The 72,089-nt window shown below is 33.6% G+C and overlaps 3 protein-coding genes across 3 annotated transcripts in view; 2 read left to right on the top strand and 1 right to left on the bottom strand.

Annotated features, from left to right (window-relative positions):
• The first annotated feature begins 13,955 nt into the window (after positions 1-13,955).
• Positions 13,956-18,965, top strand: LOC143620873 (uncharacterized). Its single transcript, XM_077092457.1, has 2 exons — positions 13,956-14,071; positions 16,073-18,965. Exons 1-2 carry the CDS (start codon positions 13,994-13,996, stop codon positions 18,932-18,934), a joined length of 2,940 nt encoding a protein of 979 aa, XP_076948572.1. The 5' UTR covers positions 13,956-13,993; the 3' UTR covers positions 18,935-18,965.
• Positions 18,966-25,633: 6,668 nt separating this feature from the next.
• Positions 25,634-53,282, bottom strand: LOC143620808 (enoyl-CoA hydratase 2, peroxisomal-like). The gene is made up of 12 exons (XM_077092411.1): positions 53,134-53,282; positions 34,249-34,252; positions 34,166-34,188; positions 33,963-34,068; positions 31,203-31,273; positions 31,006-31,078; positions 29,684-29,723; positions 29,277-29,349; positions 27,253-27,400; positions 27,059-27,129; positions 26,586-26,759; positions 25,634-25,741 (listed from the first exon to the last, which is right to left on the bottom strand). The coding sequence occupies exons 1-12, from the start codon at positions 53,280-53,282 to the stop codon at positions 25,651-25,653; spliced, it is 1,023 nt and encodes a 340-aa protein (XP_076948526.1). The 3' UTR covers positions 25,634-25,650.
• Positions 53,283-66,306: 13,024 nt separating this feature from the next.
• LOC143620844 (uncharacterized) overlaps positions 66,307-72,089 on the top strand; it is a 14,964-nt gene continuing 9,181 nt past the window's right edge. Inside the window, exons 1-4 of the mRNA XM_077092440.1 lie at positions 66,307-66,450; positions 68,494-68,840; positions 70,018-70,138; positions 71,069-71,186. Coding sequence (XP_076948555.1) covers positions 66,307-66,450; positions 68,494-68,840; positions 70,018-70,138; positions 71,069-71,186 — 730 coding nt within the window. The remainder of the gene's footprint in view (positions 66,451-68,493; positions 68,841-70,017; positions 70,139-71,068; positions 71,187-72,089) is intronic.

Below are 72,089 nucleotides of genomic sequence, written 5' to 3'. Positions count from 1 at the left end.
TCTTTAGAATTTTTTTTTGATAAATAAATGTCAAAGTAGCATATGTATATTAAAATAAAACAACTAAAAGTTGCAAAAGAAACAAGAAAACCGAAATTAGTTGCAAAAGAAACAAGAAAAACGAAATTAGTTTTGAACAGATTTCTGTCACCGATTGCATAAATGTTTAAAAATATTAATAACTTCTCAAAAATTATAAAAATCTCCAGGAAACTAAATTAATATGTAAGGAACAACTTTTTTTTAGAAATTTTGCCTAGATTCGGACATGAGATAGGCTGATCTTCACAGAGGTACAAATCTGCCCACTAAATTTAAAATAACGATTGTGAAACCATACGAGAGAATAAAAATACAAATAAATAGTAATCAGAGTAGTAACTCAATAAATTTAGTGATATGCTTTGGTCTTGCATATTTCCATCTTGTTATGACCAATTTATTTGTAAACCTTTGTTGAACAATTTTGCTGTCAAATCTGAAACATTGTATATAAAAATGTTTTTGATGCTTTGGAATTGATTTTGATAAAGAAAATGATGTACCACTTGTGGTATGATAAATGTAATAAATATGATTGGTCATGTATCATCAAAATCTTTATAGTTCATGAATCAAAATAAATTAAACAGAACAAAAACTTCAAGAATATAAGAACTTGTTAAAGTATGACCAATAAAGATCATCTTGCAACCTCATGTTCTTTGTCTCCTCCACCACGTATACTATGGTGTATGGATTAGGGGTGATCATAGATATGATTATATGATGGTTTTAGAGCCATTACAACAAAAATAAAAATAAGAGTGAACAAAGAACAAACACACAAAGCATGATCAAGAACAAAGAAAATATGAAAAACATAAATTAAAAACTTACTTGAAGGAATGTTTTAGGGAGAGTAGAAGAGATGAATGAGCACAGGAAATAAGTTGAAAATGAGGGGGTATTTATAGTTGTGATTAGAAGGGGGTTAAATAGAAAAGTCATGGAGAGAAAGCTATGTTCGGAATATGCTAGAAAGATTTTTTTTCTTTTAATAAAAGATGTCAAGTAAAATACTTAGGATAAAAATTAATTTAAGATGACCATAATTATTTATGTTACATGTTAAAATATCAATCTAGGCATACCCGGCTTAACATGTCAAATTAACGATTACACATGTAAACAATGAAATGAACATACAATCAACAATTTGCATATACGAAAATAATGCTAGTAACTTGAAATGAATAATTTATGATTCAATAATAATAATAGCATAGATGATGAATGAGAAATTTAATAAATTTTATCATGCGATTACGCAAAGAACACGTTTTCGCAGAAAGTTTAGAAATTGCTAGTTTTAACCCCTAGACGTTGATTAAATTATAAAATACGCGCAATAGCATTTGAAATCGAGGTTGTAACTTAACAAATACAAATTAATGATAAATATCGTAATAAAAAATAATCTTTCATGAAAATCAAAAATTTTAAAACGGGTCAGGTATACAATACAAATACAAGAAATGGAAAAACTGAAATGTTGCAGGTCATGTAAAAACCTAATTTTACCTACAGACAGGGTAAGGGTAATTCAGGTACCGAATACAGAAGAATTGTAACATCCTAAAATTTTAACGATGAATAAAGGAAGTTATGTTTAGTGATTTCGCGTAATTAATTAATATCGGGTAAGGAGCGGGTCTTGGACTTGGATTAATTGAGATGGGTTAAATGAGAATGGGATTTCAGGGATATAAATACCCCCAAAATCCCAAAATATCTTCATTTTTACCATACTCTCTAACACTTCCAAAACACACACACCACACACCTCAACCGCCGGCGGACGGAAGAGAGAGGCGAGATCCGAGAGTGTGGGAGAGAGACTAGTTGTGATTAAGCAAATAAACAAGACCCAAACAAACTCAAAAAGGTATGGTTCTTGATCTTTGAAGTTTAAAGATCCGAGCTTTTAGTTTATAAACGACCGAAAATGGTCGGGAAGCGTAGTGGGTGATGTTGAACCGTAACAAGGGTGTTAAAATCGCTCGAAATGTTGGACAGAAACCGAAACTGCGGCTATCTGGGCAACTTCGCCTTCATCTGGGCAACTTCGCCTTCAAAGCGATGAACTTCGCCTGCAAGCCAAGTTCGCCTGATGAACTTCGCCTGCAAGCCAAGTTCGCCTGATGAACTTCGCCTGCAAGCTAAGTTCGCCTGATGGCAACTTCGCCTAAAGCTAAGTTCGCCTGATGACAACTTCGCCTAAAGCTAAGTTCGCCTAAGGTTTAACTTCGCCTAAAGCTAAGTTCGCCTAAGATTTAACTTCGCCTAAAGCCAAGTTCGATTAGAAAATAAATTAAAAACCTAATGAAAAATGTGTTAAGACAGTTAATGGAAATAAAATTTTTCCAAGCTGACCTGGCAGCTCGACCTCTGCCCCTTAGACCCTGCTAGGGGCTATCGCCCCTAGACCCCGCTGCCAGGGGCGCTGCCCCCGGACCCCCGTTCGTTGTGGGTCATATAAAGATAGAAATACATTATGAGAAGTGATAGTTAATTGATACGTATACTTGTTATACAGTCAGCCGTGTACAACTGAAGAAAGGGATTACGATTAACGGTGAACGTAACCGTGTTCAGGTGAGTTTCTAGCCCCATTTATGTGTTATGTTTTCGGGGCTGTGTGCATACTCGATATGTTTGTTAATACGCTTATCCTAAGAGATAAGTGTATGCCTTATGTGAATGATATGATATGTAGGAATGATTGCTTAATGGTACGTGAACGATCTTCGGATATTACACGTATTGTCAAGTTGTAACGCTATGTGTAAGGTAAGTATGATATGTATGCTTATGTGTATGAACGTGATAAAGTTAATAAAAGAAGGAAATGACGGTTGCATGGTTGTATGGTTACGAAAAGGGTACCGAGCCCTAATAATACTTGAGGTATGATGTATGGTTGTATGGTAACGAAGAGAGAATCGAACCCTACTAATATTCGAGAACTAGGGAACCGAACCCTACTAATATTCGAGGAAAGAGGGAAACCGAGCCCTAATAATACTCGTGGAAAGAGGGAAACCGAGCCCTAATAATACTCGAGGAAAGAGGGTACCGAGCCCTAATAATACTCGAGGAAGGAGGGTACCGAGCCCTAATAATACTCGAGGAAGGAGGGTACCGAGCCCTAATAATACTCGAGGAATGTAGGGCGTAATGCTCTTTATAACGTAAGATATAAAGGTAAGTTAATACAAAAGAAAGAATGAAAGTACGAAAGAATGAAAGTATGATAGTATGAAAGAATGAATATAAGTTTATGTGTATTGTATAGTGTATGATTAACTAGAACTCACTCAGCGTAGCTGACTTTTAGTATGCACGCAGGTGAGTAGGATGAGGCAGCTCGCTTGAGGAGGCATGTGGCATTGAACAAGAGTCTGGCGTCTGAAGACTTATGATGTTTTAATTTAATGCTTTAATGTTGAAAGACAAAGGATGTTTTGAGACAAGTTATGAATTATGTAATGTTTTATGAAATTTTTATATTCCGCGTAAATGTTTTAATTAACTCTGATATTTAGAATTGCGTTTATGAGTAAATCCAACACGAAAGTAGGGCTACCGGCAACGGGGCCTTACAAGTTGGTATCAGAGCAAAGTTCGAGAGATTTAAGCATCCTACATGCTTAGACTCGAACATAGAGCCAGTCCAAGAATGCCATGTGTTGCTCAAGCAAGATCAGTAAAGGTAAATTGTATGATTAAATGATATATGTTAATGAGAAAGAAAAGATATGTGAACGACAGGGATAGGAATAATTGATTGTTTGATTTGACTAACTGCTTAAGTAGAACCAGCACAAATAGACTCATAAAGGGAAGTGTATAGGACACGGAAAGCAACGTGATCAGCTAGTCACAGCTGGCCACTGTTATTACCTGTTAGCCTTGCTATCCTTGTACTGAATAGTTCCTTGAGTGATGATGTTTGTGTTTTCCCCTTAGAATACAATGGCTGGAGCTGGAGACATTGTTGGAGCTGGAGGTCGCACTGGACGACGCGGCAGGCCTCGTCGTGTCCAGCAACCTTCGGTTGAGACAGCTTCCAACACCGAAGCTGAAGGAAGCGCAGCTAGAAGAAACCCAGAAAACAATGAAGGAGTTCAACTGGATCCCGCCATTCAAGCAGCTATTGTTCAAGCTGTGGCCACTGCTGTGAAGAATATTACCCCGGGAAGGTCTGCTGGAAGCCGTGAAAGAACTGTTGAAGGGGCCGGTGGTAATGGTAGAAAGGATGACGAGAGGGAAAGGGGTGACTCAAGTGAGGTAAGGTCTGTGAAAGATGATGATAGGAAGAGGGGCCGAGGCGGTTGCAACTATAAGTCCTTCAAAGGTTGTGACCCGCCTAAGCTGACTGGTTTAGGAGACGCAATCGCTACTCTTCAGTGGATAACCGCCATGGATAAGGTTATCCGCATTAGCGAATGCCGTCCCGATCAAGCGGTAGGTTATGCTACTCAATCATTCGAGGATGAGGCTATGTATTGGTGGGAGAGTGTGGAGCAGAGGAAGACCCGTGAAGAGATCAAGGAGATGAAATGGGACGATCTGAAGGAGTTAGTGATGATGAAGTTCTGTGCTGACGCCGAGGTTGAAAGGGCGGAGATGAAGTTCCTAAACTTGAAAGCTGGGAAAATGACACATCGTGAGTACACCACCGAGTTCAATAGAATGTCTAGGTTGGTGCCCGATATGGTCAACACTGAGGCTAAAAGGATCAAGTGTTACGTGAGGGGATTACCACAGAGAGTCCGCATGTTAGTCAGGACAAGTAAACCTGCTACTTTCGATTCTGCTGTCGAACTCACAGAAATGGTCTATGCAGACTTGACTGCGGATGATGTGGTGGTGGGAGACGAGAAGAAAGAAAAGAAATGGGTCGCTCCTGCTAAACGACCCGGTACCCAGATGTGGAACCCTAAGAACAAGCAGCCGAGAGTTTGGGAGAACAGGTCGTGCAAGACCTGTGGCAAGGCACACAGTGGTGAGTGTAGGTGGGGAAAGGGTTCGGATACATGTCATAAGTGTGGAAAGATTCATGCCGGAGAATGTAGATTTGGGTCGAATGTTTGCTACAAGTGTGGGAAGGCAGGTCATTATGCTCATGAGTGCAGTTCTACGCCTGCATGCTACAAGTGTGGTAAGACAGGTCACTTTGCTAGGGAGTGTACCGAGAGTGAAGCTGGAGGTAGTGGAAGGAAAAATGCCGATCAAGCTAGGCCAAGAACTAGAGCCTACATGCTGACCCAAGAACAAGCCAAGCAGATTCCGGATGTTGTCACAGGTACGTTTCTAGTGAACGGTGTTTCCGCTACTGTATTATTTGATTCGGGCGCAAACAAAAGTTTCGTAGCCACACCATTTAGTAAACTAGCTAAAATGAAATGTTGCCGAGTGTCTGAGACCCTTATAGTAGAAACCGCTAGTGACACTTCGGTTAAAATAATGAAAATGGTTAAGGACTGTAGGATAGAATTGGAGAGACATGAGTTCCCTGTTACCTTGTACGTTATGACCTTGGGAGGGTTCGATGTGGTTTTGGGAATGGATTGGTTGTCTGAGTTTGAGGCTCAGATAGTGTGTAAGAGTAGGATGGTAAGGTTAAAATCAATGGATGGTAGTGCGGTGACAGTTTATGATGATAAGGAAAGTTCTGGGCTTAATGTCATTTCAATGATAAAAGCCGAGGGTTTGTTAAGGCGAGGGTGTTGTGCCTACCTGGCGTATGTCGTCAACGCTACGGCCGAGGCGAAAGAAATGAAAGATGTTCCTATCGTACGCGACTACCCAGAAGTATTCCCTGAGGATCTTCCGGGGTTGCCACCGGAGCGAGAGATAGAATTTCAGATAGATTTAATACCAGGAGCCCAACCTGTCGCGAAAGCGCCTTACCGTCTAGCACCGTCTGAGGTGAGAGAATTGATGTCCCAACTGCAAGAACTCCTAGACAAGGGTTTTATCAGACCGAGTGTTTCTCCGTGGGGCGCACCGGTTTTGTTTGTGAAAAAGAAGGATGGAAGTATGAGGATGTGCATAGACTATCGTGAGTTGAATAAGCTTACGGTGAAGAATAGATATCCGTTGCCACGGATTGATGATCTGTTTGACCAACTGCAAGGTTCAAGTTGGCTCTCACGAATAGATCTCAGATCAGGCTACCATCAGCTGAAGGTGAAAGAGGTAGACATCCCTAAAACAGCTTTTCGAACGCGGTATGGACACTACGAGTTCCTCGTAATGTCATTCAGTCTAACAAATGCTCCTGCAGCATTTATGGACATGATGAATAGGGTGTGTCGGCCGATGTTGGATAAGTCGGTTATCGTCTTCATTGACGATATACTGATTTATTCAAAGAGTGAGTCTGACCATGCCGAGCATCTGAGAGAGGTATTGGAAGTTCTGAAGAAAGAGAAGTTGTACGCCAAGTTTTCGAAGTGCGCGTTCTGGTTAAGAGAAGTGCAATTTTTAGGTCATGTGGTTAATCCGGAGGGGATTACCGTGGACCCAGCTAAGATTGAAGCGATAACGAATTGGAAGACTCCGCAGAATCCGACTGATATACGAAGCTTCTTAGGTTAGCTGGCTACTATAGGAGATTCATCGAAGGTTTCTCCAAGATAGCCGCACCGCTGACCGGTATGACCCGAAAGTCGATAGTATTCAGTTGGGGGAAGTTTCAGGAGGAAGCCTTTGAAGAATTGAAGAAGAGACTCACGCAAGCTCCAATCCTTACTTTACCCGATGGCGACGAGGATTTCGTTGTTTGTGCTGATGCCTCGCATCAAGGGTTAGGTTGCGTGTTGATGCAACGAGGGAAGGTGATAACCTACGCGTCTAGACAGTTGAAGGTCCATGAGAGTACTTATCCGACGCATGATTTGGAGTTAGCAGCTGTAGTGCATGCTCTTAAGATATGGATGCAGTATCTGTACGGCACTAAGTGTACTATCTATACCGATCATAAGAGTTTAAAGTACTTCTTCGAGCAGAAAGAACTGAACATGAGGCAGAGAAGATGGTTAGAATTGATAAAGGATTACGACTGTGAGATTAAGTATTACCCCGGTAAAGCTAACGTGGTCGCTGATGCGTTAAGTCGTAAGAATGAGGAAGTCCTTGCAACAGTGAAGTCATACAAGTTGATCATGAACCCGAGTCTTTTTGAAGAAATCATCAAGGTGCAGTCAGAAGTGTTAGTAGATGAAGGGTTAGTAAAGAAAGAAAGGATTTATGGCCAGCAAGATGAGTTGATGGAAAACACTCATGGAGTTAAGACTAGGTTCGACCGTATGTGGATCCCACGCCATGGTGATCTTAGAAGTCAAATCTTAGATGAAGCTCATAAGTCAAGGTACTCAATCCATCCAGGAGCTACAAAGATGTACCAAGACTTGAAAAGAGATTACTGGTGGCCAGGAATGAAGAACGATGTAGTGGATTATGTTAGTAAGTGCTTAACTTGCTTACAAGTCAAAGCCGAGCACCAAAAGCCTTATGGGAAGATGCAACCGCTAGAGATACCTGAGTGGAAATGGGAACACATCACCATGGATTTCATAACTAAGCTACCTCGTACAGCTAAGCAACATGATACCATCTGGGTGATTGTGGACCGTTTGACCAAGAGTGCTCACTTTCTGCCCATACGAGAGGCCATCTCGTCAGAAATGTTAGCAAGCTTGTTCATTAAAGAAGTTGTAACCAAGCATGGAATACCGTTGTCGATCGTGTCTGATAGAGATACACGGTTTACTTCGAGGTTTTGGAAGAAATTCCATTAAGCTATGGGGACGAGGTTGAACATCGGTACGGCGTATCATCCTCAAACTGATGGACAGTCTGAAAGGACGATCCAAACCCTTGAGGATATGCTACGTGCTTGTGTTTTAGATTTTGGTGGAAGTTGGGATGATCATCTGCATCTGGTAGAGTTCTCCTATAACAATAGTTACCATTCAAGTATTGGTATGCCACCGTTTGAGATGCTTTATGGTAGACGATGTAGAACCCCGGTGTGTTGGGGTGAGATTGGTCAGAAAGAAATGGGAAGCCTAGAAGTGGTTCAGGAAACGTCTTCAAAGTTCGATCTGATCAAAGCAAGATTGAAAGCCACGCAAGACAGACAAAAGTCTTATGCAGATAAGCGGCGACGACCAATTGAGTTTAACGTGGGTGACTATGTGATGCTCAAGGTCTCGCCTTGGAAGGGGATTATCCATTTTAGGAGAAGAGGAAAGTTGAGTCCGAGGTACATTGGACCGTTCAAGATTGTAGGTCGTGTGGGTGAAGTAGCTTATAAACTGGATTTACCCGATGAGTTAGAAGGAATTCATTCAACCTTCCATGTTTCTCATCTGAGGAAGTGTCTAGCTGATGACACGTCTCACGTGCCATTAATGGACATTGAGGTTGATGAACAATTGAACTACATCGAGCAACCGATAGAGATCGTTGATCGCAAGGAGAAGCAGCTTCGTCACAAGATTATACCCTTGGTAAAAGTGATATGGAAACACCGCAAGGGATCAGATGCTACTTGGGAAGCCGAGGATGAGATGCGCAAGTTTTACCCTAGTTTGTTTATGTAATAGTTAGGTTTCGGGGATGAAACCTCTTTAAGGAGGGGAGACTTGTAACATCCTAAAATTTTAACGATGAATAAAGGAAGTTATGTTTAGTGATTTCGCGTAATTAATTAATATCGGGTAAGGAGCGTGTCTTGGACTTGGATTAATTGAGATGGGTTAAATGAGAATGGGATTTCAGGGATATAAATACCCCCAAAATCCCAAAATATCTTCATTTTTACCATACTCTCTAACACTTCCAAAACACACACACCACACACCTCAACCGCCGGCGGACGGAAGAGAGAGGCGAGATCCGAGAGTGTGAGAGAGAGAGACTAGTTGTGATTAAGCAAATAAACAAGACCCAAAAAAGCTCAAAAAGGTATGGTTCTTGATCTTTGAAGTTTAAAGATTCGAGCTTTTAGTGTATAAACGACCGAAAATGGTCGGGAAGCGTAGTGGGTGATGTTGAACCGTAATAAGGGTGTTAAAATCGCTCGAAATGTTGGACAGAAACCGAAACTACGGCTATCTGGGCAACTTCGCCTTCATCTGGGCAACTTCGCCTTCAAAGCGATGAACTTCGCCTGCAAGCCAAGTTCGCCTGATGAACTTCGCTTGCAAGCTAAGTTCGCCTGATGGCAACTTCGCCTAAAGCTAAGTTCGCCTGATGGCAACTTCGCCTAAAGCTAAGTTCGCCTGATGACAACTTTGCCTAAAGCTAAGTTCGCCTGATGACAACTTTGCCTAAAGCTAAGTTCGCCTAAGGTTTAACTTCGCCTAAAGCTAAGTTCGCCTAAGGTTTAACTTCGCCTAAAGCCAAGTTCGATTAGAAAATAAATTAAAAACCTAATGAAAAATGTGTTAAGACAGTTAATGGAAATAAAATTTTTCCAAGCTAACCTGGCAGCTCGACCTCTGCCCCTTGGACCCTGCTAGGGGCTGCCGCCCCTAGACCCCGCTGCCAGGGGCGCTGCCCCCGGACCCCCATTCGTTGTGGGTCATATAAAGATAGAAATATATTATGAGAAGTGATAGTTAATTGATACGTATACTTGTTATACAGTCAGCCGTGCATAACTGAAGAAAGGGATTACGATTAACGGTGAACGTAACCGTGTTCAGGTGAGTTTCTAGCCCCATTTATGTGTTATGTTTTCGGGGCTGTGTGCATACTCGATATGTTTGTTAATACGCTTATCCTAAGAGATAAGTGTATGCCTTATGTGAATGATATGATATGTAGGAATGATTGCTTGATGGTACGTGAACGATCTTCGGATATTGCACGTACTGTCAGGTTGTAACGCTATGTGTAAGGTAAGTATGATATGTATGCTTATGTGTATGAACGTGATAAAGTTAATAAAAGAAGGAAATGACGGCTGCATGGTTGTATGGTTACGAAAAGGGTACCGAGCCCTAATAATACTTGAGGTATGATGTATGGTTGTATGGTAACGAAGAGGGAATCGCCCCTGTACGTCTTATAAATGGCTGGAAGTGGAAATGTCTGATAATGGTTCATATAATAGAACATACAAGTCAAAACCTTTTATTCCCATTTTTATGCCCTTCATGTGTTGCGAAGGACATTGCTCCATTTTCGTGTGTCTCTAAGGAAGAAAACCTAATTTTCGATTCGTCTGTCGATAAACCCAATATTCATATATTATGGGTCCCGTAACTCATTTTCTAGCCCAAGCGTGCAACGTTCATGGATAATCACAACTATTGATTAGCGTGGTGATCCCATATGTGATGCGATGCTTGTATATTCTTCCTGATTTTATTAACCTGTAAAACATACTTAAAAGTCAATATAATGTTGGTGAGTTCACATGTTTTAAATGCATGATTAAATCCATTGTTTTGAAAATATTGAGTTTAAACGTTTAAAATGTATAAAACAAGAAATTATTTCTAAAATATATGCTTTCATGATTAAAGCATTTATCAAAAGCTTATGTTTTCATGACAAAAATGTTCTTTAAAAGTTGTTCATGTTTACGTAAATAAAATGCATTTTTAAAGTTATTTACGTCTTCGTGATTAAAACGTACATTAAATCTTATTTATGGAGTTGAAAACTTTGTTAGCTACGGGTGCATTTTCTCGATGAAAACGTTGTCCAAAAAGTTTACATTTACAAACATAGGCCCTTTTAGACATATAATAGTGAGTGTATGCAATGCAATATGATGTATACGATAACCTAAACAAGATCGATAATCCTCTGTAGACTAGCTAAAAATACGAATTAATATATGATAATGAGCCTATAATCAAACCCAAATCCATATGTATGACCGATAACTGTGTCATCACGATGTGAATTATAGGATATATGTTCCCATTAACACATCGGTTAGAGCGACTAATATTATGTCAAACTGTGATGATTCTCACCAACTACTTGTATTTGATTGTTATTTTATATGCATGCTATAGGTTCCGTGATTAGAGTTTGATTGCCAAAAGAAGACGCTAGTTTAAGATTAAAGAAATAAACGAAGTTGTTACAAATAATTTCTTTTGTTTGGACATGATTGATTATTTTCTTGAAACTTGTGTACTTATGTATCTTTAAACAAATTAATGATATTATGGTCACTTAATAGTGCCACGTGTGTTTGATCAATCTGTAGGTCACATACAGGCGTTTCCGCTTAAGCCGGGGTGTTACACGATGACAGTTTCCTAAATAGCCCAAAATTAGTTCGTGATCAAATCATCGATTACAAATCGTTTCTTATCCAAATTCTAAACTTCGAGCTCTAACTCATCCAATTTCTGAACCCTAATAAGATCATAGTATGAAATCTCAAAAAGTTAAAACCAAAAGCAAAATATAACATCTTTGAACATCAAGAATCTTCAAATTGATAAAAAAAAAACAAAAAAAAAATTGATGATTCAATCGATTATAAAATTACAGAATAATACACTTAGTTGAGCTCTGATTAGGGTTCAGAATATTGCGTTTAAACGTTCAGAACAAAACTCATGTACATATAGACACTCATAACAGCATACAAATTGTATATTTAAACACTCAGACAAAACTTTAAACACTCAGCATAAAATTTTAGCACTCAGAACAAAAATCTAAAACACTAAAAATAAATTTCTGATCAAAACAAATTACACATTTTAAACATTCAGAACAAAAATCGAAGACACTCAAACAAAATTTTGAGCAAAACGAACAAACTTTAAATGTTCAGGACATAAATCTAAGACACTCGGAACAAATTTCTGAACAAAACAAATTACACACTTTAAACGTTTAGAACAAAAATCTAAGACACTCAGAACACATTTCTAACCAAAGCGAACATACTTTAAACGTTCAGAACAAAAATCTAAGACACTTAGAACAAATTTCTGACCAAAAGGAATTACAAACTTTAAACTTTCAGAACGAAAATCTAAGACACTCAAAACAAAACTTTAAAAACTTAAAACGTTCATAAGCTCGTATCTGAAAACTAAACTTTCTGTATCATGAAATTGAACGCTGAAATCACTTCATAAAATCTCATAATCATCTAATAACCATCAATCGATCATCGACTTGATCATCGATTTCATTATATGAGCAAATCGGGAACGTATTTAGAATTTTATCAGTTGAATCAGGAACGAATCGAATCGAATTCCGAAAAGAAATGAATCAAAGTATGAAACTAATTGAAACTAATTCTAAAACAAATCGAATCCCAAAAAAATTGAATCGAATTCCAAACGAATCGAATCGAATTCCAAACGAATCAAATTTCAAAATGAATCGAATCGAATTCTCATAAGTTCGAATTAAATATGATTTTCACGCCTTTCTGTTTTAATCAATTTCTTTCCTCCCTTTATGCCCGTTTTAGCGATAAAACGAGTCCCGGGTCTTAACAGCATTACCCCTTCGTTCTATACATGGTCCGAACACTACCCGTTCGTCCCGAATCGTTCCACACAACTTGTTTATAATTAAGTTCACGGTTTTCCTACACTCTAGGGTTCGATTTACCCTCCTACTAAGTTTTATGGCAAAATGACCTCAAACACTTAACCTTTTAATCCAAAAACATTCCCGTTAGTTCGGTTTGCGTTGGATCTGGTTCAACATGTGAATAGTGCTATGTTTCTTGTCGTTTAGGTGAAGATGTAACACAAACTCATTTTGGTCTGGATTTAGATTTGGGTTGGAATGTAAAAGGAGTGTTTGTGTGTGTTTTGAGTGTGTGGAGGCAAGATGGAAATGAGGGTTTAGGGTTTTAGGGAGGTTTAAGGGTGTTTAAATACCCCCAAGCATATGGACCTTAAGGTCCATCACCATCTCTTAATCCATCTTTTATGTTCCAAGCTCACACTCAACTTATTGTTATTCAACATAATTAAATAATAACACACAATTTATTAAATAACTGACTTTTATAATTTATTCATAAAAGTAGGATGTTACAAGGTTTCATTTTGGTTTTAATTCAGTTTCAGTTTTTATAAATTTGTTCGTTTTCGTTCAATTTTTTTTATTTTTGTTTTTGGTGGGTATAAATTTATTCGGTTTTTCGTTTTGGTTTATACAATTTTTGTTTTAGGTTCGGTTTCAAATGTACCGATTTTAGTTTTTTTAGTTTCATTTTGATTTTTGTTTTAGTTTTATTGGTATTTGGTTTTGGTTTCGGTTTCGTTTTAGTTTTTTCTCAATTTAGTTTTGTTTCAGTTTGTATTTAGTTTGTTTGGTGTTTGATTTTAGTGCATATTGAAAAATGAAACAGTATGGAGGGTTCACAAATTAAGTGAAAGGTTCACATGAGTTTCAATTTTCAAGTTGGTTGAAGTCATTGAAGCTTTATATTTTTCTTATCTTCGTAACCAGTAATAATGAATTCGCATGTGGTAGAAAAGATTTCAAAAGCTAAGAACGTTTTATGTGTTACCCTTCATTTTTCTTCTTAGTCTTCAAGTGTGTTATTTTAATTTTCATTTATGAAAATGAAACATTTAGAAATGTTTCGATTTTCTTTGGCTCGGGTTAAAATGGGTCATTTACAATTTGGCTGTTTCCGACCAATTGCCACCTTAATTCATTTCTTTATTCTTTAATCTTTAAATATTACCTTATTTCTATCCTATTTGCACCGCCTAGGCCCCTACGATTGAAAATCTTCTATATAAACACCCATTGTTTCTCTCTTGAACACACAATCTTTCATATTATATTCAAAGCATCTCTCATTTGATTATTTAAAGACAACCCAAATTCTCCACATAGTTGATTCTGTGTGTTTCGTTCTTGCTTTCATTGCCATCTTTTGTTACTCAATACACGTTTAGTTTTTGTTGTTTATGCGATCATGGCTGATGAGTACTGCGAAAGTGTCACAGTTGTGAAGGTTGAGACCAAAGTAGTGCTTGTGCCCGACTGCAGTGATGTAAGTTTCCATCTTTTCTCGTTTTAAGAAAAAGAAGTGCATGTATAACATATATTGGCGGACACAAAAAAAATATTTACGGGTCTGAAAAGGGTATGTGTCAAAATTTCATAGAGGTATATATATGTATGTATGTATTTATGTATACCATATAAAAATTGTAGGGGATCACCGACCTCTGCACTTATAGTGTAGGTTCGCCACTAATAACATATATAGTATATGTCTATGTAGAGAATCATATATGCTAAGCACTAAATATAGTGAGAATACACATAATTAAACACGCTATTCTCTTTTTAATCTTGGTATATCTTTTTAAAATGTATTAGAAATATAATATTTTAATTGTGTAATTTATTTATTTCCACATTATAAACTTTAATTTCAAGTATTCGGGTCATAAATATAGTGTGTTATATATCGTTATAGAACATTGTGTATATAGAAACAGTTAAAAGCTAACAAAAGAAAAAATAACATAACAATTGGTTTGATAGTTTTTTTTATGTGCATAACATACATAATTGTACTTGGTAATCAAGTACAAAATTTTAAAAATATGAATCAATAATAAAATTAACATATATATATATATAAACAAATTATTCATGTTTTTATAATGAATACATTTATGTATATATATGTATATGTATATTAGTGTATGTATATGAATATGTATCAATTTGTGCAAGCTAGCAATCTACCTATATACTATTATAGCAAAATCATTCTTTCACACATCATTCGACTAGTGTAGTCAACTAGGATGTCAACTAATACTATTATCTGATATAATTACCAACAAAGTTTTAAATATAACTGTAAATGTTGTATTAAATGGGGTTTTAAATATATATGAATTATAAATTTTTATTTGTCATTATTTATAAATTATAAATCCATAAGATATGTTATTATATATATTATTAAATTTAACTTTTTTGTTGTTTTTTAATCATCCATACACGGGCTATATCCTAGTTATATATGTAACCGAAACCAATGAAAGTTTGAGTGAATAATGTCAAGAAATAATATTAAATCCAAAGGAAAGTACACTAATTCCACATGTTTATAAAATTTTTTATATATTTTTTTTAACTTGAACCAATATCTTCTCTTCGCAAACTCATATGTTTTAAAAGTATTGTCTTTGTCAATGGATGGCCACCCCATTGATATCAATTTATAGATATTATGTTTTATTATTTATTTTTCAATACTAGTATATCCATGCTCATGAAAAATATTTTATTTTTTCTTTTTCTAATTTAGGTTTACCGTGTAATTTATTTGTTTTTTTTTCTAATAATTTATAATATTTGATATTTGAAATAAATCTTAAGATATAATTTTGTGGGTTTATGCTAAACAACTTAGGGTTCCAAAAGAATTGGTACAAAAATCTAGTGATTTGAAAACTAGTGTAACCGAAATACTTATAAACCTGGTTCTTAATTAATATTTTTTTAAAATTATTCAGAATATATTTTCGTTTTTTTTTTTTTTTGATAGATTGTAATAATTATAATTTAATTTCAAATATAAATATATACAGATTTATTTTCTTTTCTGCTGGCATCCACTATATTTGTTTTCACTCTTTGTTGGCTCGTACGTGCTTTTGTGTATTTTATAGTTGTGTTTTTCACTGCTCTTCGGTACTTCTCATATTTCACCATTATTCACATCTTCTTAATATCTAAACTTACAACTGGAAAATTAATTTAAATCAAATTCAGTTCCATAGAATCTTTACTCAAACGGAATAACACACACTATATGTGTGTATTTGTTTTAACAATTTATATATTTGATAAATTACGCTTATTAGTTGTGTTGTTCCTTGTAACTAAATAGGCACCCCCCCCCCCCCCCCGGTTTTAAATGATAACGATCTGGTCAAGATTCGTAAAAAAAGTTATGTTAAATTATTTTCTACTTTTATCACGTGGAATTTTAACATAGAACAAACTTTACTTTTTGTGACAATTGCAGTCTTGCAATGAAGAGCATGTTCATGAAGAGAAGAAGACACATGAGTTGAAAGAAAAGATCGAGAAGAAAATAGAAGGGGAGAAAGAGAAAATTGTAGAAAAGGTTCACGAAGGTAAAGAAAAGATAGAAGATTTCAAGGAAGATGTGGAGTGTAAGGTAGAAGAGGAAAAAGAAAAAGTTAAGGAAAAAGTTGAAGAAATCAAGGAAAAGTTCGAAGAGAAAGTAGACGAGGTCAAGTACAAGAAAGAAGAACTTAAGGAAAAGGTAGAATGTGAAGTGGAAGAGGCCAAGGAGGAGATCAAGGAGAAAGAATACGAGGCGAAGTACAAAAACGAAGAACATAAGGAAAAGCTTAAGGAAGAAGTAGAGGAGATCAAATACAAGATTGAAGAAGTTAAGGAGAAGGTTGAGTGTGAAGTAGAAGAGGAAAAGGAGGAATTCAAGGAAAAAGTAGAAGAGCTTAAAGAGAAAATTGATGACAAAGTGGAGGAGATCAAATACAAGAAGGATGAACTAAAAGAGAAGATTGAGTGTGAAGAAGAAGAAATAAAAGACAAAATCAAGGAAAAGGAATACGAAGCCGAGTACAAAAGAGAAGAGCACAAGGAAAAACTCAAGGAAGAAGTAGAGGAGGTAAAGTACAAAACAGAAGAATTGAAGGAGAATGTTGAGCGTAAAGTAGAAGAGGTGAAAGAAAAATTGGAGGAGAAAATTGAAGAAATCAAAGAAAAAATTGAGGAAAAAGTTGAGGAGATCAAGTACAAAAAAGAGGAATTACACGAAAAAATCGACTGTGAAGTAGTAGAAGCCAAAGAAGAGATTAAGGAAAAAGAATACGAGGCCAAGTATAAAAATGAGGAGCACAAAGAAAAACTCAAAGAAGAAGTAGAGGAGATCAAATATAAAATAGAAGAATTCAAAGAGAAGGTCGAGTGTGAAGTAGAAGAAGATAAAGAGAAAATTAAGGAGAAGATCGAAGAAATCAAAGAAAAAATTGAAGAAAAAGTAGATGAAGCCAAATATAAAAAGGAAGAACTCAAGGAAAAGGTAGAATGTGAAGTGGAAGAGGCTAAAAAAGAAATCAAGGGAAAAGAATATGAGGCCGAGTACAAGAAAGAAGAGCATAAGGAAAAGCTCAAGGAAGAAGTAGAGGAGATTAAATACAAAGTAGAAGAAATTAAGGAGAAGGTCGAATATGAAGTAGAAGAGGTTAAAGAGAAAATTGAGGAAAAAATTGAAGAAATCAAGGAAAAGATTGAAGAGAAAGTAGAAGAGGTCCACTATAAAAAAGAAGAACTCAAGGAAAAGCTAGAGTATGAGGTGGAAGAGGCCAAAGAGGAAATCAAGGAAAAAGAATACGAGGCTAAGTGCAAAAATGAAGAACATAAAGAAAAGCTCAAGGAAGAGGTAGAGGATATCAAATACAAAATAGAAGAAGTTAAGGAGAAGGTTGAGTGTGAAAAAGAAGAGGTTAAAGAGAAAATTAAAGAAAAAGTTGAAGAAATCAAGGAAAAAATTGAAGAGAAAGTAGAAGATGCCAACTATAAAAAGGAAGAGGTCGAGAAAAAGGTAGAGTGTGAAGTGGAAGAGGCTAAAGAGGAAATTAAGGAAAAAGAATATGAGGCCAAGTACAAAAATGAAGAACATAAGGAAAAGCTCAAGGAAGAGGTAGAGGAGATCAAATACAAAATAGAAGAAGTTAAGGAGAAGGTCGAGCTTGAAGTAGAAGAGGGTAAAGAGAAAATTAAGAAAAAAGTCGAAGAAATCAAGGATAAAATTGAAGAAAAAGTAGATGAAGCCAAGTATAAAAAGGAAGAACTCAAGGAAAAGGTAGAATGTGAAGTGGAAGAGGCTAAAGAGGAAATCAAGGAAAAAGAATATGAAGCCAAGTACAAGAATGAAGAACATAAGGAAAAGCTCAAGGAAGAGGTAGAGGAGATCAAATACAAAATAAAAGAAGTTAAGGAGAAGGTCGAGCATGAAGTAGAAGAGGGTAAAGAGAAAATTAAGGAAAAAGTCGAAGAAATCAAGGATAAAATTGAAGAAAAAGTAGATGAAACCAAGTATAAAAAGGAAGAACTCAAAGAAAAGGTAGAATGTGAAGTGGAAGAGGCTAAAGAGGAAATCAAAGAAAAAGAGTATGAAGCCAAGTACAAAAATGAAGAACATAAGGAAAAGCTCAAGGAAGAGGTAGAGGAGATCAAATACAAAATTGAAGAACTTAAGAAGAAGGTCGAGTATGAAGTAGAGGAAGGTAAAGAGAAAGTTAAAGAAAGCATCGAAGAAGTCAACGAAAAAATCGAAGAAGTAAAGAGAAAAATAGAGTGTGAAGAAGAAGAGTTGAAAGAGAAAATCAAGGAAAAAGAATATGAGACCAAGTACAAAAAGGGGAAACTCATTGAGGAACTTAAGGCTGAGCTAGAGGAGGCAAAATATAGAATAGAAGAACTCAAAGAAAAGATTGAGTGCAAAGTAGAAGAGGACAAAGAGAATATTAAGGAGAAGGTAGAAGAATTCAAGGAAAAGGTTGATGATAAGATAGAAGAAGTTAAGGAAAAAATTGAGGAGCATAAGGAGAAAAAGGAAGAGGAGAAATTGAAGAAAGAACTTGAGAATATGAAGAAGCATGAGGAAGATGCATGTGTCTCGACAAAGCAATACGAGGAAGTTGTTGTTCTCCTTCCAGAGCGTTGCGAACCAGATGAGAAAAAGGCACCACATCCCGTAGTGACGCACAAGGAGCATGCCACTGTTGAAGTTGAACACAAAGAGAAGAAGGGTATCTTCGAAAAGATTAAGGAGAAGCTTCATGTGCATCATCATTCCAAGAGTGATGAAAAGAAAGAAAAGGTGCATTACTAAAGTGAAAACAATTCTGTTTGTTTGTTTGGCTTGCAGTTACTTTGCGGTGTTTATTGTGTTTGTCATTTGATTTTGATTCATGTACATCCTTATGTTCTTAGGTAGCGGGTTTTTCGTATTTTTGATGCATGTGTGTTTTTGCTTTCTGATTCATGTCTAAAGTTCATAAAATTTGTATTCTTGTAATAGCTTGGTTTGAAAGTATTTTGATTTTGTATACTTGAAACTTGATTGAATAAATATGCTTTTGTTCATGTTTAACTTTCATAACTTTTGCATGCATGATTTAAGATTTCACATAGACTTTCAAAACTGCGGTGTTTATCATAATTTTATTCTAAAGTAAAAGTTTTTTTTAATTGTGACGTTTTAGTTGGAGTTAGTAAAACGTCAAAACCATGGTACGTATGTTTTCAAAGGGAAAAACAGATAAGCGTAACAGCTTTTTATTCTTACCAATTTTCAATTCTCATAGTACCTAGTGATGAGTTTCTAGTAGGGTTGTGTACGGTTTGGTTCAATTGGGTTAATAGCCTCAATCAAATTAATCAATTGGTTCTTGGTTAATCGGTTTGGTTAACTCGGTTAATTTTTTGATTTGGTTAATTAATTTCAGTTAATAACCAAAATCAAATTTGAGCCTAAATTCTAACTTATAAATACATCAAATTGATGCATAAATATATGAAATGGAGATATAAATACATGAAATTGTGGTATAAAAAACGAAATACATGAACTAGAGGTATTAAAGCTAGAACTGTATGAAAATATGAATGGTTCGGTTTAATTAATTTTAGTTAACTGGGGTATAAAAAATCACCGATAACCGCTTTTTGGCTAATTCAATTATCGGTTAATATATGTTCGGTTTCGTCTCGGCTATTAACGGTTAGGTTTTTGCTTACCCTTAGTCTCTAGGAGTAAAAGGTCTATGTAAAACAGTTGAAGAAGATTTGAAAACTATTAGAATTTCGGACAAATAAAAAACTTATATTAATTTGAAGAAAAGAAAAAATTTCTACAGCCACTGTGGATGATTGTAGCATATGTTTAGGCAACTGTAAAGTCTCTTTCCTGATTCAAAAATATATATTATTGCCCACTAACCCTTTTGATTATTACAAAGTTTAAATAATAGAACTAATTGTAATAAAGATGGATCTGATGATGAAACCTCCTCCAACTTGCCCTTTGATCTATCATCATTATGTTTTCATTTTAAAATTTGTCTCAAGTCTTTCAACTCGATTTGTCTTCTCTTTGTAGCATGTTCCTAATTTTGTCATTCACACCATATGAAAAATAATGTAACATTTATTTGTTAAAAATCTAGGTTAGAATCCCGTGTATTACACGGGTTCAATTAGGACTGAGCACGGTTCGGTTCGGTTCGGTTCGGTTATTAGGCGAAACCCAAACTGAAACCAAGTAATCAGTTATTTGAATATGCAAACCGTTCGGTTCTCGATTTTTCGGTTTTCGGTTATTTTCGGTTTCGGTTCGGTTTTTTTTCAATTATGTGTCGACATTGCAAAAAAAAATTAAAAAATGAAAATGCATATTTTAAGTTTGTATAAGAACATGTTAGAGTATCACAGACCACATATATATTGAAGTCAAAAATTAAAATAGGCATGTGTTACATGGAACTTTACGAATACAAAGTTGCTAAGGGAGTTTAAAAATTAAAAAGAAACATTAAACGTTTAGTCCCGATCTTCATTCATCATCTTATTTATTTATCTTAAAAATTTAGTTCATTCCTCATCATCTTGATAATCTTTATCATCATCAATCGGTTCGGTTTTTTTGGGTTTTTTTTTTAAATGGATAACCGAATCGAAACCGAAATTTCGGTTTTTCAAAAAAAACAAAAAATTAATCGTCGGCTAATGCTTCGGTTCAGTTTTTTCGGTGCGATTTTTTCGGTTAATTCGGTTTTCTGCTCACCCCTATGTTCAATCAATATTATGTTATATACTTAGTAGCGAAGTCACATCAGTTTTGAACAAGTATGTAACCCATACCTCCTAACTTGTATCAATGTATATTATGAACTCTCATTTGGCCTTCAAGTAAATCCTAAACTCCCAAATAGCTTGATAGCATTAATATTACCTGCAACTACTTGATTCTAACAACAGTTTACGTTGTAGACGTGAACGATTAAGCATTCTCACCTTTTGTTAAGAGTGTATACTGGTTGTTTTTGTAGAATAATGAAAACCCTAGTGAGTTGTAACATATTATTAATCTTAAATATATATAAACGAAACCTTTAAAAGCTCTCTGGATGCTTCTTATATTCTCTCAAACTATCAGATTGCTTTATTTGTAAATGGAAGTTTCTCATGCATTTGACCTGAATTCACGGGTATCGGTCTTATCAAACCCAGATAGCTTTTATACGGGTTATAACATCTCATTAAATTAAAAATTAGTCTCACCAAATATTTGATATGAAAATCCTATAAAATAGGGCTATACTAAAAATTAATATCCGTTTTTTTTTTTAATATTTATAATTAAGAAACAGTTTATAGTAAAAAAAAATAAGAGGGTCATGAGTCTCATCAAACCCAGATATAGCTTTAAACGGAGTTGTAACATCTCATTTATTTGTGAAACCCTTTCATCATTAAACCCTAAGTATATTATTAAATTCCTTACAATAAATAAAATTAAATTTTAAAAAAAATATATAGATATTAGAAACGAATAATGTAAAACAACTCCCGTAATATGGTGGATAAAATCTAGTCAACTATATATAAGAGTATAATGAGATAAATACAATGAAACATAATCAAATACAATCTCATAATTATGGTATCGCTATAATAATAAAACTCAAATAATATATTATATAATATTCTCTAATAGATTTCACTTTACTAGTTAAGTAACCAGTTTTAACAATATAATATGATCTTCGTTGCACAACCGGCCTTGAAGTATTTATGTTTTTCTGAAGAAAAAAGAAAAGTGTTGGGAGGAAAAACCCCAAGTAATCAATTTCAGAATAATGTTTTGCCAATCGTCTATGCCATCTTTGTTCTTTTTGTATGAACACATTTGATGTGCCTTATTTTATGTGTCATTTTACTTGCAAATACAAAGGTTTTAAGCAATACATTGTTAAATATGACATTTCATTACTTTATGTTAGATTTTGCAACTTAATCCATTCACTTTATAAGAATGGATAATGAATAAGGCAACACTTACGAGAAAGATTTTAAAGATTTCTATCATTTTTAGCGGCTAATTTGGATCACTGACGGACCACTGACCCAACCTAGAACCCTATAGTTGTGTTAGCGTCGCACTAAAATTAAACAGGTTGGTTGTTTAAAATTAAAACATGTTTCTAAAGTCTAAACTACGTAAGTGACTTCAACTTGGGGAGATCGACCTTAATCACTTTTGTGCTTGGATCCTTTGGAGTTTACTATTTATCTCTTTCCATGTTACCGGTTATCGTTAGAAAAAAAAATAGAATCTCTGCGGGCGAGGTTTTTTTCGGAAGGGGATGAGGAAAAACAGAGATGACATTGGGTTAAGTGGAATTATGTTTTGGCCGATAAATTTAAAGGGGGTTTGGGCATAGATAGTTTGAAGAACTTTAATCTTGCCTTGTTATATAAATGGAGATGGAGATTTGTTAACAATCCAAATTCCTTGTGGGTGAGGGTTTTAAAGGCGATTTATGGCTGAGCAAGATGGTATGTCTTGTAACATAAATGGAAATGATATTTAGTCTCGCGTTATTAAAGCGGTGAATAGGTTAAATGATAATCCGTTTTTTGCCTCTTTCGATCATTCGAAAAAAGGTGGGAAACGGAAATAAAACATTGTTTTGGAAAGACATTTGGAGCGGAGAATCCTCTTTATCTTCGAGATTACCGTGAATCTTCAACCTAGAGGTTAACAAAATGTTTTTTAAGTGAGAGGTTGGTTAATTCTTCATGGGTTTGGAATTGAGAAGAGATCCGAGAGGTGGGGTGGAGTCGGTGCAACTAAATGACTTGGTCAGGGTTTTGTATGTAGTTATTGTATCTAACTCAAATGACCATTAGGTGTGGGAATTAGACCATGATGATAATTTTTTGGTTAAAAGTGTTACAATGTTTCTTGATTGGAGAGAGTTACCGGCATCCTGCTGTACAAGATGGAATGAATTTGTTCCCCAAATGGTTAACATTTTAAGTTGGCAGTTCTTAATGGATCGATTACCAACTAAATGTAACCTTTCGATCAAAGGTGTGAATATGCCTTCCATTCTTTGTCATGTTTGTTCGAATTCGGTGGAGGTTTAGGATCATGTATTTGGTGGGTGTCTCATTGCGCCCAGGTTATGGAAAGCGATAGGTCGTTGGTTGGAATTAGATTTTTCTACCAGTTTTGGGCCGAAAAATATTATATATTGGTTGGATTCGTCTAGATGGGTGCAGAAGAAAAAGGATGTGGTTGAGGTGATTATTTTCACTACTTGGTGGTTTTTTTGGAATACTCGGAACGAGAAGATTATTGGGCACTGTCGAAGCACGAAATGAATCTGACCTGATCCATGACGATGTTTCCACGGATTTTCGAGATGAACGAACCACGTCTTGATCTTCTTCTTCAACTGCTTGAGACTTGCAATGGTTTTTTGGGGGTGTGGAGGTGACTGCTAAGATATCCTGAGGATTTCTTGTTTACAGACACAAAAAGGTGGTGGTGGCTCTTATTGAGCATGACCCTCTATAAGGAGGTGGAGACCTCCTTATATAGAGTCTCATGGCCACCATCATGGTACCCTAATGGGCCTAGCCCAGTTAGGGTTACCTCCACAAAACCCCCTCAGCTCAATAACATTGTATTAGTCCATATAATAAAATAAGCCAAACATAATAAATTTAGGGTCGTAAAACCGGGTTTAGTACTATACCCCTACAAGCCCCCCCAAGTCCAGTGTTGCTCCTGGACGCGCAAGCGTCTAGGTGGAGCGCTGGACTTTATGAGGTGTGTTAGGCTATGAGGCGGTTTTTTCCCTGTTCTTTGGCCTTGTCTTTATTGTCTTTGAGTTTTGGGAGGTTTTCTTCATGATGGTGACGAGCTGTAAAAATAATGAAGCTTGCGCGTGAGGCGGCTTACGAGCTATAAAAATAGAGCCTGCGCGAGTTGCGGCTTACGAGCTATAATAATAATGAAGCTTGCGCGTGAGGCGACTCACGAGCTATAATAATAATAAAGCCTGCGCGTGAGGCGACTTACGGGCTGTAAGAATAATGGAGCTTGCGCGAGTTGCGGCTTACGAGCTATAATAATAATAAAGCATGCGCGTTAGGCGACTTACGGGCTGTGAGAATAATGGAGCTTGCGCGATTTGCGGCTTACGAGCTATAAGAATAATGACAGCTTGCGCGCGAGGCGTCTTATGAGCTGTAATAATAATAACAGCTTGATGCGTAAGCACGAAATGGAGCTTGATAAGAAAGATTTTCTTTCGATTATGTTGTTTCGGTTTCTTATTTGTTTACAAACACGAAGACGGGCTATAAGTGTACAGGTCTCAAGATAAACCTGCATTTCATCAAAACCTCTTTTAAATATTAAAACTCACCATACAAAATGAAAATGGTCATAGTAACTTCTTAACTTACCTAAAAAAACCATAAAACTAAACATTAAAAATTGAAAACGGTTTGGCGAGTTAAGACAAGTCCAAACCTAGTTGGGTTTGTCGTATAACGGACCTTGGGACCGGGCTTAACAGTAGTGGGCCATGACTAACTTGGGCCCAGTGGGTGTGTGCATGCCCACTTAGAGATGTTCAACGAAACCGGTTCCTGGAACCGAACCGGTTCCTACCCGTTTTTTGTAGGAACCGGACCCTATCTGATTCAACCCGATGATCCGTGACCGGTTCTTGCATTTCTGAGTGGGGGCGGGTAGGAACTGGAACCGAACCGGAACCTGTTCTGGAACCGAACCATCCGGAACCGGTTCCTAACCGGTTCTAATATAGCCGTTGGAAATCGTTTTTTTTGCCGTTTTTTGACCGTTGGGGTCAAAAATAGCCGTTTTTTGGCTCCCCCAAGCACCCCACTACTAGTATAAATAGGTATTTGGTGTCATGGGTTCATCACAACACTCAAAACGCAAACCCGAACGCAAAAAAAAAAAAAAAAACGCTATTACAACGTTTTGAGTTCTCTAATCTCTTGTTTTCTCTTCTTCTATATTCATATTTGTTGTAACCGGTTGGAACCGGTTACGGTACAGGAACCGGGTTAGGAACCGGTAAGAACCGGTTAGATAGGTTAGGGGTCCGAGGGTGGGAGAACCGGTTCGGTTCCCTAACCGGTTCGAGCCTGGAACCGGTTTAAAAGGGGGTTTTGAATATAGGAACCGGTTAGGAACCGGTTCCGGTTCCTAGTCCCAAACCGTTTTGAACATGCCTATGCCCACTAGTTCATTGGATTTGCTAACCTATCAGATAATGATTTAATTGCAAACAATAATAATTTAAATACATAATTATAAATATGTAATAACTTAATTTAAAAGGTTGTACACAATAAAAGTATAAAGTTGGAAGACTTGCAAGTTGTTTACAAGGTGGGCCCATTTAACTCGTCCCTATTTTTAGCTTAACGATTTGACCCGTTTAAGATAACATACAACCCAAATCGACTGAATGTAACATGTATATAGATAACATATAGTTATAGAGATGAAGATCTTAAATGATTGAGGTCCACGAATCCAGCAAGCACTGTTCGGTTTCGTTCTTTAACCTTTGTCTGATACAAAACTCTGCAAAAATCAATTTAATAATACGTCAAAACGAACTAGTAAACGCAGTAATTTCAACCCATTTACCTAAAAATATGGATTTGGATTATAACTTATTTCTAACAAGTCAATAGATTCAGATTGAAAAAGGTTAAAAGAAATTGATATAACACGTTAATAATTTCTAAATTTCAAAAAGTATGAACAAAACATGTTTTGAGCCATTATGCCAGTAGACAAAATGTGATACGGACATGAAGTATGATTAGCAAAATTAATGATGTACGATACAGTTGTCAAAATCTGTTCATGAGCCAAGCCAAGCCAGGGCTGGGCTCGATCTCGGATTTAAACGAGCCACTCAGCTCGCCTCGTTTATTTTAATGAGCTGAAAAGTCCAACTCAAGCCCGGCTCGTAAAAAGCTCAAGCCAACCTGTGGCTAGTCTAGCCGGCTTGTTAATTATTTAAAATTTCCTTTACACATAATTTATAAAGACAAGAAAATATATATCTTGCTAGCACACAATACAAAATTTATAACATTACATGTACTATTTTTGTTTTCTTTTCGATTTTTTTAAAGATCGAATGCAGATTCAAAATACTATATGTAATATTTTTGAATTTTTTCAATATTTTTAAATTATTATGCATATTAAAATAATTTTGGGTTTAGTTTAAGTGAGCCATCAGGCATGAGCCAAGCCAACCCTGACTCAGGCTCGGTTATGAACCGAGCCAGCTCGGCTAGGCTCATTTACAAACAACTTTCAAGCCGAGCTTTGTTTCCAGCGGACCACGAGCTTTTTTTAAGAACCCTATTGTTGACAACCGTTAATAGATTGAAAGACTATATAATAATACCTGGAGCCTTCAAGCCACATCTCAGTGATTAATGTTTCACCCGGGTACACATGCAACAGAAACCGACCCGAAATGGCTTTTACAAGGTTTGCATCACCATTGCAGATGGTTCTGATGATAGCCCGCACCGCAAACCCTAGGGTGCACAGCCCGTGAAGTATTGGACGTGAAAACCTTCACATTTAGTAGTTGGTTATTAATTGTCTCCATAGAACCAGAAATAGTACTAAAAAACTGATTAATTAATAAAAAGTTAGCTAAAAGAAACAAGTCAAAGGGGTCAACGTTCAAACAAGTCGAGAGTCACCCGTAATATACGTAAATTTTTAGAAACTCTTGGTTCATTTTAGTCCCTGTGGTATGTTAAAATTTCGGTTTTGACTTGACCCGTAACCCAAGCCACCTATTTTTCCACCTCTAAAATATACAAATATTATCAGAATATGAAACATGTCAGCAGCCAACGAGCATACCCTGCCACCTCAGCAATCTTAGGATCTGAATGCAAAGGATTGTAATCACCTGAGAGCCTGTAAAGCAATGCCTGCAAGGGTATCATGAGGATTTGGCATCAACTTAAATAGTCAAAATTATCTGAGCACTAAATGACCAAAATAGCCTTATCATTTAAAAATAATATGTTAAGTCAAATATCGGCTTTACAAACCTGTGCTGGCTGAGTGCATTCCTCGTGTACCACAAATGGTCGAGTCTTTGGAATTTTTGAAGATGTTTGGTTCCTCGGGTACTTGGAGAAAGAATATGGTTCTGATGATTTTGAAAAGCCACCAGCACCCCTCAAATAAACCGTTGTTCTGCTTAAAAAAAATAAATGAATAAATAAACAATTGTCAAACTGATTACCGATCACAAGTACAAACGACTAATTCTGTATCAAAATCCTTATCAGTTTCTTTTCTTTTCAGTAATGATTTCCAAAATTTAGTTATCATGTTAATTATCATTAGAATTTGTCAATAAACTGCATTATCTGCAATAACTGCATTATCTACAATAACCAAATTTCTAGGACTGTAAACGAACTGACAGTGAACCATTTGGCGGGAAGTTTGTTTATGTTCATTTATTTAATAAACAAACGAGCATGAACACATGTTCCGTTTGTTCATTTATATTCGTGAACTTTCGTTTAATTAAATTCTTAGCTGTTCGTTTATATACGTTCATTAATGTTCGTTCATTTACGTCCGTTGATGAATTCATCTAAATTTTTTGGACCACTACTTTTAATAACTTTCTAGGGCCAACACATTGTTCTTCACATTACTTAAACTGGTTTTAGCTCATTAATGTTAGTACGTTTACGTTCATAAACCATTTGTAAATACAGTTTAATAATGAGCATAAACGAACACAAACATCTTCATTTCCTTAACAAGCGAACAAGAACAAAAAAAACTCTGTTTGCTTGCGATAATTTGTTCGCTTAAAGTTAAACGAACAAGTCAGCAACCCCAAACATGCTCCGTTTGTTTCGTTCATTTACAAGCCTACTAATATATTTTAATAAAACAATTTATGAGGTTTTAAACATTTTGAAGACAATTTAGGCAGCTTTTGACTAATTTCACCCGTTTTCATTTATGATAAATTTTCTACATGTACTCATTTGATCAGTTAGATAAAACATATATATATATATATATAGGGCTTGGATCAAATACAAATGAAATTAACGTGCTAAACGTGAGAATCAAGTAGAGTAATTATATATACAAGTAGAGTAATTATGTATTACATCATAGAGTAAATTACTCTATGATGTAATACATAATTACTCTACTTGTATATATAATTACTCTATGATCAGTTAGATAAAACATATATATATATATAGGGCTTGGATCAAATACAAATGAAATTAACGTGCTAAACGTGAGAATCAAGTAGAGTAATTATATATACAAGTAGAGTAATTATGTATTACATCATAGAGTAATTTACTCTATGATGTAATACATAATTACTCTACTTGTATATATAATTACTCTACTTGATTCTCACGTTTAGCACGTTAATTTCATTTGTATGTTAACTTTCCCCTATATATATATATATATATATATATATATATATATATATAGCGGAGGATCTTAAGAGAACCTTTTGAAATTGATAGCTTTGAGAACCATTTTGAACTACAAAAAAAACCCCTTCAAAAAAATTATAAAACAAAAAAAAACAAAAATTTTAAAAAAGTAAAAAAAACCAAAACGTTTATCTAGCATCGCGGTTTCATAGAAAAAATTATCGATTTTGCTAAATTATACATATATGTATATTATCATCTAATATACACATATGTACATTATCATGTATCTTAATTGTACATGTGTATATACATATGTGTTTATAAGTATTATACATATATGTATAATTTAGCAAAACCGAGAATTTTTTCTTTTTTATGAAACTGGGATGCAAGATAAACGCTTTGGTTTTTTTACTTTTTTTTCCGCATTTGTTTTGGTTTTATAAATTTTTTTATTATTTTTTTTTTATTTTTCCTTGAAGGGTTTTTTTGTGGTCCAAAATGGTTCTCAAAGTTCTCAATTTCCAAATAGTTCTCACATGATCCCAATCATATATATATATATATATAACAAAACAACCCTTTCATAAACAGGTCAAAAGCGCCACCTCCATGTTCCTCATTTTGCGTGTACTAACCTGTTCATGCATAAGCGTTCGCCAGTCTCTTTTTCATAACTCACAACTTCAATCTCAAGAATGGTAGCTTTACCTATAAAAAAAATACCAAAGTAATTCTTGTTTATCAAGTTATAACTTTATTTATGGCATTAGAAATGAAAAACCGTTGAAAATTCTCGAAACTCTTGACTACTTCTATCAAGGGTTATTTATTATTCAGGTGATTACCATAAAAACGTCAAAATTTTCGACTCAATATACACTTTACTTTGACAGCGGGTAACTGGTTTCTCAGCACCATATTAACAAATTCAACATGGTAAAAGGTACCAGCACACCATCAGCCATGTCACATGTGACGCCTCTATCAAAAATTTAAAATTTTGAGGAATAAAATTTTCAGATTCCAATAAGCGAGACCAAACCTTTATCATGCAATCCAACAATGCTTGACTTGTTCTGCAACTGAAAGTGTAAGAACAGTAATCGAAATCAACAACAAAAGAAAAGTAGAAAACACAACTGCAATAAATTAACTATTATTTACTGCTGAAGGGTCAAAGTAAGAAATTTTGAAAATTTTGCTAGAAAGGGAACGTGTCATGCATAGGCATGTAAACAAGCCAAACGTCAGTGAACCGTTCATGAACCGTTCAGCAGGATCGTTTATGCTTGTTTAATTTATAAATGAACGAGCATGAAACAAATTTTTGAACATTTAGTTAAACGAACGAACATGGAACACATGTCTCGTTCATTTATTTATGTTCGTGAACGTTTGTTTATTTAGATTCGCTTATCTTCGTTCATTTATATTAATTTATGTCCGTGTGTTAACATTAATATAAACATTTAAAATTTTTTGGCCCGTATTAGTTTTAATAACTTTTCAGCCCTAACACATTGTTCTTCACATTACTTGCTTTTAGCTAAGTTCTGCTCGTTCATCTATGTTCAGTCATGTTCGGTCGTTTACAATTTTTTGGCCCGTTACAACTTTGTTTAGTTTTAATAACTTTTCAGGCCCAACACATTGTTCTTCACATTACTTGCTTTTAGCGAAGTAGTGCTCGTTCACCTATGTTCAGTCATGTTCGGTCGTTTACAATTTTTTGGCCCGTTACAACTTTGTTTAGTTTTAATAACTTTTCAGGCCCAACACATTGTTCTTCACATTACTTGCTTTTAGCGAAGTAGTGCTCGTTCATCTATGTTTAGTCATGTTCGGTCGTTTACAATTTTTTGGCCCGTTACAACTTCATTTAGTTTTAATAACTTTTCAGGCCCAACACATTGTTCTTCACATTACTTGCTTTTAGCTAAGTTGTGCTCGTTCATCTATGTTCAATCATGTTCGGTCGTTTACATTCATGAACCTTTCATTTACACTGTTCATGAATGAAAATAAACGAATACAAAGTTACAAACATATTCATTTTCTTAATGAATGAACATAAACGAACACAAACATGTTCATTTTCTTAACAACAAGAAAACCCCGTTCGTTTAATTGTTTGTGTTAAATCATTTGTTCTGTTAAAGTTTAACAAACGAACACAAACATGCTCTGTTTGTGTTTGTTCGTTTTGTTTACAAGCCTAGTTACTTGAGAATAACTAAAATAAATTGTTGGAAGGGCAAGTCAACCTGAGTCATTCCTATCAGAAATCAATAGCCTTATTTTGAAACAAAAAAAAGAAAAAAAAAAGTAACACTTGCATGAAGAAATTGTGAAACAGGTTCTTACCAAACAATTGGAAGGTAAAGGCTTGTAGATCTCAATGTATTGTTGTCCATGTAAAAGAAGCCGTGGATCAAACCTGAGTCATTTAATAATAGAATTATAAAACTTACTAACAAAGAGTCTTATCAGTTAAGAGCAGCTGAGCAGATATAAAAATTTTGAAATAAGTTATATACTAGCAATACAATTCAGTCACTTACGTGAATCCCGGCAACGTGCTTAGCTGTGAAGTAAGTCCAATGGAAACTAATGCAGCAAATGTTGGAAATACCTACAAAGGATGACGCGACACAAAATAATTTAAATCAATGTATCTTTTATATGGAAATGGTGTAAAACTACCGATAACCCAATCGATTAACCAATGGGTCGTTTTAATTTTTTGATAGAACCCAGAAAACGAAAGCTTGATTTTATTAGAAACGTAAAGATAGTTGGCCCGATTCAAGATGGGCTATTCTCCGGATGGCCGATTCGAGATGGCAATTCTTCAAATACAAGGTTAATAAACCCAAATATTTTTAATGCATAAACATCGATCCCCTATAAACTACAATAAGAACATATAAATAACCCGAATTGTAGTAATAATTGAAATGGTTACTTAGACCATTCGGCTTCCTTTAGCTCTTCATCTTCCTTGGACCCTTCAGCTCCCTTAGATCCGAATGGGTTCGTATCAATACTTTCGGACTAGAAAATCAACTTGTCCTCAAGTCGGAAATTTGATAATAGTTATGCCAAGCGATCATCCATTCAATTGTAGTCGCACACGTTTCATAGGCCCACTTCATAGAACGTGGCATATTATTGTCACTCCCGTTTGGATTTGATAAACAAGCGATTAGCCATTCAGTTGTAGGTTTACCGGCTTCCTAGAGCCCGCGACTGTTTAGAACTGAATGAATTTGAAGATCAGTTTCCCAATCTTTGATAATCGGTGGGGAGGAACTTATAAATGTTGTTGGGACTCGAACCCATGCGTGTTTCAACATGGCTACATGGAAAACCTGATGAATCCGGGACTGATCCATCTTTGGAATGATGTGATTAGGACCGGAAAACCTGGATGACAGTTTTTCAAGACATCTATGGGGCTGTATTTGTGGAAAGTCCACGTCCCTAACCTCAAAAGTCAGTTCATGATGCTGTAGGTAGGCCTGAGTTTTTATCCGATTTTGGTTTGTTTATACCACCTCCGATCTTCAATTGAACACCTTGCTCAGATAGATTTCTGTCATCACTAGGGCTATCATCTAAGGCTTCCTCTCTAACCAGATCTGGTATTTCTTGAGATTACAAATTGGTATGCAGCAATTTCACGGGATCTTGAGCTATTTCCCAATCTTCAATCTTCAACTTAACACCAAAATCATGCTCAGGTTGATCTTAATCAGCGATAGTGCTATCATCAGGGGTTTCTTTGTTGACTAGATCTTGATTGCTGCACAAGAGGGGTGTTCCAAACATCACAGATTTGATTTCTGCAGCGTCACCTTTCAATTGCGAGATTATGGCAGCGAGCTTAGTGGCAATGGCTGCCAATTGAGCGGAGATTTGATCAGATGTTATACTACTACCATCGCTACCTTCCTTCTTGTATTCCGGGTATGCACCATCGTGTTTCCCGGCAATGGAACCAAATGATAGAACCCAGAAAACGAAAGCTTGATTTTATTATAAGCGTAAATATAGCTGGCCCAATTCGAGATGGGCTATTCTCCGGATTGCCGATTCGAGATGGCAATTCTCCAAATACAAGGTTAATAAACCCAAATATTTTTAATACAAAAGCATCAATCCCCAATAAACTACAATAAGAACATATAAATAACCCGAATTGTAGCAATAATTGAAGCGGTTACTTAGACCGTTCGGCTTCCTTTAGTTCCTCATCTTCCTTGGACCCTTCAGCTCCCTTGGATCCAAGCGGGTTCATATCACTTTTTTCGAAAACGAAACTAGTGGTTATTCTTATTTCCATAACCGAGAAAACCAAACCAACCCACGATTTAGTAAACCACGTTTAACCGAAGTGACCCACTACCTTAAACCGGTCCAAAGCAAAGATTATAAATTTCAAATGTGAAATGGTAAAGTTTTACAAATGTGAAATGGTAAAGCTCAAATTATTCAAGCTTTTAATGTGTAGTGGTTATAAATTTCAAGCCCAAACTTACAGGCCCAATTACATTGTTATGGGCTATTTTAGTCAGACCCAAACATTTCAAGACCAATTCTAGTTCATGGTTAACCAAGCCATAAGGCCATAACCGAACCAGATCAACTTGTAAAACTGATTAACCATAGCCAGTCGGTTATCATTCTCCAGTTAACCAATAGTTCAATTATGGTTACAGTTTTGGGACAAAACCGACCCAAACAAACTCATGCACACCCCTAGCATTTGTATTCATATTGGACTTTAGAAATAAGACTTATCCAAATTGTAGCACCTTGATGGGCTGCTATAAGTATAGGTTTTACAGTCAGAGTAATATTCACGGCCGGGTTGGGCATAGGGAAACACGGCCATGCGGCCGGGGGCACTTAATTTTCGAGGGTACAAAAACTTTCATTTATATATATTATATATATATACATATATATTTAATAAATAGGTATAAATCTTAATATCCTTATTATATATCGAGCCCGAAATATTTTTTTACCCAAAATCCATTTATGGTATTGGGCCCAAACTAAAATTAAAAATTAAAATAATAATAATAATAATAATAATAATAATAAACAATAAACATACACAAGGCGTCAAAATTAGCTTCTAGTTTTGCTATGATTACTGTTATAGCGTTAATGTCATTTAAAAATTTTAGCTTATATATTTTGTTACTTGTTCGGGCCTTTTCGTTACTCGGCCGAGGCATATAAATTCTCGGAGACGGCCCTGGTAATATTATTGGAAGATTAAAAAATAAGATTTATTAAACATGTAGAACCTTGATGGATTGTTGACCATCTTCATGGTACAAATATTTGAGCTCCTTATCATCCAATGCATCTTTAGCACATGCTCCAATTCCAAGGGCATATAAAGCAACATCTCTGTTTCATATTCAGTTAAGAAATTGGTGTGTTAAACCAGTTGAAAGTGTTAAAACAAATAAAATATGACAAAATGTTTCTAAAATCCAAATCTTACCTTTCAGTATAGGCATGTGACAACTGCAACAAAATAAAATGAAATCAAATCAAATTAAACCAATCATAGTTTTCGATATATACTTTCCTACAAGAGTAAAAAATATATACAAAAAATAAAAATAAAATTAAAATATAAAAAAGAGAGAGGATATATGTATATACATATAGGGGTGGGATCCGGTACAAATAACTAGAGTAACTATAGTTTTGAACTAGAATAATTATGTTATAAAAAATAAAATAGTGTAATAATAATAATTACTCTTGTTCAAAAGTTATGGAGTAATAATAATTATTCAAATGTTAACATAATTACTCTAGTTATTTGTACACTTCTCACGATAAAAGTCATTTGTATTTGATCCATACAATATAATATATATTCGTATATATATACGCATATCTCTTTTTACTTTAACCCACCCCTATACACACACACACACACACATATATATATATATACATATATATAGGGGTGGGATCTAGAGAGAACTCCTCTTAAAGAGAGAACTAGAGAACTAATAAAAATTAATAAAAACTATTTTTAACTTTTTTTTAAAAAATATTTTGCAATTTTTTTTTCCTCCTTCTAATAAGATGATATTGTTCCTAAAAAAACGGCGATGTAGTGCATATGTGCACTAATGTGTATTGCATATATACGATAGTGTTTTATTGCATATAATACAACACAATTGCATCATACAATACACACTATTGAATATATGCAAATACAAACACTAATAATTGTACTCTAAACAAACTATCGCATATATGTAATACAACACTAATGCATATATGCACTATATTGTTTTTTTGGTATTTTTGTATATAATATAACACTATTGCACTAATACAATACAAAAAATTCCATATATGCTATTCAACATTATTGCACATATCAAAATACACACTAGTGCACATATGCAATAAAAAAAAAGTCGATGTATTGCATATATGCCCTACAACGAGTTTTTATTTATTTATTTATTTATTTTTTATTATTTTTCGAGTAAATGGTAACATAATATAAGAATAATGGCAAAAACGGAAATTTAAAAATATTTTTTTTAATTAAATTAAAAATATTTCTTTATTAGTTCTCTAGTTTTCTCTTTAAGAAGGAATTCTCTCTTGATCCTCTCCCTATATATATATATATATATATATATACGCGCACACACACACAAAAGTGATAGTTTGCATAGCCACAAATTTCTATTCAAAATATGATTTCCAATGTATTTGTAGTATAGAAACATAGATTATAACAGCCCAGTACCAGCAAGAAAGAAGATATTTCTACCAGACAGTCTAGACTACCAATTATGAGTCAGACATATATATATATATATATATATGCAAATTATATACGAGCCACATACATATACTCTTTGATCTACTGAATTACTGATCCTGCTACCATCATCATCATCATCATCATCGTACTCAGTATATCCCACCAATAGCAAAGCTATGGTAGGGTCTGAGGAGGGTAAGATGTAGACAGCCTTACCTCTACCTCATAGGGATAGAGAGGCTGCTTCCGGTGAGACCCCCGGCTCGATAGTAGTTTTGCATCAAGCCTTGGACATAAGGCACATAGCACTCAATCATCGGGACACCGGCTGATCGGTGCATGTACCCTTATCTTTCAGCTATCAACGCCACTACATGATGCCTGATTAACCGTCCGTCACTTTTAACGTTATTTTCACGAGATTAGTAAAATAACGTCAAAATTAGTGCAATTTCACTTTTGCCCACCCGAGGGTTCACACATATATACATCATATGTGCGCACCGCAAGCAGGGCTTGATCCTGCTACCAATACCCTTAATTTAGTTTATTTGCATAATTGCAAATGCTTCTGCTACTTGAAGTTATGAAAAACACTCATAGCATTGAGAGTTTGGCAAATTCAAAATATCAAATTAATATAATGGTAGATGAAATAAGTTAAAAATTAGTAATTTCTTCTACCATTTGATAATTAGTTTTGTACCTTCGTTGGAACTGGTTATTTTACTACTTAAAATTAGATAATCATGAGAAGATATTGGTTACCAGCTGGGTTTAAAAAAGCGCGCTAGAGGCGAGGTGAGGCGAGAAGCGACCTAAGGCGAACACCTCAACGCTTTTGCCTACCCAAGGCGAAGCCTGTTAAAAAGCGAACGCTTTTTGTGCTTTTGTGCGAGGCGAGGAGGCGAAGGCTTTATGTACAAAAAGCGACCAGTTAACCCATTTTCAACTTAACCTTTATAATTAGTCATTTCTAGACTTTTCACATTTGGCAATAAACTTTTGAAAGTTGAAACACTTTTGAGTAGTGCTCCTTTGGAAACACTTATGAGTAATTTGGTACTCGATAACTTGTTTTTATGCTACTTTGATATTTTGGGCGAGTAATGTGGTACTCGAAAAATTATACTACACTACGTTTGGAATTTTGGGATATATATATGTTGATGTTTCAGACGTTTAATATATATTATGATGTGGTTTGTCTATAATATGTTGCTTATAAATAATTACATATTTTTTAAAATACGATTGCCTCGTGTTCAAAAAGCGTTCGCTTTTCCGCTTTTCGCCTCGGATGAGGACCTCTTCACTTTTGTTCGCCTCACGCTTTTTTAAACCAAGGTTACCAGTAGCTCAAAACTGAAGTGGCAATGATCAGTTAACCACTTCTAAAACCCACAGCCAAACACCTAGGCTTGTAAACGAACACGAACAAGGGCATGTTCATGTTCGTTCATTTAATTATAAGTTTATGACCAAACAGTAACATATAATTGAATACGATAATGGGATGTTTCTGATGGTTCAGGTTCGTTTGTTTAAAACCTAAATGAAGTTTACGAACGTAAACGAACTTAAAAAAAGAAACATAAAGAACATAACTGAACAAACAACTGAACATAATTGACCAAACATAAACGAATGCAAAGGAACAACTCTAAAAATTAACTAAGTAAATATATATATATATATATACGTATAATTTAAACAAGCCGCTTTAATGCTTATATTTATATAAATATAACTACTTATGTATTTATTAAAATTTTAACGAACATAAACGGACTTTCATTTGTTTAACTAAATGAACAAAACAAATTGTTCATGTTCGTTTGTTTATTATACAAGCGAACTTCCCCACGAACAGTTCATGAACATTCGGTTAGCTTACAGGCGAAACACCCCTGATTTGGCATGACTATGGTCTATAATCCTACACTACAAGATGTAAACATCCAAAACTGAACACTAACATTTGAATTTTAGGTTGAATTGAAGATCATGATATGAAATCATTCCATTTAATTTCCTAAAATTCGAATAGCAACCTTTTCTATAAAATTCAGTTCATATTCTAACCTACATCTGTATCACTAACAATAGAACCAACAAATTTCAAAACAAACACAAATTACAACAGCTAGGGGTGCAACCGAGCCCGAGTCTCAAATAAAGTTCGTTTAGTCCGAGCTCAAACCTTGTATGGGAAGCTCTTTAGGCTTGTCGAGCCTTAACGAGCCTTGTGTATTTTTAAGTTTTACCTCTTTTGGACTTCTATGTATTAACTTCACACTGCACAGCCAATCAATAATGAGTTCCTGATAGCAGTGATACAATCGAAAACTAGTTTCCTATGTTTAACACAACAAATATCAAACATAAACATAGGCACAAATAGGATTATCTCCTACTTTCCACGCATTTAGCAGCTTAGTTAGATGCTAGAAGCCAGGCCATTACAGTCTCGCCTTCTCCAGGTTTATCAACATATGACACTTATTGTCAAATCATCTCTCTTCTGTCCCAACTACCAACTAACTAATTGGAATAATTATAAGCATGGGCGAACCGTTATTGTGGCCCGCCTGTTTTTTTCTCAGTAGTTTAAATTTATCTGTTTTCGTCCGAAAATTTTTTCAAGTAGAATAAGTTTACCCGGTCCCCCCCCCCCCCCGATGGGCTTATGAAAATTTGTATACGTATTGAGTCCGGCACCTCCCTGTGTTTTTGTCCAACCTTGGCCACTGATTATAAACTAATAGCATGATAGTTAATCAAGACTAGTTACTAATCTAATTTCCCAAGCTTTAGCTTGTTTAAGGTACCACACGAGCTCGAGCTAGGCTAGTTTATTGAAAAGCGCGTGTATAAATCGAGCTTAAAAAACAACTCCCAAGCCAAGCTCGAGCTCTCGTAATTCAAAACGATCAGATTACACCCCCCTCAACAGCAAAAAATCAACTAGTTACAGATTACATATACTAACTACCAGTAAGTAAGGTAGGAGCCAATTAAATTTAGGTACCTCTGGAAATTTGTGATTGATTACAAGCTCTGGATTCATGATCGAAGAAACTGCAATCGGAAGTGAAATCGATGAAGTGGATTACATATAATAATAATAATAATAATAATAATAATAATTGTTAATGTTTTTAAGAGTAACTAACCGGAATTAGGTATCGGTTTGTATGTTTGATAGGACCTAAAGTGAAGAAGGATTAGTTACGTTGCGTGGGGGTATGGGTGTGTATATACATACATACGATAGGTACGAAGATCAATGTAGAAATAATAATAATAATAATAATAATAATAATAATAATAATAATAATAGAATCGGGACTTTTTTTCCGTTTTGAAGGGGACTACACCACTAGTATTAAAATGACTTAAAATCACCATTTAACTAGCCATATCCCTTACTATAAATACTCAAAATAGTCATTTCAAGATTAGGCAGTATGGTATATGAAACCACCAAGATCTTAACACGTATCTTTAAAACAACAACATTTGTCTTCTTACTAATTTATTATATCGGTCAACTGATCTATTCCGTTGGTCCTTTATTTTAAAAATAAATCATTTTCTGAAATACTCAAACGAATAGATCAATTGGCCGACATAATAGATTGGTAGGATGGCAGATCTTTTGTTTTAAGGATACATGTCAAGATCTTGTTGGTTTCATAAACCGTCAGACGACGAAACTAAACGGCTGGTCCGACTATTCTTAGAATGACCACTTTTGATATTTGTAGAATTGGGGGTTAGTTAAGAAATGTGGTTGACTAAATAGGGCATTTGAATCTTTATAATTAGCAAATTGTTTTATGTTAATATATCTAGTATTGTAATTTTATAAAAGTTAAATTGATGAACCTATTTATAAAAAAAATAAAAGTTAAAAATTAAAGTGTGTTGTTTATAACATCTAACCGATGTAATATAACTAAGTTTTTTTACCTGTGCGTTGCGCTTAGGCTAAACACGGTTTGGTTCGGTTTTAGGTAAACCGAAACCGAAGTCCTCGGTTTTTTTAATATACAAACCATTCGGTTTCGATTTTTCGGTTTTTGGATCTTCGTTTTTTTGGTTTCAGTTCGGTTATAGTCGGGTATTTTTTTCCCAATTATGTATGGACGTTGCAAAAAATTTTAAACATGAAGATGATGACTTTAAGCTTGTAAGAATATATTTGAGTACCACAAATATATTAGATACAAAAAAATAAACACCTGCTACTTGGAATCATATGAATAAAACATTGCTAAAGTAGTAGAGTTTAAAAATTAAAAAAAATTCTTAATAAAAAACACTAAAAGTTTAGTCCTAATTTTCATTCAGCATCTTGTTCATCTTCAAAGTTTAGTCTCAATCTTCAACTGCTTGAAAGTTGTATAAACGAGTTTTAGGTGTTTAGATAAGGCTAAGAATACATCATAAAATGATATTTGACAAGAAATTTATTATTTTATCAAGTAGTATGATAACATGATATATCTTAGATATTATTCTTTGTCAAGGAAAATATTATTTTTATATAAAATTTTGGAAAATTGAATTTTAATAATCCAAACTATTAGGTATTAGCTAATATAAATCCTAACTAACAATATAACTAATGGCAGTCCAAACTTTAAACTTTGTTACCAATAACAATCCTAGACTAACAGAACATTAACTCTGTTAATTTATGATGATGTGGCGTGTGAGGTGTCAATGACTGGGATTCTTTTTTTTTATTTTTTGGATCCAAATTTTGAGTTAAGTGTTGTGAAATGATGAAAATACCCTTACAAAATGATGGAACCTATCTTTTAATTAAAATTTAGAAAACTTAATATTAAAGAAAATTTAATTAAATTTTCTTATGTATGTATGCATTTGTCAAATTAAGGGCAAATTAATAAACTCAGTCCACAACAACCCTTTGTCCGTCGAACCACCACCTACAATGATAGTAGCCGGATTCGAGATCGGCGGTCTCCTAAGATAAGACCCTTTGAGCGGGTTAGACTCCAAAAAAATAATAGAGAGAACGAGACATTGTTTTATCAATTTTCTTCTTCATATCTTTAACTCAATTGATCATGCCATTTTATAGGCTTACAATAATAATAAAAAAGAAACTACCTATAGCCCATTACTACTAACAATACGGAATATGAAAACATGCAAGTAAAAGAAATAGAAGAATGCAAGACCATGTCGTGGGAGTGCATGAAGGCTACTTGGGGTTGTGGTTAGGCACGTATCATACAACCACCAGCAAACTTCATTGTCACCGACACCATCTCCATTTCCGGCCATATTTCATTGCCACGACCTTCATCGTTTCTGGTGACCACAACTATCTCCGGCCACCATCTGCAAGTTCCTCTCTTCCTCTCTCTTATCCCATTTCTTTCCCTTTTCCAAATCTGGCTGGGAAATATCGGCTAAAGGTTCCGGCAGGTCTCCTTCATGAGATCTGAAAATATAATCGTCGTTGCTTGAAACACGCTGGAAGATAAAGAGTGGGGCGAGAAAAAAAGTAAGATCTGAAAATCAATGTTGCTCAGATATAGTGTGGGTAAGTACAACTTTCAGGTGGTTTTGTTGTGTCAGAAGTGGTGGCAGGCGATTTTTTGCTGTTGTTGTTGTCGTCAGATCGAGTGAGGGACTGGAAGTGGTAAATGGTGGCCGGAGGAGATGATGGCTGAAGAGGGTTGATGGGGAGGATGATGGAAGGATGGTGACTTAGGGGGTGTTTGGGATTGCCTATTTTCACAAACTTATAATTTATTAACTTTTTGAAAAGTAATAAAGTGTTTAGGATTGCTTATATTATGAGAAGAAAAGTTTTATAAGTTACAATATTGTAACTTATTAACTTAATAAAAAGTTATAAGGAGGTAACATAAGGAATCCCAAACACCCCCTTAAAGTTTCTTTTTATTTTAATCTTAGAGTTAATTGCCATTTTAGTACTCGTGTTTTGTCTAATTACGCAACTTTAGAGGTAGATTTTGAATTCATTGCAAATGGCTACTTCACTTTTCTAAACCTTGCAATTTTAGTATTTTTTTAACCCCGTCTATTTTGTCCGTTAAATCAGTTGTACTTTTGTAATTTCATTATTTTCATTTTTTTTCTTTTCTCTTTTCATTCCTGTCTTCCCTCTTTTCTCTTTTAAAACCCATTTCCCCAAATTCAAGCAAACCCAAAATCCCTAAATCCCAACCCCAAACATCCAATACACGACACTAGAGAGGCTACAGATTGAGAGTACACCATAGGTTTTTTTTGCATTCTCATAAGATGTTATTGGTGGTAAGGTTAGGGTTGGTGGTAGCAAGTCTGATGAGCGGTGTTAGGGTTAGTAGTGGCAGTCCGGCGATGGCTATGGTAGTTCCGTTTGTGAAGGTTGTTTCATGGTGACACATGTTTTACAAGTGAGGGATGGGGATGTGGTGGTATTGATTGGTCACCGGCAGTGGTTGCTGATTCGGTGACGGTTATCAGAGGTTGGACGGTGGAAGATGGTGGTGGTGGACGAATTGCAAGAGAAAGAGGGGATGTGGGTTCCGGTGGTGGGCGATTTTGGATTTGACCGGAGATATTGTGGTGGTTCCAGTGGTAGGTTTTCTAGGGGGGTGGTTGTGGATTTAAACGGAGACTGTAACATCTCGGATTTTTCATACTCATATTCGTTTACATATAACCCAATTCGGGAAAATTATTCGGATCCTTATTATTAATAAAATCAAACATTTATAAATATTCCTTGTATTTTCATTTCATGTCCCTTATGTTTTCAAAGTTGTTCATTTCTTGTTTAAACTCTAAAATAAATAAAAATTAACCTTTTTAGATAGTTCAAGGACCAAAGTTGCCAAACAACAAAAACATTCCCCCTAGACCCAGGGCACCGTGCGGCCAAAGGAGGTAATGGCCGTCGCGCGGCGCCATGACCCATCTGCATGGATTATTTGATTATTTTGTTTTCCTAGTTCGTTTTTGGTACTAAATCGCTTATTTTTTGACCGTATCGCATGAATTAAGCCCCAAGAAAACTAACATAGACTATGTACTTATCCACATACATTACCCCTTCCTCAAGAACGAAATTTGGCTGCGTATATTGTTGATTTTGTCATTAAAGCCTTATTCGGTTTCTTAAACGATTAAACTAACTAAAATCGGTTCGTTTTTGTTTATTCAATATAAACACAACATATTTCTTCTGCCACAACTCCCCGAAACCCTACATATTATATTGCATGATAGTATCTTGTGAACTGTTAACAATCAGTTCGAGCCCCGGCATTTCCGCCGTAGGTTGGGGTGTGATAGAGACGTGGTGGTATCTCGCCGGAAATGGTGACTAGAGCAAAAGAGAGGAGATAGAGAGAGGTAGAAAGAGAGAGGGGGGTGGTGGGGAACAAGTAGAGAGAGAATGGGGGGTGAGAAGGAAGAAAACGGGGAGAAAAAAGAAAGAAAGAAAATAATGAAATTACAAAATGACCCCTAACTTAGCGGACAAAATAGAAAGGGTTAAAAAAGTACGAAAATTGCAAGTTTTAGAAAAGTGAAGTAGCCATTTACAATAAATTCAAAATCGGTACTAAAGTTGTGTAATTAGACAAATCATATTTATAAAATGACACTTAACTCTTAATCTTAAATGCATTATATCCAAATAAATCCATTTAAACTGAAAAAACCCAACTCATTGCCATATAGTGTGGCAACATGGTTATTATCCGTACGACATTAAATAATATAATTAAATTAAAAACATTCATGATAAGCTTGATTATAAGAAATTAAGTTATCTTATGCATATAAAAAAAAGTCCACATTTAATTAGATGTCTTGTATCGGTAATCGTTGGTGGATTACCGGATCGCACGTTAGTCTGTTCAACACATACGACTGTCGGTGACAAAAATTATAATATTAGACGTGAAAATAATGCTTAAATTATATACATGTATTCCATAATGTTTACATCCGAGCATGCGTAATTTACTTTAAACAGAATGATGTCTAGTAAAACCTTACCGATATATATACATATACATACACGATGATTATTCGCAACCGACTATATTTATGCATCACAAAAATAATAAAGTAACTAAAATATTTTTTTTACTAGCCTAAGTTGTATTTTTTTTAAGCACTTGTACCCTTATATTTTACTAAAAACTATTCAATCTATTTTATGTAACTAATAATACATGTATCAATAAATGAGATCTAAATACCATTAATTTGCATTTAAACCTCATTTTTCTTTTGGCTCGGTACTCAACAAACTCAATTCACCACCACCACCTTTTACAAAATATAAAAGCATGGTGTTCAATTATATAACCGACGCAATTTTTGTACAAGATATATATTTAACATGCTATTTTTTTCTGTATCAATTATATATTTTGTATAAATATGTACTTTGTTAAAACCAAAAGACTTATCATCAACAGGTTGTTTAATTAGATTTAAGTTGACACCCTGTTGAAACACGTTTAACTAGTTGGGTGAAACACGGTCATGAAAAACTTAGGTGTCGGAAACGAAACATAAGACCTAAATTGTTCTTACACATTATAGGGCACTTGTAGGACGAGACTTGGACTTATATAATATCTAGCGCATTTGAGAATCAGGTGAGTCTCACGGCCCCTTTTAATTAAACTGTTTTGAAACTCTTGGGGGGGGGGAATGCATGGAGAAACACATGTTCGGAAACGAGTAGAAACGCGGTCTCATTTTGTTACATGGGTTGGAAACAATAATGCACCCAAAGTCCCCTGAAATCTATGATCATTAACTATTGTAGACGTGGCCAATGTGAATAGTACTATTCGGGATTAAACACCCCACCCGTAGTTAGTCGCACTAACTTAGATTGGAGGTCTAGCGGGTGATATTTGTCCAATAGATGACTTCGATGTTTTCGCGTTAGAACATCAAGAGGGGCGCTCATAGAAACGCTGTTAGGTTTTGATCATAAAGCTCATGGTAACTATTTGAGGAATTGTCTACATAGGACAATGTCGGTCGACTCGTTGAAGCACATATTTTAGATGTCATATAAACCTGTGAAACTCACCATCAATTTTGTTGACTTTTTTTACATGCATTCTTAGGTAATTGAAGCATTGGAAACGCACATGGAGTCACACGCATTAGGATGCATTTTGAGAGTTTTCATCTTATAACCTCTAGGATGTAGGCTATATTTTAAAAATTCTATATTTGTGAAACTCATCGTTATCTAAGACTTATGGTTTGTAAAATATTTTGAAACAACTGCGATGTAATCTTTTGGTACAGGATTTGTGATGTATATTAAAACTTTTATTAAAACAAACCGTTAGAGTTTGTTCAATGTAAACAACGACTGTGATCCATGACGTCACGCCCTCGCGTGCCCGCCGTCGGCAGGGGTGTGACATATAGATGTCACCTCGCATACCATATCATCATAAATTAACGGAGTTAATATTCTGGGGTTGTTGTTGGTAGTAAAGTTAAAAGGTGGGATTGTCACAAGTTAGGTTGTTAGTTAGGATTAATATTGGCAAATCTGTATCTCTATTAAATTGAGTTCTTGGACACTTGTCCTCTTATAATTAGTCCATAGCTATTAATTCCATATACATCTATCATTCTAATAATTTCTTCACAATTAAATAAATCAAAAAAGAATTAAAATACAAATATTTGTGATCATTGATCAATGATTTATTAATTTATATTGAATTCTATGTTTTGTAGGAAATTAATGTTTGAATTTGTAATATATTTTGACTCCCTTATAAATGTTAACTCCATCCTTGTCGGTTTTCTTAACCAAGAAAGAAATCATGATTTGAATTAAATTATGTTAAGTCGCTTCCAAAAATTTGGATTTGTACACATGGTTTTAAATACGGTATAAACCATTGTTTTCTACACACCTCATTGAACTCTCCCCTCTGTCACTATTGATTCGACGCTATTTCGATGACCACCGGAGTTTGGCAGCAATCACCTATGCTCTTTCCGATTCGACATCAACGATCATCTTGGTACATCAACAGGAAGTCGGCAATTCTTCCTATTAATTATGTTCCCATACCTGGTAACAAATAAAACCATAGAACATATTTGTTTTCAAACGCTACTGTTTAAGGTCACCTAATCTTTTGTTTAATGAAAATATACTAATTGGTTTATGATTTTACTCTAAAAAATTGTTACCGGAAGTATTGAAACCCTAGAATTATGAGATGATTTCTTTAAAATCTTTACTTACAATATATATATAAACAATGTTATATGTGTGCTCTATAAAGAAAACTCAAAAGTATATATAAAATTGTTTGTCACCACATTTAGTAAATTTAATAACTGTTGTTTAAAGAAAATAATAAAATTTTTAAAAGGAGGATTTATTTATATGCTTACGTATAAAGAATCTCATATTTTACTTGAGACCAAACAATTATTGTTTTATTGTGCTATAAAATTATCTAATTTTGATATAACTGTTTACAAGTGTAAACTGATTTCACGGCATGAACCTAACACAAAATTTGTGGGTTGAGTTTACTATAAACTATAAACAAGTTTGGGTTGAGTTTAGCTATAATTTATACGTTCATTGTTTTCTTAAACTTTAAACCTTTGTTTGAAAAGATTATGTATAATTGTTTCATATATATTTATTGTTTTCGAATATTTTTAAACAGATGCTTATAGTTTCTTTATAATAGATTGTGGTTTGTTTCAACTTAATTATATATTTGTTACTAATGTTTATTTTTTTTCATCAATTTCTTAACAGATGATATCTAGCTTTTTGTCACATGTGTGACACCTCTGTGTGACTTATGGTAACCATTTAATTTTATCATTTCAGTTTGTTTTTTAATAAACTTATTGTTCTGAACAACTTTAAAAATGTAGTCACTGTTATCTTTATTATGTCAACACATATTCAAAGACATCTCTGATGCTCATCAGGTTCTTATTCATAAAATATTTTCTATCAAGATAGGTGTGCATTTATTTATATGAAACTTCTATCAATTGTTAAATATGGAAACAATTGTTATATATGAATAATTATTTATATGAAAATAATAGGAAATAATAGGATTGGACCTATAAGAAGAGACTATGTGTCCTAAAACTCTTTAGATTTAATAGTATAGTTAGATGCACGTTTATTTATTTCTGCTTTTATATAATACCCTTAATTTATTTTTAATATTCATAACAAATTTAAACCCATTTTAAAAATGGAATTTGGCCAATTTTGCAAAAAAACTTTAAAAGTTTCCATATCTTCAATCTCATCAAGGTTTCCATTTTTTATATTTGATCATTTTTAATTATCCATAAATGTCAAGATTAATGTCTAAAATAAACCCTCCATTTTAATGTTTCAAAAATCAAAAAACATTTCCATAATTTTTGGTAGTTTTCTAAATAACCGATTTGATTTTAAATTTTGTAATCATATCTAAATTATTTAGTAAAGATTTCTCAAACTGTATAACTAACAGATTTGTGACTTGAGTCAATATGAGGAGTTTGTGACTGAGCTACTATCGCGTTATTATTTATATTTTATTTTTAGGTCTTATAGATTTTTATTATATTTTAGTTATTTTTTTCAAATGGCCAACAAGTTATATTGCAGCTTTTAAACTTTCAGTCAATATTCAAAATATTATCATAATTATATAGTTAATTATGGGTATATAGATGGATAATTAATATGAAACATTTAATAACTGATTTGACCAGCAATAATGATTTCCTTAATTACATATCAATATCAATATTTGCATAACTGTCTTTATATACGTTTATAAATGTTTTATATAATATTATTGTTACGGGGTTTTAATACTTTCAGACAAATTAAAATTAATCAAATTATTAAGTCATTTAAAGATTTCTCAAATTTTGACATATATTTTTTTATTCCTAATTTTATTTTATTTTGTGTTGATTTTTTCTTTTTGTGGTAACGAACTAACGGTGTCACCAAGTGGATTCATAAACATTCAATTAAATTTCTTTATATTATTTTCTGCTATTATATTTAAATGTGATTGGGCTAAAACAAGAAGAGTTTAAGAATCATAATAATGCTTACATTCTTATTTGATCATCCTCAAAGAAAGTTTAGTGAGTAGTTCAGTAAATGAAATAGTTTCATAATATTATAATTATTAGGCATGACTTTCTACGCATTCCATTTTTGGATACATTTCAAAAATATAACATTTATATAGAATTATCCGTTCATACAAATACAAAATTTACAATATATATTTCAATATACTAACATATATTTATAATTGACGTCTTTTTATATAATTTTCTCCCGTGTAGCACACGGGTCACTAACCTATAACCTATTAAAGCATATATTTTTGAACGTTTTTCTTAATGTTACAAAGTTTTGGGCATGTAACATATGAATTAAATAGATTTTGCATGTTTTTAATGCATTTTTTTTGGTTCATGGTTTAAGTTATAAAGATGATTGAACTTATAATTTTACTCTTATAAATACCTTATACTTCATATAGAATTATATTTTTTTTAGAAATACAACTTTTAACAATTCATTATAGTATATAACATATACATATACATATATGGCATATTATACATTTTCCGCCTGTGTGGTAAACGGTTCTTTCATTTACTAACCCGTGTTGAACATTTCCCTTTTTATTTTAAGATAATTTATTTTTTTTACATCTAAATCTGAGTCTTTGTAAATTTATATTTTAAGTCCGTCACAACATTTTTTTTTTCTAAATATCATTTTTATACACACAAAATGTAATATAATAATATCGGTATGAATGTTTTATTTTTAAAATAAATCACACCAAATTTTGGTTTACTTAGAATTAATATTGTATAAATATATCAAAAACTTATTAAAAAGTCATATATAAAGGTTATTATATGAAATAACTGAATTTACTTATTATATATATATATATATATATATAATTGCCACGACTCAAGGTGGATCTTTAAAACATCATTTATTATTTTTAATATGTTTTATGAACAATCTAAATTATAAGTAATTTAATTAAATTATTTCTAACACATAACTATTTTCTTACACAACAACTCATAATCAAATTCAGAAATGTTAGATAAAGAAATAATGAATTACTTGAAGACAATGTTGGATTCTCAAAATCCTTTGGTTCAATGATGCCGGATGGTAAGTGACTATTTTTAAAACGATCCTGGTATGTATTTAAAGTTATGCATTATTGGAACAAAGCAAAAAGATGCAAGGACTTACAACCTGCTAAAAGTTTCTAAAGTTGTAGGTTAATTGCTGTTGATATTGGTGACACAATAGATAAGCACGACATAATTGTAACAACTTAAAGCAGATCTCAAGGAAGAGTTGGAATATATATGAGACCTGTTTTTACTTATGACGAACTATATCTTGCTTTATCAAGAGTGAAGAGTAGAGATTGTATTAAAATGCTTATTTTGGATAAGCAAGGTCAAGTTACAAACAAGACAACAAATATGTTTTATAAGGAAATATTTAACAGTTTATAAATTTGTAATTTTTAAAGTTTTAAATTATGTTTCCAGATAATGTAATATGAATATTCTTTTTAGTAAGTTTATTATGTTTTTAAGTACTTTGTTTACATGCGAATATGAATTGCAATTATATCAAATAATTCTCCCAATAAACATATAAACAAATTTTTATCATCTTAAATATGTCTTTAGTTGACGATTTCTATATTTACACCCGTGTCGTACACGGGTCAATAACCTAGTATCTAATAGTTTGGATTATTAAAATTCAATTTCCCTAAAATTTTAGAAGTCAATTTGTATCAAACTTTTTTTTTCTAACTATAAACCTTCATTCACACAAAAACACCAACAAGTACACGGCAGCCCCTTCAAACCGGAAACAAACTACATCAATGAGAACTTACAGCAAAGGGTATACTTATGTCTAGATCTATTTTTAAACCACAAGAACCCTAAGGACTTGATATCGCCAATGATGTTGTTACGAATGTTAAGTACAGGGACTTATTCTCTCATTGTCTAATAGTGATGTGCAGGGATCTAGTAGTCAAGGGGTAATTGTGTAAATCTCTTGAGTCGTTAGAATGGTTTTTAGTTAACAGTTGTATAAGAACTAGTAACGGAATAAACGAGATATCGATTAGTTTTGTGAACAATTTCTTGTGTCTCTCTCTGTTCTCTCTCTATATCAGTTCTACACATATCAGTTGGTATCAGAGCACCGATTCCTCGGCCATCTGTATCAATTTGATACAATTCATTTGTTTTCGTTTCAAAAATTTTGGAATCGATAATTTGTTCGTTCGATTCCTTTAGGTTTCTTTCGTTTCCAATTGAGTCTTAGTCGGAATTGATCAATTGGTGATCAATTTCTTCTAATTACATTCAATTTGCCCTAAATTGAATCTATTCTTCACCTGAATTATTCGCCGGAGTTTTATTTCACTCTCGAATTCTCAATTTGATATCAAATTGAGATTGTATAATCATGACGACCACTTGAAGTAATTCTGAACTTGATAAAGTTGTGCGTGAACATGCGACCAATTTTTCGAAGTTTGATTCATTCATAGTTCAGATCCATGCTTTAATGGAATAAAACCGATCAATCATTGATTGAAATTCGTCAAATGGTAACCAACAAATAACTTTAGTACCATTAATCCAGTCAATTCGGGTTTCAATCCAGTAAATCCAAATTTGAATTTGGATTTAGGCAATAATTCAAGAACCTAGTGTTTATTCAGATCGGGGAAAGTTAAATTATCTAGATTCAATGGCACTGAAGAGGTTGAAGATTGGGTAGCTAAGTGTGGCCATTTTTTGATTTGGATGAGACACCTAAGGCTTACAAAGTTTGTTATGCTGTGTTCAATTTGGAAGGCGGAACAACGAAGTGGCACAACAATTTCATAAAGAATAAGGCTATTACTAGTGTTACATGGGCAGAATATTCAAGGACTATCATCGATAGATTCTCAACCACATTATTCCAGGATGGTATACGTATCTTAACTTCTACAATTCAAAATGGTTCTCTAGAAGATTATTGTGATAGGTTAGATGAGAACTTATTGAGAGTTACATTCCCGATGAATATGCTATTAGTATTTTCTTAAAACGCTTAAAACCAGAAATTAGTGGTATAGTTAGGGTTCCTGATCCTGAAACTATGAAACAAGCCTATCTATTAGCCAAAAAGAAAAATGTAACCCTTACCAGCATGCCTAAATCCCATTATACCATATCTTATTCTTCTAATTCCGATGTCCTTAAACCTAATCCAATTTCAACCCTTATGCCATCTGTTAACTCTTCTCATTTGCCTTTACTTCCTTCACCAACTGCTAACCAAAAGATATCTACTACTAGAAGATTATCAACTAAAGAAATGAAAGGGAAAAGATCTAGGGGCGAGTGCTTTTGGTGCAATGAAAATTTTACCCCTACCCATAAATGCCCTAATAAGCAACTGTTTGACATTGAACTTACTGGTGATGATGAGGAAATTATACCTATAGTGGATAACGAAATCTCTCTTCATGAGTAAGCTATTCAAGAACCCCTCATTTCAATACATGCCCTAACTGGTGTTCTATCTTACTCAATTATGCAAGTTGTTGGTAATATTGGAACCAAACCATTACACATATTGATTGACTCAAGTTCAACCCATAATTTTGTGGATGTTTTAGTTCTACCATTATGCAATTATGACATGGTTATGGGAAGACAATGGTTAATTCATTTATGAAATATTCTGTGGAATCTTCTAGAGTTAACTATGTCGTTTAAGGTAGAGGATAAGGTTTATTAATTGAAGGGTAATAAGTCCAGTACTTTATCTTTGTGTTCTATGGAGTTTGTGAATCATTTACTCAAGCCTAATGATACAGTAGTGCAATCTCAACTATTGAGCTCGCAAACTAAAGAAAGTGTGGATCAGTTTCAGCATACTACAACAGTTATTAAGACTGACTCCAATGCATACATACTTACATGTGCATTTTATTCGTTTATGTGAAGTGCCCATTGGACCACAAAGAAAATATGATGCACGTATGTGGGGAAGTGCAATGCATTTTTCATTTTTTGTGAGTCCCTCAAGATTAATTCCTTTCCCATGATCAATTAAACATTTTTCTTTCTTTCTTATTTAATAAATGGCTACATTTTTAGAATATTTTTTGTTTTAATTTTCAACTTTCTAACAGCTATATTTTAAAAAAAAACGGCTAGTTTTCCCCTATAATTTCACACCAAAAACTCTTAATTTTAGGTTCTGGTTTCATTAAGTTATGTTTTCATTTTTATATTTAGTTCTAGTTTAATTTGAGTATTTGTATTTTATTTTTTAGCAAAATGTAATTTCTTTTTTATGTAATGCAAGTTTAATGCTTATTTAATTTTATCTTGTTTTTTTATTATTTAAATATATTTTTACATTTATTAAATAAATTAAATATTTTTTAAGATTATAAAATAGAAGTTTTTTAAAAAACTAGAAAAAGAAATGGTGATTGTGGAAGAGAGAGGATGCATGTGGGAAGAATGAGTTGGAGTTAAAAAGAGGAGAGAGAGTGCATGTGAGAATGATGCGTAAAAAGCTGATGTGGCAGAGATGACTAGGATGTATGTAGTAAATGCATGCTGTTGCATTGGAGCCATTCTAAGGAAACAGATAATGAGTTATTAAAGAATCACTTACAGAGTTTGGTGATGTCTTTAAAACTCCTACTACACTACCTCCTTCTTGAGCTTTTGATCACAAAATTTTGCTTAAAGATGAATATGTGGCAATTAATTTGAAACCATACCGATATCAAACCACAAAAAAAATGTGATTGAAAAGATGACTAAAGAATTACTGGATATTGGTGTGATACAGGGCAGTTCTAGCCCTTTTGCTGCTCCTGTTGTCTTAGTCAAGAAAAAAGACGGTTCTTGACGAATGTGCATCGATTATAAGAAGCTCAATGATGCTACTATTAAAAATGGTTATCCAATTCCATTGATCGAAGATTATTGGATGAACTGGACGGGGGGCTACCATTTCTCAAAGTTAGATTTAAGATCCGGATAACACCAGATAAGAATGTATCATGGTGATGTGCATAAAATTGTTTTCAAAACTCACGAGGGGCATTTTGAGTTCCTAGTTGTGCCCTTTGGGCTAACTAATGCACCGACAGCATTTAAGTCCCTCATGAACCATACTTTTAAAGAGTTACTCAGAAAGTCAGTCTTGGTTTTCTTCGATGATATATTGGTTTTTAGTAAGAAATTAAACCAACGTGTAACACACTTGAGAGAAGTGCTTGGCATTTTGAGAATAAATCATTTATATGCCAAAATGTCAAAGTGTTCTTTTGGTGGAAATTCAGTGGAATACTTAGGCCACATCACTTCTGAAAAGGGGTTGTAATTGACCCTAGTAAGATAACAGCTATTCAACATTGGCCAACGCCATCAAATATCAAACAACTAAAAGGATTCTTAGGCTTATCGGGATACTATAGAAGATTTATTAAGTCTTATGGGATATTGGCTAAACCTCCACTAACCTCATAAAGAAGGATGCTTTCAAATGGATCAATGAAGCCACTTTAGCTTTTGAGCAACTCAAACAAGTTGCTTGTTCACCTCTGGTTTTAGCATTGCCTAATTTTTCTAAAACATTTGTTTTAGAAACCGATGCTTCATCCATGGGCATTGGTGTAGTTCTAATGCAGGACCAACACCCTTTAGCCTTTATTAGAAAGGTCGTGTCCTCAAGACAACAACCTTGTCTGTATATGAAAAGGAGCTTTTGGCTATTATTTTTGCAGTTAAGCATTGGCACTGTTACCTATCCTTGGATCACTTTATCATTAAAAGTGATCAGAAAAGCCTTAAACATCTCCTAGAATAGAAGCTCACAACTCCTTTACAACATGTGTGGCTATCAAAACTCTTAAGGTATGATTATGAAATTATCTACAAGAAAGGGACAGAGAATCAGGCAACAGATGCTTTATCCCGAGTACATGGACCTACCTTGTTTAGCTTGTCTTTATCCGCTTTTGATACTACATTGCTAGACAGAATCAAAAACTCATAGAAGGATGATCCTAAGACTAACTTTATTCACAACCCAACTCAACCCAACATTTTAATTAAAAAAAAAACTAATTTCTCTCTCTTCTACATATACAACCAACCTAACCCATTTTTTCACTTTCATTCACAACTTAACCCAACCAAATTATTTTAATACATATATCTTATTTAGGTTTTAATTTATTCTATAAAAATTATTAAAATTTAAAAAAATGTTTATCTTATAAACTGTGTATTATTTTAAATATAAAAAATAATAAAAAATTACATTCATTAAACATATTTAATTAAAAAGATAATGCAAGTTACAAGCATGACACTGAATTTAAAATTGCAAGCACATAAGATAGAAACTACATAATTATTCATCAAGGGGAAATTTTTGCCATATATGCTCAATCAAATCCTTTTTTAGAGCATTATGAGATTTTCTATTATGAAGTTGTGCTCTGTTGGTCATATAACTTGATAGGTCTGCAATTCATTCAGTTGAGTATTGGAAAGAATGTTTATCGTCTTCAGTAGAGCTTCTTTGTTGTTGATTTGTCGGCCTATCACTAAGAAATTCAAATGAATCATAATACTGAAGGTATGTGTCTCTTTCATCCTCAACGATCATATTGGGGATGATTATACATGCAATCATAATTTTCCCATCATATCCTTGTTCCACACAAAACATGGATATCGAAGAAATGCAAACCGAGCTTGTAGAACTTAAATGCACGTTCAACATCTTTTCTAACAGACTCTTGATGTTGAGCGAATAACTTATGTTTTCGAAGTTGTGGAGAAGTTATGGACTTGACAAAGGCATCCCATGAAGGATATAGGCCGTCAGTGAGATAATATGTGCTATTATATTCCTGACCATGCACGACGTAACTCACATTTGGTGCTCGACCAGACAATACGTCATAAAAAATAGGAGATCGTTGGAGTACATTAATGTCATTGCACGAACCTAGTGTTACGAAGAATACGTGCCATATCCATAAGTCATATGATGCAACAACTTATAAAATAAACATTAGTTTACCGCTTCTACCAGCATATTGTCCAACCCAAGCGGTGGGACAATTTTCCCACTCCCAGTGCATACAATCAATGTTGCCTACTATTCCTGGGAATCCATGTTCTGGCCCAACATGGAGTAGTCTTGCCAAATCATCATCATTTGTCCTTTTAAGGTACTCTTAACTGAAATATAAAATAACAACTTCTACAAACTTTATAAGGGGGCTCTTGTTACAGCTTCACTCATTCTCAAATATTCATCATGTGCATCTGCCGATGTCCCATACGCTAACACCCGCAGAGCTCCAGTACACTTCTGTAATGGTGGAAGCCCATGTCTAGTTGTGGCATCGCGTCTTTGTTGAAAATAAATATCATTGGCCGTAACAGCAGCCACTATGCGTAAGAACAATAGTTTTTGCATTTGAAATCTACTCCGAAAAATTGCTTGATCATATGTTGGGTTATCAACAAAGTAGTCTTGCATCAACCGTGCCTCTCGCTGCTCACGTTCCCGATTGCAATACCTCCTTCTTGTACGAGGATGATCTCTTATGATCATATTTGGCATGTTTGTGAGTAACTCAAGCATGATGCCTTCAAGTTGACAATTTGATTGATTTAACTCGTTCTCGCCATTAATCAAACTCATTCGAGTCTGATGAATCGGAACTCTCTGATAAGCTTTCACTATACGACATTTTTTAAAGAGATGGAAATGAAAAGCTCTGGTTTGATGAGAAAGTATATCAATGTTATGCTATATTTATACAAGAAAAATAATGGATTTTCATACCAGATAATGTTACTATTTCTTATCTAAATAAAATAAACGCACCCAATGAAAAGTTAACAAATGAAAGATTTAAGATAAAGTTAGATTGACATGATAATGTTATATTATCTTATCTTATCTAAATAAAATCCAAACATCCTATGAAATATTGACAAGTGGAACGCGAAGATAAATTTAAGTTTCATTGATAATGTTAAATTATCTTATCTAAATAAAAATCCAACCATTTAATGAAAAGTTGGCAGATGAAAAATTATATATATGTTAAATTGAGCAGATATTATCATATTATTTTTTATCTTACACATACATAAGTTGAAAATTAAATATCTTACACATACATAAAATACATAACTTGAAAATTAAATATCTTACAGACACATAAAATACATAACTTGATAATCAAATATGTTACACATAAATAAAATACATAACTTAATAATTAAACATCTTACACGCCAATTAAAAATAAACTAAAAATAAAACACAAAATAGATAATCTTACACATACATGAAACCTGAAACTAGATTCCCTTTCCATAATACTTCAAAGCTAGTTGGTTTTTGATGTCTTCTTCAATGGATGACAGGTGCTCCTTTCGTAACAGTGTGTTAAGATGTAGGAGTTGCATTTTCTTTAGGTCACTTTCTTCCTTTTGATGTAACTTTTCTTGGTCCATGTCGAGTTTTCTTTTGAAAAGCCCATTCTCATATTCTTTAGTAAGATTCAATGCATGAAGTCCTTCAGCAATTGCATCATAAGCCCTACCTTTTCCTTTTTTTAGCCGCATATCTACCTGTTAGATTTTGAATTGTTGAAAAACTAGTATTTGACGTTTCTAGGTTGGAATAGTCCCCTTCTTCAGTAGTCCTCGATATTTTTGTACTACCACCACTTTCTTCATTCTCCACTTCACATTCAGGACGAGAACGTATTGTGTCACGATGTGTTGGTAGCGCCCACTTCTGGTTTCTAAACTAATATCATTATACACAACGATATCAGTAAATTTACTTTTGACATCTTGCTCATAAATTTTATGAGCTTCACTCTCAATATCTTTCTGGCTCATTCAGCTTCTTGCGCGACGATGTGTTTCCTCGTATGCACCAACCCACCTTTGAACACTTTGGCAAAGTTGTTTATAACGACCTTTCATTTGTTGAATATTCCTCTTACCAAGATTTTATGGTTTTTCTACTTGAGCTTCTCATACAACTTCTTTACCTCTGCCTACATTATTGTAGATTACAGGTTTTTGCCACAAATTTTATCTTTAATAACAATACACCATGATGGCATTAAAGCGACATCTTCAGTAACATCCTATAAAACTCATGCGGTTTCTTCAGTATTTTGTGAGGTTTGAATATTTTTAGTGGTAGAAACTTGACTCGGGTTTGAATAGTAAAAAGTGTTTTCATAGTATTGATTATTTAGGCAATCTCCATCTTCAAGACTCATATGATAGTTTGAAAACGAGGGATCCATTAAGAATCAAAAGAGAATGGAGATAGAAAACTAGGGGTGGATGTGAATACATTCTTGTTATGTCCAATATATATAATACAATAGATTGAGGTCCATGTATTACACGGGTAATTGATGGAAATTTTAAATTTTGACCATTAAGTGAAATAATGCTCATATATTGTTAATACAATTATAATTTACATTAAAATTATAGAAATCACATAATTAAGATTACATAAATATGTTACAAATAAGTAAAACCTTTCTTGTACACTATATTTGTGATTATATTGGTCGGTATAAATTGTTTATCAAAAATCAAAATCTTTAATTCATGTCTGCTTGTAACTCTTAATAAGGTAGCATACAAGTCTGCTTATAACTCTTCTATGTGACAAATAAGGTTCTTCAAGTACATACCAACCCTAGATAAATGATAATGTATCCATGAAACTAACACAAAAAAATATTCATGCACATAAAATATCATACCTTTTAATTAATTAATATGATGTCATTTAAGATCATCTGCTCATGTTTATAAAAAAAAAACATGATTATCCCAAAATCCAGATTACCTGAAAATTATTGATATAATAATTCTTAGAATCTTTAGAATTTATGATAAATTTGTTGGCATTAATATTCTGTGTATGACAAATTTTTAATTAATTTTATATTTTACAATTTACAGCTGTATAATCAAGCAACATATATAACCGAAAAATTATAACAAAATGATTTGTTTCATTTCGTATGAAATGTAGTTACAAGGAAAATGACAAAAACATACTAACCTTAAAACCATGTTCAAATAATAGTGAGTTAACAAAATATTATAAGATTTAAAGTTGTATAAAGTGAAGGTATTTATTTTTATTTACAGTTGTTGAAAGTATTAGATTTGAAATGCTTAAATTTGAATACTAATCCCGTGTTATTAGTTAATATTATAGGAAGTTGTTGGAATATTTAATTAATCGATATATATATATATATATGTGTGTGTGTGTGTGTAATAACAACTTATAGAAGAAAAAAAAGAAGCAAAGATTTCGGATTTTATGGAAGCATAGTAAATGACTTTTTAACCGGATTAACTATTTTTTTAAAAATTAATGTGAAAATGGAATATTCTTTAAAATGTAATGAGGATAGTGATTAAGTTACAAATAATAAAAAATAAAAACAATAAATATTTCTATTAAGTTACATTATAATAAGTGTGAATCTTAATGAATTTTTGTAACATATTTTAATAATAAATGTTACGACTATAATTTTTTTTAAAATTCTATATATAGCTTTATTATTTTGAATATAAAACATAATAAACACTTTAATTATGTACTAACCAACATGTAGCACTAATGTAAACCCAATTCGTTGTATCTGTATAAAAATAAAATTAATATAAAATTATAAGTAACTAGTTTTAGAGCTCGTGTCACACACGGGATAATTCAAATATAAAATTATAAGTAAAACAAATAATTACATAACGTATATGAAAAAAATATATTACATGTATGTTTGTATCTATACAATGTGTACATAAATTGATTTTATTTATATCACAAAAAGACTTTTTTTTAAATAAACTTAATAAAAAAAAATGCACGTGCAACATCGTACCCGATAATGCTTATTTCTATTGAAAAATTCATTCTCGGTGTGATATATGTATAATTAAAAGAATTTTGGTTATAAACCAATTTCGAAAATAAGACTTCTCATACGATAGTAGTTCTAACCGCTCAGCCTAAATACAAAAGAGGCGTTACCTTTATTATATATTTATCAATTTACCACCCATCAAAGGAAAGTAAGATATTAAATTGTAGCAATGGATGTTCTTCAAGAACTATGTTTTTCTGAGCTACATCATAAAAAAGATTTTGATAAGTTTTAGAGGGCTTCTCGACTTTGTCATAATGACAACATAAAAAATAACATGTTAACCCATTCAATTTTGTGAATATTTTGTTTCATTTGAGCAAATTTTTGCATGGCATGCTTCCCATACAACGTTCTGATCACCATTGAAGGAAAAATTAATGTTGATATAAATATTTCAAATTTGATAAAAGTTAGAAGCATTGATAGGCATGGGGTAGCATGTCGAAAGTGTTCGCAATCTTTTCTTAAATTTTAATAGTCGGGGAAAAATAGTCAATTTGCCAAATTCCAAACATTTTGATTATTTCAAAAAATGTCCTTAAAAATAAACTTGAAACCCGAATCATGTTTAAAATTCTAACTTTCATACTTTTGACATTTTAAAGTCAACACTTGAACCCATAACAAATTTGACGATAAATCTATTTTGCATTCTAAAACTTTTAAAAATACTCAAAATTTTCGTTTTTGATCCGCAACAAATTTTGACCTAAATGTAGTAAACTTTTACCAAACAATCTATTTACCAACTTTTGACTCATAAATCAAATTTAACTTTCACAAAAAACCCGAAACAATTTTCATTTGAGAAACATAATTTGTTGTTGATTTTTGGAATTCACCAAGTATTTTAAAATATATAGTAAAAGAATATGTTAATATTTATATTTATAAAAATATATAGATATTATTTAAATATAATGTAAAAGGAAAGTGAATAATTATTGATTTATTACTTATATTAGAGTATATTAGTTTTGGAGGGATCAAATTGTGAGAATTAACCAAACATGACAGGTGTCCTCATTTATTTTATTTTATTATAATAGGTAGATTTGTCTTATAAGACATATTAAATTAACTATATTTAAATGTATAAAAAAAGTATATATTATGTTTATGAAGCATTTTGGTCGGAGATATGGAAGAAAATATTGAAACCTAAATATTAATCTTCTTATTGCTAAAACATTTTATACTACACAAAAAAGTCATATAATAAAGCATTAATTTCATATGTACCCTTACAAAATGACAGATAGTTCATATAGTAAATCGTTATACACATGGATTACATTTATAATATTAATTTCAATGTTTTAATGCTAAACATTAAGATATATATAATATGTATTCTCCATGTTTGCAATATTTATATAAAATGTTTGGAGAAAATTAAGAAAATACATGTTTTCTTGAGTTCAAATGCATATGAGAAAATTATTAAATCCAATTTGAAGCCAATCTTATATAAAAATTTATGCACTGCTGCTCGAATCCCAGTTTAAAAACAATTTATAGTTTACCATACAAATCCAAATTCTTCAACAATGATGCACCTTTATTTTATTTATTTGCCATTATCCGTGACTTTAAAATTTTATTATAACAGACATGCAACTTCAGTTTTTATATTTTCTTATTTTCTTATTTCACCATTAAGGCTAATAAATGAATTAGTTAGGATTTTCATTTAATAAAAATATTGAATTCATGTATTGAAATGACTTAAAAGATAAGGACCATATATTAAAATTGGTTGGAAAAATATGAGGAGGGCTATAAGATTGACAAGTAGCAAAAATGGTATTATTTTTATTAGAGTGGATAGATATAGAAGTAGATAATGTTGTATTTCTATATGACAATTTTTATCAAGAAAATCTAACAAACCAATAGAGTGTGGACATATGACAAATCAGATGATATCATAATTCTAGAAAAAAAGAAAGAAAAAGAAAAAAAACCTTGAATTTTTACAAGCATTAACAAAACTAATTTTACATATAATAATATTAAAAAATACGTGTTTTTAAAGGTGCTCCGTTTTTAATAAAATTTATATTGAAATGCTCATAAAAATAAACTAAATAAGAATGTGTTTTTTAAAATTTTAAAATAAGTTAAATAATATAAATTATTAAAATAATCAAATTATATAGAAAAGAAATTGTGTGAAAGAAAAGAAGAAAAAAGATAATTTAAATGAAAGGTTGGGTCGTGATTTAGGTTGTTCTTACGGCTGGGTTGTGGAATCAAATTGTTTAATTTATATTTTTATTTGTTAAACAATGTAATGATCTCCTATGAGGTTGTTGACAAACTTGGTCTAAGTTGCAAGATATAATTCCGAAAGTCACTCAAGGGCAACATCTGCCCTATTATAAATGGGATGGTCAGTTATTAACCAAGGACAATAGAGTGGTAGTGGGTAAGAATATCACTTTACAATATGATATTATACTACTTTGTCACAACTCAGCTATTGGCAGTGGCGGACCCAGGATTTTTTGTCAATGGGGTCCCAATTTTTCCGGTTTACAAAATTTTTCGGGTCGGTCGTTATTCGGGTTGGGTCGAGGCGAGGAACACAATAAAACACGGAACTATGGTGTCATTGGAAACGAGTAAGTAGAAAGAATCTAAATTACAAACTAGATGAAACATACACTTTTAATTCATACCCGAAAAACATGAACATAATCTATATATATGGTCTTACATAATTGACCAAAACATGAAAAAATAACTCTAACACAAATAAATGATTAATTATAATATACATACACAAGGTAAATAATAAAAGAATATGCAAAATCTATGTTAACATTATATATGTTGCATGGTGATAATGACTATATGAGAGAAACTAACAAAAAGCACAAATACCCTAATTGAATAACTAAGACTAGGATATTAAAAAAACAACAAAAAAGGAGTATGGTGGGGCTTGAACCTACAACCTCTCACAAGTAAAACAAGGGACTTTCTACTGTACCAGTTCAATCTTAATAGTATGGGTTCCAAGTATTAATTTTTATGGGGTCCTTACAAAATTTAATATACCGTCTCTAAGTAATTTTTAAAAAACATCGGTGTCTCAGGACCCCGATCGGACCTATGTGGGTCCGCCCCTGGCTATTGGGGGTCATTCTGGTGTACATGTCATAGTTCAGAAGGTTAAAAGCATGTTCTAATGGAGGGGAATGACTAAACAGGTAAGACAATTGATCAGACAATGTGATGTATGTTAGAGGGTGAAACATGAGAATGTTGCTTCACTAGGACTATTACAACCTCTGCTTGTGCCTAAATATGTTTTTTTAGACATATTCATGAATTTCATTGATGGGTTTCTAACGTTCAGGGTAAAGATACTATCTTAGTCATTATAGACAGGCTTACTAAATACGGCCACTTTATTCCGTTAGGGCATCCCTACATAGCTGCTACGGTAGCTCAAGCTTTCTAGATCATGTTTTAAAGCTACATGGGTGGCGTCAACAATAGTTTTTGAATGGGATCCATTATGAGTAATTTTTAGAAGGAGTTCACAAGATTACAAGGGGCTCAATTTGCTATGTCCACTGCCTATCACCCATAATCTGTTGGAAATTTTAGTGTTATCAAAAAGTTTTAGTGTTATTGGATTAACTTGATGATCTAGTAAATATTATTATATATTAACGAGTTAGGAGATGCGGGAGTGCAGGCTCGTTTAATAATAATATTTGTGTTTATCGGTTGGGCCATGTCTTGTAATTAATTGGGTTTTAATTCATATTTAATTAATTGGGCTTTTTAAATTAATTTACATGTAAGTTTTGGAATTAATGCCCTGTTTGCGGTGCACGCATATAATATATATATGTGTGGGCAAAAGTGGAATTGCACCAATTTTGACTTTATTTTACTAATTTCGTGAAAATAGCGTTAAAAGCGGCGGAAGGTTAATCAGGCATCATGTGGCGTTGATAACCGAAAGACAAGGGTACATGCACCAATCGGCTGGGGTCTGATGGTTGAGTGTTATGTGCCTTATGTCCAAGGCTTGATGCAAAACCACTATCGAGCCGGGGGTCTCACTGGAAGCAGACTCTCTATTCCTATGGAGTAGAGGTAAGGCTGTCTACATCTTACTCTCCTCAGACCCTACCATAGCTTTGCTATTGGTGGGATACACTGAGTACGATGATGATGATGTAAGTTTTGGAATTAATTGGATATGGGCCCATTTTTGTTTTGTGATCAATATATTTTATTGGTGAATGACAGTTACGTGGATAACTCCGAAAACAAAATATTAAAAAACTGCCGACAAAAAAAAGTTTATGTGATCATCGGAACATTGGTACAAGGTTTTCTCACAGGATTATCAACATCAAAATTCTGTCTCTCAAGTAAATCTTGGTCTAATCCGATTAAGCATTGAGTGTACCCTCAAATAGTTTAATCTGATAGTGACATCACTATTTCAAGATTAATCCAAGTTGTTATATTCAATTCATCATTACGGTATTCAATCACGCATCATATACGGGTACGTTAATTCTTTTTTATACAACAAAGATTAAACATGGATATCACTAAAATGGGGGAGGATTGTTGGTTATTTTAGTGCTATTTGATTAATTTGTCGATCACTAAACGAGTTAGGTGACGCGGGAGTGCGGGCTCAATTTAATACTAACGTTATTTGGGCTTAAGTAATTATCTACATGGACTTAATTGTAAAGTTAAATGGGCTTGTAATGGATTATTACTTGGGCTTATGTAATTGGTTTTAATAAACCGATGGTTTTCATAGCCATACGCTCGATCGATCAAATACAGAAAAGAGAATACGGTTACTTGTTCTCTGGTTCTTCATCATCACATAGAATCAACAACATCCAATTCCATCTACAGAAATTCTCTGTCTTATCCGATAAATCATTGTGTGTAACCCACAAATAGGTTTATCTAATAGTGATTACATGATTCAGAGAATAATCCAGGTTGCAATTTCTTCATCTACAATCGCATACAAGATTACCAGGTTTGTTTGTGTGTTCAATTGATTGATTTCTTGATTATATACTACACAATATATACAACATAATCTGATGGCAAACAGAAGTGGTTAACAGGTGTATCGAGTCCTACTTGGGTGCTTCATGGGTAAAATGGGTATCCTTAGCTGAGTGGTGGTATAACACCAACTTCCATTCAGCAATAGAGGTAACTCTTTTTCAAGCACTTTATGGGAATGAACCACCAATCTTTGTTTCTTATATACATAAAGATTTTCAAGTGGAGCTTGCTTAGGGCCGGCGGGGGCACTTAATTTTCAGGGGCACTTAATTTTCGGGATCGAAACGCACATAATATGTTGTTATAACGCGTAATGAATGATGATTAATGTTTCTCCGTTATAGTCTAAATGTTTTACGAGATTTAATTGATTTATAACATACGTTTTACGGCGTTTTTGATGTTCGCCGGAGTTTTCTCGCCGGATTCAGGCCCTAAATATTTTACATTTAAGGCCCTTGCAAAATTAAGTTGTTTTAAGAAAGAAAATTAAAGTAAAATTACAATTTGAACCTTGCACTTTGAAATATTATAAAAATGTAATAAGTTATAAACTTGGATATTTTGTTATATTATACTCGTATTGTTTGAAGATTGTTTAATTAAAAATTAAATCCCGGAGTTTCGTGAATTGGACAAACGAATAGAAAATGAGCTATCAATAAACGTAAATCATCAAGATTGAAATATTAATGATGCACGATAAACATGAATATATTGAAACGACAAATCGGGTTTGTTAACGAATGCGAATGCAAATTCAAATTCGAATAAAAATAGAAATTAACGAATGTTACATGAAACGAATATTGAGAATATTATTTATATATATATATATACACGCACACACACACAAATATATATATACACACACACACATATATTTTTTACATATAAAATATTTTTATGAAAAAAAAATATGTATATTTAATGTTTTACCCTATACAATAACTAGCTTGATATAGTGGTAAATGTGTATGACTCCTAACCAAAAGGTTGTAGGTTCTAGTCTCACTTGAGACATTTTTAAGCTTGTTTTATACAAAAAGTATTTTAAACAAACTTAATCATAGCCAAGAATTTAATAGTTTAAACCAAACAAAAAATCATTTACATAAAGCCTAATTTTTATTTTTACTTTTTGCTTATATTTCGTTACTCGTTAGGGGCCTTTTTATTTTTGCTCGACCGCACATATCAGTTGTTTTGTGAAAGAGAAGCTGCTATTAAGGAACTTAAAACACTCTTTGCACAAAGCTCAGACAAGAACATGACCGAACGAGAATTTGAGGTCGGAAATTGCGTTTTCCTTATTGCCAAAATCCCCTTGAATTACACCCTTATTGCCAAAATCCCCTAAAACCAGCTAAATCCAATAAGCTGAGTCCTAAATATTACGGGCCATTCTCGACGCCTATACCTGGTGAATCACAACTCCATCCTACATTCCATGTCTCTTTTCTTAAACTGGTAAAAGGTCCCATCGCTTCCATCCAACCAAGATTCCTTTTTACTCCAGCAAGTGTGATCGATAAACGTTTGATCAAGAAAGGTAATCGTGTAAGTCTAGAAGAGTTAATTCGCTGGAAGGATTTACATGTTTCTGATGCCACATGGGGACACAATTCATTTATAGGAAGTATTGTAAGTACATAGACTTATTCTGTCATTGTCTAATAGTACTGTGCAGGGATCTAGTAAGTAGTCAAGGGTCAATTGTGTAAATGTCCCGTTAGAACGGTTTTTAGTTAACAGTTGTATAAGAACGAGTAATAGAATAAACGAGATAATGATTAGTTTTGTGAACACTTTCTTGTGTTTCTCTCTCTATCTCAATTCCGTACATTCAGATGTCTTCAATCTTGACATGCTTTCTTTATAAATATTCACACTTCTAGCTTTCCACACACGCCAACAAACATGGGCAAATATCTCTTGAACAACCTCCTTCTTAGTACCTTCTAGACTTGAATGTTCATAGAGCTTCAATAATTCTCTAATTGAGAACACGAAAGTTGTAGGAACCTTACACCAAACGCTAACATGTTGCACACCACCGAACAAGCTGAAAACATATGACCCGCATAACAAATCACGCATCTAAGAGAAGCCACTTGAATGTTTCTCCAACTTAAGTCCTCTAAGGTCGGAATACAGTTTAACTCCGCTCTTCAAGAAAAAACATTACACTTCGTTTGCACCCATTTACACCAATTTATAGACATAAAACTGACTCACACCAATGCTAGAGACCAGAATATGTTTAACCAAACTAACTGAAAACTCCTCCGAAGACTCTCCTAGCCACTTCCACAAGTCGATCAGGCATTTTCAATTAGCTGTAAAATAGCTTTGAAACATCTTTCCCAATTCCAACATGATTATTTCCTCACCGAACCCGATCTATACCCAAATAGAAATTTAAAAATATGCATCATAAATTATGTAAGTTAAAACAAAATAACAAATTTAAAATAATTTAATAATTATTACTGTATTATGTATTATTTTAACAAAATTTGGGAAGTAAAAGAAACGTATACATACCCTCCCGAAGGAAGCTTTATTTGTGAGCATCGCCGCTTATAGATTGAAAGAATGGCCGATGACTGCATAACCACACCGGCGGCTAATAATAATAATAATAATAATAATAATCCCGTGGCTGACGAGACGAAGCTTCTGGAATACGCCGTCCAGGACCTGCCTCCTCTCGCCGTCAAAGAACTCATTGCACACCAGGTTTCTTCGCTTTCTGTTTTATTGCTTCAATTACTATTTTTCTTTCGTATTTTCGATTAATTAATTCTTTCAATTTGTTTGAAAAGTTGTTGTTACTGGCACACCAACACTGACACGATAACTAATTGGCATTTGATAGCTCGTTTATTCCAAACACAATCACAAAACACGATTAGACACGATTACCTATTGCGTTAAACACGAACACGACACGATAACTAATTGACTTGTTTTTTTTAGTTCCAAACACGAACTTGTTTAGAAACAGGTTACATGATTATCTGTAGTGCGAAACATGAACACGACACGATAACTAATCGTGTCGTTTTCTCCAAACACGAACACATACCTGTTTAGAAACAGGTTGCACGATTATTGGTGATGCTAATCACGAACACGACACGATAATTAATCGTGCCATTTTTCCAGACATGAACGCGAAACTCTTTAGAAACAGGTTACACGACACGATTAGACACGACTACCGATAACTAATTGAGCCGTTTTTCCAAATGCAATTAGACATGATTACCTGTGGTGCTAAGCACAAAAACGACTCGATAACTAATCGAGTCGTTTTTCCAAACGCAAAGACGAAACCGTTTAGAAACAGGTTACACGACTAGACACGATTACCGATAACTAATTGAGTCATTTTTTTTCCAAACACGAACACAAACACAAACCTGTTTAGAAACAGGTTGCACGATTAGACACGATTTTCTGTGGTGCTAAAAACCGAACACAAACACAACACGATAACTAACCGTGTCGTATTTTTTCCAGATACGAACATTAGAAACAGGCTACACAACACAACCTTTTCAGGGACACAATAAATAACACGACTGAAGACGGCAGTCTACTGAAGTTGAAGATCGGCACTCGTGTTAATCAACTAGGGTTATGATATTGTTTATCGAGTATAGACTGAAGTTGAAGGCTGTAACGGGCTAATGCAGTAAGGTTTAAGGGTGTGCTAAATTAATTAGAGCATTTTATTTATACTTGAAAGAAAGTTAAAAGTATAAACAAGTTTAAACAGGTCATTAACAGATTAATAGTGTTTAACCTGTTTAGACACGAATTTAAATCAGTATTCACAGTGTTGCCCTGCTTAAGACACCAAATTTTTTAAGCCCAAATCCAAACTTGTTTAACTTTGTGTCGTGTTAACAGGTTCGTGTCAGAAATTACCAGTCGTAGATTTAATGCAATCTCATGAGAAATTATTGGCGTCCTGTTCAGTTTTTTGAGTAGAATAAACTAGAACGCGAGAATAATGGTTATTAAGTTGTCCTGGCTAACTGTTATGCTAATCGCACAATAAGAATGCTGTTTGAGATGGATATACACTTTGCATCTTCAAGGAATGAATGATACTATACAATTTATGGAATAATTGATCAACTTGTTTGCATCAGGCAGAAATACTTGATTTGCTGCAAATGCATAACATAATATAGCTGATTATATAAGTATGGAACTAGATTTCTAGGGCTTGGAAGTTGGAACCAAAAAAATGCTAGTTACTTTAGCAATATGCACGCAACAAAAGAAGGAGGATGATTGTTTCATATAATCAAAGAAAAGACCTGATTAAGTTTATTAAAGGATATGACAAGATAATTATAAACAGAAAATTAGAGAGAAAGAAGTAATTAATACTGTAACGATGGTCATAAAGAAAGAAGTACAAGAGCTAAAGTTGATTCACTAACAGAATCATAGACAAGGAACCATACTATTTACACTTTTAAGTTTTAACATTGTCTGCATTTTATACCATACTGGATAGCATACTACGTTTAAATAAAAAGTTAACATGCATATTGATTGTAACTTTATCTGCTTCAAAAACATCTTTGAGACTAATATCAAGATACAGTATAAACTTAAAATCTGTACTTATGGGAACTAGTAAGAATATACAACTAAGGGATCCGTACTATAGTCTCTTTTCAAGATATGTGGTGTAAATTCAAAATTGTATGTTTTTTGTGTATAAGTTTTGTTGTGAGCGACAGCTTTCATGTGTTGCAGGTGTGTGTGCGATGCATTTTTCGTCTATTTAACATTCACGAGGGTATTTATGCCTTAATCTGCCCAACAACACTATATTCCATTATTGAAAAAGCCACAGAGGTGGAAGCTGTGACAACTGAGAGTTTTCAAAAGTCGGAAGTGAAGTCAAACATTTGCTCAGTTTGCTTAGGTGTCATGCAATTTAGTTATCATGATCAGAAAGATATGTTGGTGGAGAAGGATCATGCTGGGGATTTTGCAATGATAGTTGCTGAAAGTGTCAAAGAGAAGTACCATGAAATTTCCAGCTTTACTCTTGAAGTCTCATTGCCAACACTTATCACAGAAAATGAATCGGTTATTCTGTAAGTTTTCTTAGTTAACCGAGTTTTTTCATGGACCAATTGTGTATAAAAGGTAATGCACTATCATTCTATTATTATTTTGTGGGAAATATGCTTACAAAAACAATGTTTTGGGGTCTATACTTTCAGAAACACATATTTTAGTACCTAGTCACTGGTTGGGCCGGTCAATATGGTACTAAAGTGTGTGCTTTTGAAACATATGTTAGTGTTAAAGAGAATTAATATCCTAGGTAGGGGTATTATAGTCATTTTGTAACTAGAGTTTGTTAGATTTTATCCTAAATATAATAGGTTGGAAATTTAAAATAAGCCCTAATTACAAAATGACTATAATACCCTTAACGGACCTATATTCAATTTTTTAACACTAGTAGTATAGACCCTAGCATTCATTTGGAAATTATGTTTCTCCAAATGAAAGTTGAATGAAAGAGTGTATTTGTACCATTTGCATAAAATAATAATGATAGTAATAATAACAATAATAGAATATCGTTCACAAAAAATTGTAATATATAAGAAGAATAACTTATGCATTTTAGAAACATTTTGAATATGAAAAAAGTACGTTTTTAGTGGGATGCTGGTCAAATTGGTCAACTCTGGTACTAAAATGTTGTGCTTTTGAGAGTATAAACCCTAAAACATTCTTTTGGAAATTATGTTTTTCCAAATAAAATTTGAACGAAGAGTGTATGCGTACCATTTGCATATAATAATAATAATTGATTACTTGCTTACAAAAGTTGTTATGTTAAAGAAGAATAACTTATGCGTATTATAAAAACATTTGTAACATGAAAAAGTACATTTTAGTGGATAGCTGGTCAAATTGGTCAAGAACAATTTAGAAGGATGTTTTTCTAAAATGGTAATTGAATTATTTTTGTACACGAGTTTAAGGCCTGTCAAAGTTGCAGTATAAGAATATGTAGTATTCAGTGTTACATGCTTGTTGGATTATCTTTCTGATGTCTGAATATGTGATCTCCAACTTTGAGCATCTCTGTAGCGTTTTATAAGGTCGTAGAACTAATTAAATATATGGTTTCTATTTGAACTATAATATTATGTTTCACTTTCTTCTTTTCTTTTGCTGTTTGTGATTTTTGGCAAAACTATTAATGTGTTAATTTTATCAAATCACCATCAACTCTTCATTTTTTTTGTACAGGTCGCATATGAAAAAGAAGTATGCTTCTGAAGTTTGGTTTCAAGAGAAATTCTCATTTGAACATATTATTACAGTAAAGGATGCACTCAAGCTATCTATAACACACTCCCTTGAAACATTATTGGTAATATGACTTCTCTGCTTTACTAATTTTGGAGAAACGTTTATTCCCTTAGTCAAAAAGAGCTTTATTTTTACTTTCTAGGTCAAACCTTTGACTTTGCAACTCAATGTTAAATGTTGATAATCCATTTTGTTATAGATATTACACTAGACACATTAAAATTTTAGTATTTGTTAACTTCATTCTATTCATCAAACAGTTGTCTAAGACACATATTATATCAATATGAATCAGGCTTGTAAACAAACCGAATGAACACAAACGGGGCATGTTCGTGTTCGCTCGTTTAACTTTAACCGAACGAAGAATCAGCACGAACTATTAAATGAACAAAGTTTCTTATTTGTGTTAGTTTGTTAAGAAAATGGGGCTTTCGTGCAGATGCGTTCATTCATATTCGCTCATTAATAGTATAAATAACACTTCACGAACTAAAAGAGCAGACATAATTGAACATAGATGAATGAATATAAACGAAAATAGATGAACGAACATAACTGAGTGGTAAACACACACCTCAATACATTGGACCTAAAAATAATAAAACTAGATTAAATTGTAATGACCCCATTTTTTTTAATGAATGTACAACAAACGAACAAACATAAATGAACGCAAATGAACCAACATAAACGAACGTTCACGATCATACATGAACAAATGAGACATGTGTTCATGCTTGTTCTTTTAACTATATGAACAAAAAGATTTGCTCATGTGGAACTTTCCATCAAATGGATCATGAACAGTTCATTGAACATTCTGTCTGCTTACATGCCTATTATGAATGCAAGGTGCTTCTCTTATATCCGTCTTAGTATGCTTAATAAGAAATAAAGTTAGCATTGAACTTATGATGATCAACTTCAATTATTTGGTTTAGTAAGGAGTTCCCTCAGATCTTATTATTATGCAAATTAATTATTTCTGGGTGTTAAGTCCAGTGTTAGTGATTTTCGCATCCGTTTAACGTACGAGCATGTTGATGCCACATCTGCTGAAAACAAGACGGGAAAAAACCAGTACAACAAGAGAATAAAATCAGGCATGTACGTTTACTAATTGTTTTTCTTAGATAGTCTGTTATTCTTAGTTGGGGTGTGCATGAAACCAGAAAACCAATCCGAAATCGAAAAATCTGAAAAAACCAACTGAAATAATCGGACTGAAACAAACACGGACATTCTGGTTTTATGTTTTCGTAAAAACCAAACTTCCGGTTCTAGTTTTGCGTGTAATTAAATCTCGAAAAAACCGAACTGAACTTACAGATTTTCATTTTTATTTTTCATTTTAAGTAATTAATAATAACTTAATATGCCCTGTAACCTAAATATTTTAGTCCAGATGTCATCATCATCATCATCATCGTACTCAGTATATCCCACCAATAGCAATGCTATGGTAGGGTCTGAGGAGGGTAAGATGTAGACAGCCTTACCTCTATCCCTATGGGATAGAGAGGCTGCTTCCGGTGAGACCCCCGGCTCGATAGTAGTTTTGCATCAAGCCTTGGACATAAGGCACATAGCACTCAATCATCGGGACACCGGCTGATCGGTGCATGTGCCCTTGTCTTTCGGCTATCAACGCCACCACATGATGCCTGATTAACCTTCCGCCACTTTTAACGTTATTTTCACGAGATTAGTAAAATAACGTTAAAATTAGTGCAATTTTACTTTTACCCACCCGAGGGTTCACACATATATACATTATATGCGCGCACCGCAAGCAGGGCGTTAATGCTATGGTAGGGTCTGAGGAGGGTAAGATGTAGACAGCCTTACCTCTATCCCTATGGGATAGAGAGGCTGCTTCCGGTGAGACCCCCGGCTCGATAGTAGTTTTGCATCAAGCCTTGGACATAAGGCACATAGCACTCAATCATCGGGACACCGGCTGATCGGTGCATGTGCCCTTGTCTTTCGGCTATCAACGCCACCAC

Source organism: Bidens hawaiensis, unplaced genomic scaffold (assembly GCF_021521415.1).
Source record: "Bidens hawaiensis isolate Kalapana, Puna unplaced genomic scaffold, B.hawaiensis_p1.1 tig00002717_1, whole genome shotgun sequence".
Lineage (NCBI taxonomy): Eukaryota > Viridiplantae > Streptophyta > Magnoliopsida > Asterales > Asteraceae > Bidens > Bidens hawaiensis.
Note: the sequence above shows the minus strand (reverse complement) of the source record. Positions and strands in the feature narration are given on the sequence as shown.

What these genes read in the sequence shown, in the direction of transcription:
- LOC143620873 (XM_077092457.1), top strand. Translation starts at nt 13,994, where the DNA reads ATGGCTGATGAGTACTGCGAAAGTGTCACAGTTGTGAAGGTTGAGACC. An exon ending in TTGTGCCCGACTGCAGTGAT is followed by an intron (nt 14,072 to 16,072) that starts GTAAGTTTCCAT and finishes TGACAATTGCAG; the next exon opens with TCTTGCAATGAAGAGCATGT.
- LOC143620808 (XM_077092411.1), bottom strand. Translation starts at nt 53,282, where the DNA reads ATGCCCATGGATGAAGCATCGGTTTCTAAAACAAATGTTTTAGAAAAA. An exon ending in ATGGTCAACAATCCATCAAG is followed by an intron (nt 31,274 to 33,962) that starts GTTCTACATGTT and finishes CATCCTTTGTAG; the next exon opens with GTATTTCCAACATTTGCTGC. An exon ending in GAACGCTTATGCATGAACAG is followed by an intron (nt 27,401 to 29,276) that starts GTTAGTACACGC and finishes TTTTTTAAGCAG; the next exon opens with AACAACGGTTTATTTGAGGG.